General features: G+C 40.3%; 3 protein-coding genes across 7 annotated transcripts; 2 read left to right on the top strand and 1 right to left on the bottom strand.

The window, feature by feature from the left end:
- Nucleotides 1-1633: 1633 nt before the first annotated feature.
- On the bottom strand, nt 1634-33467 carry LOC125727401 (rho GTPase-activating protein SYDE2-like). Of its 5 annotated transcripts, none has more exons than XM_049004074.1 (8): nt 33087-33188; nt 25866-26058; nt 24391-25050; nt 18451-19547; nt 14936-15062; nt 9324-9505; nt 8861-9092; nt 1634-5293 (listed from the first exon to the last, which is right to left on the bottom strand). In XM_049004074.1, exons 2-8 carry the CDS (start codon nt 26044-26046, stop codon nt 4698-4700), a joined length of 3075 nt encoding a protein of 1024 aa, XP_048860031.1. In that variant the 5' UTR covers nt 26047-26058; nt 33087-33188; the 3' UTR covers nt 1634-4697. The 5 variants fall into 5 exon arrangements, with proteins under 5 accessions (XP_048860031.1, XP_048860033.1, XP_048860032.1 ...); XM_049004076.1 differs by having other exon boundaries at nt 25918-26058; XM_049004075.1 differs by lacking the exon at nt 25866-26058 and having other exon boundaries at nt 33087-33467.
- Nucleotides 33468-44460: 10993 nt separating this feature from the next.
- On the top strand, nt 44461-54921 carry LOC125727386 (5-hydroxytryptamine receptor 3A-like). Its single transcript, XM_049004056.1, has 10 exons — nt 44461-44520; nt 51115-51220; nt 51755-51924; nt 52080-52124; nt 52417-52523; nt 52825-52994; nt 53087-53367; nt 53494-53704; nt 53800-54003; nt 54166-54921. The coding sequence occupies exons 2-10, from the start codon at nt 51118-51120 to the stop codon at nt 54444-54446; spliced, it is 1572 nt and encodes a 523-aa protein (XP_048860013.1). The 5' UTR covers nt 44461-44520; nt 51115-51117; the 3' UTR covers nt 54447-54921.
- Nucleotides 54922-58097: 3176 nt separating this feature from the next.
- Nucleotides 58098-60208, top strand: LOC125727394 (neuromedin-U receptor 1-like). Its single transcript, XM_049004067.1, has 2 exons — nt 58098-59001; nt 59817-60208. The coding sequence occupies exons 1-2, from the start codon at nt 58098-58100 to the stop codon at nt 60206-60208; spliced, it is 1296 nt and encodes a 431-aa protein (XP_048860024.1).
- The last annotated feature ends 1765 nt before the right edge of the window (nt 60209-61973 follow it).

Genomic DNA, 61973 nt, shown 5'->3' with positions numbered 1-61973 from the left:
ATAGTTGTATACTATTATTGTACACCTATAATAGTAAAAAGTGCTTAACAAGTATAAATATACAATTTTGTTCCTAAAATTAATTGATTTCATAACTAATAACTCACAAGTAATGAAGTTTCAGTGTCTTGCTTATATATATATATATATATAAAACAACAGTAGTCGACATTAAAAAGTAGGCATTCATGTAAATTCAAATGTTTCTAAAATGTACAAAAATGGAGACTGCAGTAAAAGCTACTATACTCTATAATATAAAGCAAGCAGAGATTTTATCCTTGTAAAGAATTACAGTCCTGAGATATAGTGAAATACCATTGTAGGTTGTAGCTTGCAGGCCACTCAGAAATTACCATGGGTGGCACCATGTGCGCCTAAATATTATATCAGGAAGCACTGTTCTATTTTCATATTCTGTCAACGGGAATGTCTGTCAGCGTTTAGTAACAGATCAGCTTCGCGAGGTTTCAGAAGAGCTGCCAAGTACAGCCCAGGACCCAGCGACGCGAAGGGTGGGGAAAACATCAAAAGCCTTTGGGGTTGTTTCATGCATTATTAGCAGACCTGCTACTGAAGGATATCAGAGGCACTGGAATGTCTTCTGAGAAAGTCTTTCCGTTCCCAGATATTAAACAGAGCCTTTTTTCCATTAACAGTCATAAATTCATTCACTGCACCAACTTAAATTTAGGTGATAATTATGAAAAGATGATGGATGTTTCAGAATATATTCAAGTACATAAACAATATTTTCTTCTAGCTGCAAATGACAGGTAGTGTTTGCAGGTGCCAGGTGGCCATAGTTTTGGTTTATCAGTAGTAATCCAGAGAGCTGCATCCCTTTAGCCTTACGCTGCTAACTGCTGCTTAAAAAAAATCATCTTTCTGAGAAATAGGGAGCTCTGAAGGATATTTTATGGTACTAAACTGCAAGAACAAAAGTTCCTCTGGGTTCAGTGGAACGCAACAGATTGCCAGATATCAAATAAAAGCCATTTATTTTATGAGTCTAACTTCCAACATTAAACATTAACATTGCCTGAGTTGATTCCCACTGCCTGAAAACGTCAAATAATCTCAGTCAAATCATAATTTATTCCAAGTTCATGCATAGAGTTTTGATTATCTGTTACAGTTTTTCCCAATCCAGTCCTCTGGGAGCTGAGAGGGTGCAGAAATGTGGACTGCCTGGTGGTCCTTGAGGACCAGGTTGGGAAACACTGGTCTATCAAACCAGATCTTTAGGCATTGCTTCAGTGTTGTTGCAATGGTGTGTTAGGGCATTTGGTGTATTGTCTAGGGCACTGATCAAAGAAAAAGAAATTGCAATGTCTTTTTTTTTTTTAAGCCTTCCCCCTCCCCCACTCAGGCACCCCCTCGTCAGATTTTGCCGATAGAGGTTGATCTGATTGTCACAATCATACGTATTCCGTCCTCCTCCAGTTTATCGTGGCAAAAGAACTGATGAATTCAGTTGTTACAATCAGGGCTGCATAATATATCATTCTAGCGTTGTCATCATGATGCGCGCATGCACAATAATCGCATTGCCTTTGTCGGCACTGCTTTGCGTCTGTTCACAGAACATGCCGCAACACCACCAACTTATTTGACACACTCTTTTGGTAGATAAGTTCTATTTGGCTATTTATTTTTGGTCATTTAATTTTGTTTTATAAATAACACAATATCACTCGTGGATATTTCACATATCGCAAAGCGACATCGTACATTCCTAGAAGAAAGGAGTATCGAAGATGATAATACCATAGAGAATCAATGTATGTACAAAAAATAACTTTGCAGAACGCATATATGTCCCCATTTTAATTTACGTTTCTCTCCAAAGAAATGTCTCAATTTGTCCTAGTTGACTTCATAAATTTAGGTGTCTTTTGAAATCTTAAAAACATGAAACAATTTTGGAACAGTACATGCATGAATAGACGCATGCTATTTAAAAACATAAAAATGCAAAAGCTGTTAGGTTTTCACAATTAGTTGCTAAGGGTCTTGTGTAAGAAGTGGAACCGGCTCACGTTTTAGACAGTGTAGAGAGGGAAATGCACTCAGACGCTCGCTTCATTCGTTCATGACATTAACAGCTGTTAAACCGTCGTGTCTGAAATATGAATCCATACGCTGATGTAAATTTTTTTCCCACATTTGTGGGAAGCTGCTGAGGTAATTCAAATAACACATCTAAACACACACTGGGCAGCAGAGGATGAAAATGATCCATTTTGGATGAAAGGTTTTTGATCATGAAATATTATTATAATACACAAATTCCCACTTCGTATCAACAGTGATTAAAATATATAAACATATAAAACATGATAAAAATAGTAACATCTGTATGCATCCATATGTAATTATGTTTTGCAACTAGAAATGTTTCTTTAGTATCAATATATAACTTCAAAACATATTACATCTTTATACAAAGCAATATATTATAAGAAAGACTATTACTTATAGTGATACTACAAGGTAATTAATAAGCTTTAAATACACATACATTGAAATTGTCAAAGAAACAGCAACATACTGCAAAGACATACACATACATACACATTTTTATGGAATGTACTTTTAACTTCAATTACCAAAATTTTAGCCATTTGACACAGTTTGTATGCTTATCCAAAATGGGAGTACAGCAATCCATAGTCTATCACGGAGAAGCATAAATTGAAGGCAGGATACATGCCAGATGCACTCATGCACTGTCAAAATTCCATTTAAGAAATACATGTAAATTCTGAAAAGAAAAAAAAAACTCAACGTTACCAAAATTACCCGTCAATAGGATAACGAATTTGAAATGATATAATGTCTTTTTAAAAATCCATACATGAATAAGGTTTAACGTCTAATCTCACTGCTGACTCAATTAGAGTTTTTGAGTCTTGCAAGAGTAACATGATATGTGCGTGGTTGAATGCATGATGACCTTTACTCATACATTTATTCAAATGTCTGGTAATATAGATTTACTGGGAAACTTTCCATCTACACAATGCAGAGTCTGAGCTGGAACCCACAATAGAGTGACGGTGCTTCTCTTACTGAAGTTAAGTTACAGGTCAGTTGCTCTTAATCATGGGCTATGGCTAGGAGTAGCTTCATGACCCATGGCTTTGAATGTCTTGCGGCTTGCTTGCTACAGATGGGCACATTGCAGATGGAAGTGCTCCTTGTAAACTCCTCTGAACCAGAAGAACCAAACAGCACTTATACATCAGGACTATTTCCAGAGGACACAGCACAGGAATGCCAGTAGTCGTAGTATAAATATCCATGACTTTTATGACTTTTTGTCCAGTACAGGGTCAGAGCTTGGTTTCTGATGGGATGCAATCCATAAAAGGGCACACGCAGTACAGGCGATTTAGAGACACCGAGTCACCTAACGGCATGTCTTTGTACTGTGCGATAAAAAGCAGAATACCTGGAGTAAACCTGCAAAAGCCCAGCCGTACCGGTGTGAGCGCACCATACCCCACCGCAAATATGCAGAACGTATATTTAATCAGGGTGTATTGGAAATGTGCTCTTACACGTTCTATAAGATGAGCTGGAAGGTATTGTGAATATATAATAAAAAAAGCTGCCAATTATTTTACATGAATATACGTAATACACATCTATTTCAAAGTTATTCCAGAACACACATGTGACATGATGCGAAACTCTCTGATTTGCCTCAATTTATACAAACACGATGTCCCTTCACGATATATTTTTTTATACACATAAAATAACCCTCATTACTGTTCAGGATAATGTTAGACTGTACAAATTTCTATTTTTGATGTAGTAAAATAAAGGGGCGTATTTTTTATTAAGCAATATATATATAAACATTCCAATGATAGAAATTATATTATGGTAATAACGTTAAATAATGTACATCCCAGATGTATGCATGTCTCTTTATGAACAATACTGATAACTCTTTATCCCTGGATAACTTTCATTCATTAGGTACCAAGCTTACTATTATAATTCTTATAAATGAGGTCTTTATCAAAATAATTTTTTCTACGAAATGTGAACTTATTTTTTAGAAACAGTAATTTGGTCTGATATTTTATGATATATCAAAAATATACAGTTAGAAAATAGTACAAAACTATATTTTGTACAGTAATATAAAGAAAAATTTAGTTGTAGAATATGTATCGTTAGCTTTTAAAACAGAATAGTATGTATGAGCACCTAGTGGACACTTACTAATTTATGAGTACCCTGGTATTTGTCATTTGCCGAGCTCCAAAACCTAGTACTGAAGGTTCATTATCCTGTACAATATTTCAAGATCACTACATCTAAACATGCTCTCCCAAAGACTGCTTTTTAAGTGCATCAGTTTACGTTAAACTGTACATCTTTCGAAAAAAAAAATGTCTCAGCCTGTACAACCTTTAACAATGAAGGCACCTTTAATATCCCTTAGGGTTAATGAATTCTTCTAATAAGAAGAAGATGAAGAGGAGTGATCGCAATGTTAAAAAGAAAGCACTGCAGGGTGCCGGTAACAGAAGACGAAAACCACAAAGGATGAATGTTCTACAAAAGAAGGGAACTTCCAGATACACCCTTGCTCTGAAGTTTAGAACACTGTCATGGCCAGCCCTGAGCCATTAACTTGCAATTTCAATGCATTTGTTTGCTGGTTAGCAACGTTGCTAGCCGACACTTATTCTGTTTTTGTTCAGTTCCCTCTCCAAGTTGCCGATAAGGGTGTCAATGCTCTCCTGCAGGTCCTTGAGGTTGACCCTGTTACTTAGAACTGGGGTAAAGTTCTGGATCTTCACAAACGCCTGGTACCTGTGTTCTTTGACTAGGTGCTGCTGGGTTGTAAAAACGGGACCGGTAGGAACATCTGCTTGGACATCCACTGAGCTGCTATCCTTGCCCTGTTCTTCAGCCTGACGTCTGCCTTTCTCCTCTTCTGCTGGAGGTGCCTGTTCTGGCTTCTCTTGCTGATCCCCTGTGTCCTCCACATCCTCCGACGGCACGTCGTCATAGTCGACCTCCTCGCTGACCGGTTCTTTCAGCGGCTGCAGGTAGCTCTCTCCACAGCGGCTCCAGTCGCCCGCATAGCGGTTGCTGGGACTGTCCAAGCGGCCAGGTTTCGGCCGGAGCACGCCCGCAATCTCTTCTTCGCTCACATTTAGCACCTGTGGACGCTCCCTGCGCCTGCGCAAGTACTGGGGGGCGACAGCCACCTCGACTGAGGGCTCCTTCACCGGAGAGGCCGCTGTGCTTTGGGAGTCCATGACTGAGGAACAGAACAAGGAAGGAACAGAATCAGTGTCTCTTCACACACTTTAGATGTGAGACACAGTTAAGAAAAAACATGTAATGCTATAGAATGTCAGGTATTAAAGCCATTGCCTGTATGGTTGATTTTGGATAATGTTTAATAAACTAACCGATTTGGTGCACAATCACTTTTTTGAGTTAATCCACTTTGGTAATTTATAGCAGTTTCTCAAACCAGTCCTTGGGGACCCTTGGTCCACGTTTTTTACCTCTGGTTGCCTGGCAATTGGAAGAAGACTCGGCTTCGGCATTGGCTTATCTTCCTTGCTCTCCTCTCTCTATTTGACTATCCCTGCCGGCCCCTGGAGGATGGGCTTCCCCTTTGAGTCTGGTCCCTCTCAAGGTTTCTTCCTTCTAGGGAGTTTTTCCTTGCCACTGTCGCCTATGGCTTACTCACTGGGGGCTTTGGGTGAGGATACTGTAAAGCGCTTTGAGACAATGTAATGTTGTGATAATGCGCTATATAAAAATAAATTTGTTGTTGTTGTTGTTGTTTTGCTCTCTACCAGTTCCCTGGGAGTTGGGAGGGAGCAAAAACATGGACTGCCTGGGAGTCTCCGAGGACTGGTTTGAGAAACACTTATTTATAGGATATAATATGCCAATAATAACCTCTTTGTGGTACAAATATCTTCTAAGGACTTATCCAGGCCAAGGTCATGTCGTGGGGGGGGAGAGGGGGTTGTTGGAGCATATCCCAGATGTAATAAAGCATAAGGCTGGGGTACACCCCAGGGCAAGATGCCAGTCCTTTGCGGGGCTCTTTGAACTATGGGAGGGAAATTGAGTACCCAGAGCAAGGCCGTGCGACCCGGGCAGATCATACAAACACACACAGAAATGCGATTTGTGGGTCAGGCCACAGTGTGGCCCCCCCACGCCTCCCAGCTCGTACAGTTCATAAATAAAATGGAAAATTCAGCCTTACATTAACCCAAAAGCAGCAAAATCACACAAAGTAATCAAACAAAAGGTGAAAAACAAAAAATCCATGACTTCCACCTTACTGAGGTCAAAGGAGTAGCATAAAATTTACTTTATAGTAGAGCATAGTATAGTACAGCATAGTACAGTGCAGTATATCATACCATAGCATAGTGTAGTGTACCATAGCATAGCATAACAGTTTCTCAATACAAAAATGTGGACTGTCTGGGGGTCCCCAAGGCCTGGGTTGACATAAACAGTACAAAACAGTGTAGTATAGCACAGTATAGTACAACATAGAACAGCACTGCATAGTATACTATAGTACTGTATACTAGAGAAAACAGCAGGAATATTACCCTGCTAAAAAAACTAGCTTGACCAATTTTTAATAGCTGGCCAGCTTAAGGTATGTTTTTGCATGATCTGATGGTTTAGCTCACAACGCCAGCATGACCAGCTGGTGACCCACCCAGACAAACCACGAAAGAGCAGGAAGAACTGGGACATAACCATCAAAGACCATCTTAGTCCATCTTAGACCTGCTAAAACCAGTTGAAATACTACCAGCATAAGCTGCAGCAAGTATGGATTTATAGCCTAAACCCACCTCTTTTAAAATATTAAATGGTCAAGTAACTGATTTGGAGAGCATGGAGAAGTTTTTCATCCTAGATCCAAAGTCTCAAAATCCAGAAATATATTTCAAGAGGTTGTAAAAAATGGGAAACATTAAACATCCTTTGCAGGCTTCTGCAGCCCGAGATACATGAGCTTGCAGAGGATCTCTTCACTTTAGAAAAGAATGTTGGCAGTTTGCTTTTCTGGCTGGTGTTACTGCAGAATCCCTGACCAGCTAAATATAACAGCCGTTAACTACCACCTCCCTTCCTGGCCCTCTTTCTTCCTACTGCACCACTCTGTGACCTTTCCCTAAACACCTGCCTCTCTGTCTCATAATACACTCAAACAGCACCTCACTCAAGCAGGCCAAAGATCACACTAATTATGACCGGAATATCAGGACTTATAACATAATGACTCCAAGTATGTATGACTTTGACTCTATGCTAGGAGACTAGAGGCTGACATGAGGAATGGGTTTAATTAAGGACGGTGAAAATTAATTTAACTTGAAGAGGGGAGGGATGAAAAAGCTGGGTTAAGCTTTGATCCATATTAAAGTCTCAACATGATGGGTAAGGACCTGTAATCTAAAGGCTGCCTGTTAAAGTGCCTGAACATACTCTGCGTTGTACTCCAAAGAAAGCCTGAACTGCTCCACTAAGTTAAGATTTTAAGTTAAGACTGGTAAAATACTGTGGGTTATTTTAGATAAAAATGTTACATAGGCAACAAAACCACAGAGCAATATATTACTTACATATTAGTATTACCACACTACAGCCATATGAGTAAGTACTAAAACCGTCCAGAATATCATCCTTAACGTCAGTGTTTTAGTACTCAAATCTGGTCTTAGTCTTAACACCACTTTTTCACTTCCTCAGTCTTGTCTTGGAATTGAAAGTATTTCTACTTGTCTTGACTTGGTCTCGACCCCCCCTCCCCAAAGTCCTGGTCTTGACTAGTACTCAGGTTTGCCAGCTGTCACGCATCTGGCCTGACACTCGGGCTTTCAGACTCTCTCGCTCACGCAAGAAATCTTATGGCAAATCTATATTATTCCATTACAAACCTAAAATTAGCTACATCAAAAGCGTTGGGGTAGTTTCCAAACCCTACAGACTATTTACAAGGTAATAAAACTCTTACATCTACATACATTTAAATACATGTGGATGTGTGTGCAGAGTTGTCTCAAATTGAAAATCTCACTCCAGTTAGCTGATGAAAGTTGGCAATGTTATGCAGGTCTTGGTCTTGAATTGGACTCGATATAGGTAGTCTTGTCCCCATCAGTACTTAATAGTCTTCCAAAAATCCACAGAATGGTGATATGAAATGCCAATGAAAACAACCTTTGTTAAAGAACTTGGATGGAATCAAGCATATCTGTGTATTATTTAACAGATTTATCACTTACAGGTCATAGGAGAAGCGTTTTCTTATATGGAAATCTGCATAAACATGAACGCTTGAATTCCACAAATATTCGTTAGCTGGCTCCTTTCCATAAACATGCCTTTTGTTTGGCTTCTTACTCTTGAGGAAGCTTTTCATGGGTCATTTAATATCTGATATAATGTTCAGCAACAAACATATTCTTGCAATACTGGCCAACAATCCTCAGAAATCAAAGCCATGTAAGATTTACTCTGATAAAATAACATCTCTGCACATTGCGAGACAAACAAATGCATTGAAATTGCAAGTTAATGGCTCAGGGCTGGACACGACAGTGTTCTAAACTTCAGAGTATAAGCTTGAGTATAAAGCAAAAGACAATGACTGCCAAATAAACAAAACAGCCATATTTAACAACCTGAACACACTGAACAAGTTATTCTCATAACATCTGTGTAATAAACTAGGGTTACTTAAGCTCTTCTTAATGTAGCTGAGAATAATGTCTCACAAATAAAGGCATAAGAAAACAATGAATGGCAAACACATGTGAGCCATATGGAGTACCTGGCCATAGCTGAAGGAGGTAATGCAGCACCTCGATGTGCTTCTTGAAGTGCAGGGCACTGGCCAGCTCCTCTGAGTCAATGAAAACCCGCTTGCTATGGCTGGATGCCTCTTGCCTCTGGCTGAGAAGCACCGGACCGAAGCACACGGCCAGATTCTGGCAGGTCATTTTGTTCACCTCGTGGTAAGAGGCCACCAGCTTCAAATGGTCAAGCAGCCTCCGTAAGGTAGCCTGCCATTGACAAGAGACACAATCGAATGAAAATGATTCAAAATCATTTGAAAGTGCTCCACTACCAAAGCAATCACATGTTTACATTTGTATTAGAATTCCTCAAACAATATAATCCAGGAAAATGCCCTAGGCAGACATCTCAACATACACATAAATGATAACACAAATTCACGTATAAATTATACCACTCACGCCAACCACTACTGCCTGCTCTGTCATGTCACTTACCTTCTCGACTTCAGGCAGGATTTCCAGGAGACCGACAGTGTGCTCAGAGTCTGTGTGGTCATTCTCGTTCCCATTGGCACCGATTCGCAGGGGCCTCTTAGCCACAGAGTCAAGAACAGCTTCATACAAATTCTTGGATATCAAGGGGTATGGTAACTCCCGCAGGTAATCCTTTAGAACACCTGGAAGATTCAGGATGACAGATCACACTGACTGGTAGGAAATGTAAAAAAAATCACACCTGCTCCAATACAGTCATTACACTTTCTGGCAGGGCTTACTGCACGCTAACATGTCAAAACTATATTTCTCATTCGGAAAACGGGAGGGCGGATATTTAGAAAACACTAAAAATGATGCCTAGTATTGCAAATAGTGCAGTAAAAACGCAACCTAAATTTTACATCTCACAGACTTTTGTATACTAAGATGCCAGTAATAAATACATTCAGACACTGATCGCTATTTCCAGAATACCAATAAAGCTCCTAAGGAGGTACTGGAATGCCGAAATGAAATCCATTATCACAAAAACTGTTTAGCTATTCCAGGAAAAAGATTAGTGAGAATTTACCTCAAATTCAAATTGTTAAAGATAAACCAAAACCAAATCAACTAAGAGGAGGGTATTTAATGCTTAAACATTTCAACGTGGTTAAGTGATCGAATTCCAAGATCTTCTATCATATTTTCATCTGTTAAATTACCACCTGAGTTTTTATTCCAACCCCTTTTTGCCTTGGTACCCAAATATGTCATTTTAAGGTATGTCTTTCAAAGAGTAAGTATAAAATAAAATGCATCAGATTCCATGTTAAAGGCAGATGAGTCATTAAATGATATAGTATCTTAATCTTCTTGGCATCTTCTACATTCACCCAAAGTGGAAAATAACACCCTTCAATTAATGCCTATAAAACACTTCACATGATACATTTACTGCATTGCAGTACAAAATTATTATTCTTGTTACTTTATTCTCAACTGGGGCTTTATTCCAGTTCTGTATTTCCCCAACGTGCTGCAATTTCCTCATTCACGATACATCATATTCTTTTGACACCCCTTTCCATTGTGAAAATCACAACAGGCTTAAGAACTGGTTTTAGTTTGTATTTAAGTGGGAATATTAACTGTTTTTTATATTGAAAATTCACCAACAAAAGATCTCCCAGTCTGCTATTTTGGTTTTGGAAAAACATTTTTTTTCCAGTGAATGTTGGTTGCTTAGTATAAGAATCTTTAATTCAGTAAATAAAAAAAACAATCTTTCAAATACCAAATGCTAAAACACACAAATGTCATCGTTGGTTGCTGATGCATGTGGTATTGAGAATATGAGAGGTACGTTTCATTCCTACCAATTTTGGTGTCTGAACCTCAATTAGTCATGTCTCAAAAACCATAATCTGATGCTGGCGAAGTTAATATCTAAGTTTTGGCATATATCAGCAGATTTTGAGGTAATTACAAAGGTTTCATTTCAAAACAGGCTTAACACACCTAGGCAAACCTGCGTGAAGGAATACAACAGTGAAGACACTAAATGAAGATTTTACAGTGCATTACTCCAAATACAGTATGTTACTGCTTTACTAAATCTAATGGTGCAGGCAATATTCTTATAAGTAAGAATTCAGGCACCATGTGGACACTTTGGCTGAAATCACAGATCTTTAGTCACACCATTATTTGTTTGAATACAGTCTTGATTTGCATATGAGGTTTAAAAAGGAAATCTGTTATTTAAATAAAAAATAAAATAAAAATAAAATAAAAATATTTATTATAAAATCCAATAAATAATATAAGTAACATGATTATAGATTAAAAAATAAATAATTATAAATAATAATGAATGCGATTAATCGTAATTTTAAAAAATCATTTGATGACCCTATTAACAATCTTTGGTCATACTATTTTTATGGAGTCCCTAATAGCTTTTGCTTCTTCATTTTGAAATGGTGATGTTTTCATCATGTTCATGTTTTAACTATATATTCATATGTATAGACACGTCATACTAATCTAATGCCATCCTTGACACCTTTCCCCTCTCCCACATCACTTAGCTGCTTTGTGCCGGCACCATGGACTGCATAATTACTTCTAGGGGTGCCGACTTATCCAGCCAATTTACAACTGCACTGCACTCATTCACTAAAAGTGAAATCAGCTGCCCTTCCGAAGTCACCTAACGGGTTAACCAGCCCGGAATCACCCCTGCTACTTTTTAGAGCACCTTAGCCCTGACTGTCATCACAAAAGGATGGACAACATCAAGCAGTAAAGGAGGTGTCCCGGCTGGAGGGAGAAGGTAAGCTTTTTGTAAGTGCTCTCAAAGTTCTCTTCCATGACAAGGCAACAGAGAAGCACTGACATCCACAATATAGAATGCAAAAAGAAAGCTACTTCACCCTAACATGCGACAAAAGCTTGACAGGAATCTGTCCGATGGTCTAGTGGGTAGAAACGTAGTCATTTTTATGTACGTTAAGACCCAAGCCATGTTTCCTTGGTCAACCTCATACTTAAAAGTAGTTGCTTTCACCCCCAATGGTTTTCGAAAACAAACGTGGGCTTGTTCTGTCCCCCAGAAGTGACCGGGACATGGGCACACACCCCCCCCCCCCACCTGTGCCCTCCGCCACCGCCTCGCGTGCGATTATGACACCCACGCGATTTGTACCTCTTTGTATCCAGGGGCACCTCCTGGCCAGCCTGGAGTTCAGCTAATCCCCAGTGCATGAGACAAATACCATCTGTGTTTGTTCGGAAACAAAGCGGGCACTTGTTAATGACTTTCCATGTCTTAGCAGGGTGGCGTGTAGCGTGTGGTGATTGCTGAGGCTGGGGGCCCATACCAGCCCCCACTCCTAACTCCAGCCAAAACATTCACCCACCACATAAAAAAGACGCTCTGGAGCTATTTCCGATCAGCACTATTTCTGTCCCATGTCAAACGTCATGCCAATTTTATTATTTTTTTCTTCAGTTTTACTCTGGTCTCTTTTCAGCTTGGCTTTCTGACAGACCTTGATGACTCCTTTCATTCTGAGCCTGTAGTTTGCCTATGGCTTCTTTTTGGGAAAGTAACATCTGCTCTTGAAACCAAAAATTCATGCTTAGAAGAACATTTTTCTCTTCAAATAATAACATGCACACAAATGAGAAATTTCTCATTTTAAAAGCTGATGCCACATGATAGCCTTTACAAGGTAATAGGGGGTCTGTGACACTGATCACTGACTGCCAACTCTTCACCTCCATCGATCCTCTCCATCTGTCTCCCAGATGACTTACACTGAAGCAGAATTTGCTGAAGGCAGATAAGCCTGCAACACTACTACTGAAAGTTACCTCAACCGAGGTGATCAACAACCCTCAATTAAAATGTAGCATATAACCTGACACTTTCAAACCATTTGTGTAATTTTCTAACCACGAATCAGCAGTTTTAATTTGGAAATCGTAATAACACTTCACTAGAAGCAGTCATTTATAATGTAATGATACCTTCATAATACATTATAAGTATATGCTCAGTATAAGAATTAATAAAGCATTATAGCATTTTTATGTATTATAGTGCTGATTATAACACTTCATAAGCTCCAATGAAATTCTTATCTATAATGCATTATAGATGCCTTCAAAATGCATTATAATGGTTCGTATAAGAATTAAGGATGCATTGAACTGTATTATGAAGGTATCTATAGTGTATTATATAGATAAGCGCATTAATAATGCATAATAAACATGGTTATAATGTGTTATGCCTTTTTATAAATATTTATAGCCATGTTTATAAAGCTTTATGAATGCTTTATAATGTGTTGTGAATGTGTTCATAGATTAAGACATGGCATTCATAGAAGGTGCTACCAAAATCATTTTAGAAAGAATGCGCTTTAAGAGTAAGTTGTACCCATACATTGTAACTCTATTTATTTAATATTATACCTATTTAGGCATGCTGTTATTTTGAAGGACCAAATCCATTGACAGTCTGACACAATCTAATCTTTTTACTCAAGCAGATGTTCACTGAAGAAATTAGGGTTATAACCTTTAAAAAAACCATCCTGTGTTCCTAAACCATAAATCCTGTTCCTGAATTGCTAGACCACATATTGCTCCATGAGACAACTTAAAACAGATGAACACACATTTAACATGTTTTACAAGCTCTGGGCTAGACTCTCTTTCCAGATAACTGCCTTCACCATTTGCTGTTTTCGATTAGCCGTATTACGCTGCTTTATTTCTAGGGATTATTAGCTCAGGCAACCTCACCCCCCCCCCCCCCCCCGCCACCCCCTTCCTTGTTTCCCATTCATCTCCAACAGCCCCTCACATCACAGGGTACATTTAGAGAGCTCACAAAAATCGGCTATATATCTATGTTGGTGCCGGATCTTTTTTTCCCAGACTGTTCGACTGTTAATTCTGTTCTTTACTCTGACATGCAGTTTTTTATGGACTGAAGCAGAAATGATACAATTTCAGGTGAAGTCATCCTATTCCCGGATACACTCTCCTGTATCTTTAGTAGACTGCCTGAAACGCCTCAACATCTGAGGATTGTAAACAATTCTGAGTTTGTATTTTGTTTTTGTTAAAACTTCACAGATAAATATCGTCATGTCAGAAAAGGAAAAAAATTGCCCAAAAATTTGCACAGACAAGCACAAGTGCTTTTAAAGGTAATGTCTGTATTCTACAAAACATGTGGTTCATTATTGCTTGGGCCAGTTTGGTTTGGTTATCAGATAAAAAAAGAGCTTTGGGCTGTTGAATAGTTTCAGGTGACCTTGGATGGTCAGAAGAAAGATTGCGTGTCTGAACCTGGAGATAAAAAAGATTTGATAAAGGCAGTACAAGCAGGGTTCATATCGGGACACTTGTAACAAGCCCCGGCAAGGCCTAACATGTAACACGCACACTGGAATGTTTTGTACATAGATAAGACATGTGTTAAGACTGGTACACAACTGTAACTGATAAAGACATTCAACACTGCTAGTCATTCTATTCTCAATTTGAAAAACTAATCACTTTGCTAAAACAAACTACAACAACCACAGGAAACAATTAAAACTGACAATTAAAGTTGTAAGGTAGGGTGCAAACGCAAATATTTGTATTTCTCCAACTACTTGGAAAATTTCACATGTTAACTCTAATTTTGAATGAATTCCCAGAGGTGTCTCACACCCAAGAAAGATAGGGAAATTGTGGATCAGTGGGCAAATTAACGGATCTTTCCAGCCTAATTCCTTCTATTATAATCGTAGATTTTATTTTTAAAAAATGTATAAAGGATTTTAAGACTGAAGTGTGTAACAATGTACAATTTGTCGAAACCTGTGTACACTGCTGAAATGTATGATGTAAATCATTTATTAATTTCAGTTCTGTAGATGAAAACACAAATAGCAATACAACATATTGTATTTTTATATATGAGGATAAATAAATAAATAAATAATATACGTTGTCTTTTTTATTTAATTTCTGTAAAAAGAATTAAGAATAATCCAGTACATTTTGCATGCCAAAAAATCAATCTGCCTTCAAAACGACAGGAGGGGAAGCAGTCCTACCTGTGATGACATTGACGTCAGGGTACAGGTTCTCGGAAAGTTCCACAAGCCGGCTGTCCCTCTCAAAGGCCTCACGCAGCTCCTTCTTCACCGCTGCCGAACCACAGAGGCGATAGAGACCCACCACCTGTCAAAACACACAGCCGGGGTTCAGGCCCAGGTGGAGCAGACAATGCCGAACACCACGCGATATCGAGCAAAGCTACTCATTGAGAAACGCAGCGCTGGCTCGCCAGCATAAATAATCGTAGATGTCGCTTTAAGGCACGTTCCTTTGTCTGTGGGCCTGTACAGTATTTCAGTGATGAACTCGCTGCGATGCTCACACATGTCTATGGCAAAGATAAATGGATTCTCTTTATTTCTCTTCTCTTTATTTTCTTAGGACACAATCTGAACAACTTCCACAATTTGACACGTCGTTAACAGAAAACAATATCCCTACTTTTAACCAATTTTTCCCCATTCGTTTCTGGCTAAGATATAATAAAAACAACATTTCCTTCTGTCGTTTACGACTTTCTGATCTACAGGTGATAAATATTTCAGCATTAGGAAACAATTGCTTATCAGCACTTAAATTGAAGAAAAGGAAGTTCTGCAGTGTTGACAGGTACTTCCTGAGGACGGTTTAGCTGCTTCATAGCAGTGTTTCTCAAACCAGTCCTCTGGGACTCCCAGACAGTCCACGTTTTTACTCCCTCCAAATTCCCTGGGAGTCGGGAGGGAGCAAAAACATGGATTGTCTGGGAGTCTCCAAGGACTGGTTTGAGAAACAACGCTTTATAGCATAATTAGAGGAGCTAAGACCCAAGTAGAAGAGGACTGAGCAACAAGACCTCCATACCCCACACCATCTGAGTGTTTAACTACCAAGGTTTTGGAAGTAACACTGAGGTGAAAGTTATTAATTGTCATCGTTGACACACCACAGCACACAACAATGAAAGGTATCCTCTGTATTTGACCCAAATGTGACATAGCAGAGGATAGCTACTATTTAAAGGTCAGGGGTGGTATCTTGCAGGTTGGGGATTCAAACCAGCAACCTTCCACCCCCGACCACATTTCTCTAACCAAACCGCTTATCCTACTGGGTCGCGGGGGGTCCGGAGCCTATCCCGGAAGCAATGGGCACGAGACAGGGAACAACCCAGGATGGGGGGCCAGCCCATCGCAGGGCACACTCACACACCAGTCACTCACAAATGCACACCTACAGGCAATTTAGCAACTCCAATTAGCCTCAGCATGTTTTTGGACTGTGGGGGGAAACCGGAGTACCCGGAGGAAACCCCACGACGACATGGGGAGAACATGTAAACTCCACACACATGAGACCCAGGCGGAGACTTGAACCCGGGTCCCAGAGGTGTGAGGCAACAGTGCTAACCACTGCACCACCATGCCGCCCCTAGGAGTGATTCACAGGACTCAACATATGCCATGAATCAGAGGCATCTTAAAACATCCGCTACGACCCTAAAGGTTTTGATAAGAAGATCAGGTGCTGTGCATTTAGGCTCATTTTTGTGCTGCCCCACAATCCCGCACGACTGGGGCAGCATGAGTTCAGTTTCCTTTTCTTGCCCAGCTTAAGCATCTAAGCTGGTGTTCAGGGCACACACTATGTTTAAACGCATACCACACATAGGTCCCGAGAAGCTCGCAGACAGAGGCCCAGTCTCTTGACTGAGCGAACATCAAAAGCCGTAACAGCTGCAGGCCTTCCCCGTGTTTTCACAGCAGTCAGGCACACTTCAGACTTTTCACCACTGTGGGACGCGCACCTCGTTTTTAAGAGACTGAAATTAACTCCTGACCCTGATTATATTTTACAAGACATCTTGTTATTTTGCTTTTTTTTTCCCTGAGAAGTTTGTCTGTGCCGGTTGCCTTTGTGACAAGCTCTGTAAATTCCTTCTAATCTTCCGCAGATCTCTTTCTAGCACAGACGCAGCAAAAGGCTCCTTCCCCCTCTATACCCTACCAGTAAAAAGTTTCTGCACACCACAGCTTTTAACCACTTTTCCATTTCTTTCATAAACTGCACATTATTTTATTCATGTTAAGCATTGGAAAGTTGAGTGAACAACTATGAATGAAAATATAAGTGAAATAAAAGAAGTTTCCTTTATAACATGGAAAAAGTATGTACCAGGGCATGTCTGACATCTTACTAACTGGTTGTGTGGTGATGGCATAGTCAAATTCTAGGCTGTCCTTTAACTTTAAATGCACTATGTAACTGTTTCATCCTATGAAACAGACCAATATTTAATGTCTCTTGTAGGAAGAATGCCTTGAATTTTCTCTGCTGTTATAACGGCTAGAGGAGGTTACTTTGATGAATCGATCATATCCTGCATGGTTCCTTGCTAAACCCAACGGTCTCGAATGCCAGGATGGGCTGCCCCGCTAATTAAGGCCAAGCATCAGTGTGAGGGACTCCCCACTTTGCCGGTGCTGAAAGCTTAACGCAGACCCGGAAGAATCAGGGAAAGCCCAAAACAGAGCGGAATAGTGAGGAATAGCATGTGAACTGTGGCCAGACACATTTACTGCTGCAGCCTTGACTTTAATTAGTGAGAAACAAAAGCACAGTCTTACTCTGACTGCAGTAACTTCCAAAAAGAGAAGGGAATGTTAACTGGTGTCAGTGTGCCCATTCTTTGCACGCCTGCCCTGAAAACGGGGCCAAAATACTTTACCACTCCGCACAAAGCAGCAGAATCTAAAGCAGAGATTACTTAGTGCACAATGACTGTGACAGGGCAGAAATACCAGAAGACTGCATCACACATCTTACTGAAAGATCAGAAGACAGTATCACACATCTTACTGAAATTCTCATTTTATATGATTTATACGATCGGGGGCAGTATGTGGCTCAGCCTTTTAGGTTGCTGTGTCTGTTATCGGAAAGTTTGTGTCCTACGATCATCAGAGCAGTTTCAGCATTGGGTCCTTGAGCAAGGATTGTCTAACTCTGCTTTCCGAAAAACGTACGTCACTTTGGAAGAAAAAGGTCTGCTAAATTTAGAAAAAAAAAATTGTACATTTCAAAACAATTAATTACACTTCAAAACTGGTCTATTATGAATCTCAGTCGTGAATTTGTCAGTTTGTCACCTAAAATAAAGATGCTCCCGAGGTTACAATGGAGTTCCGAAAAACCTACCGTAAGGTGAAAATATCGTAAGTCGAAAACCTAACCTCATCAACAAACATCGTAGCCTAGCCTAGCCTACCATAAATATGCTTAGAACACTGACATGAGCCTACAGCTGGGCACAATCATTAACACAAAGCCTATTTTACAATAAATTGTTGAATATTTAGTGAATCATCATACCCATCGCAAAGTCAAAATATCATAACGTATAGTATTTAGTCTAAGTTTCACTACATGCATACATACATGCGACACTCAAAAGCAGAACAAGCATCAGTGTGCACAATCCGACACACCACGGCTGCAAAATTCTTAAAGCTAAAAATATGTCTGGATTTACCTGACACCCCCTCTTCTCGATCTCTGTGATGCACTTGTCAATTAGCACGGGTACCATGCGTCCGACATTCTCCCGCTCCACCACCTTCCACACCTCCACCCCGAACACCTGAGACTCGTGGTCACCGTCGTCAGGCCCATCCAGTGAGTTCTGCCACTGCTCCATTAGGTTGAGCTTCACATAGATGATGCCCCGCGGCTCCAGCTTGACGGCTAGCTGGTGGGCCTTGCTGACCCTGAAGAGTGTGGGCAGCACCACGGTGCCGTGGCAACAGGCTCGGTTCCTGCGTGGAGTGGGCTCCCAGCTGAACACCACCAGCTTGAGGTGCTGAGCATTCTCCAGCTCAATGTTGAAGGTGTGGTCCATGTCCAGGAAGGTGGTTCTGCAGGTAAGCAGGGCTGTGCGGGCCTTGTTGACACAATCCACTTGGATGGCACAGAAGACTTCTCGAGAATCCATGCGGGGTGGTTTCAGGTCCTCGGCCCCGTAGAAGTGCAGGTTCATAAGGCCTGAGATGTACTGCGAGCACTTCGGCTGATCCACAAAGCTATAGTGACGGAAAGCGTCAATGTCCAGTTCGGAGCCGTGCGGCTTCGAGGTGCCGCTCGCTGGGGGCTCCTTGCTCTTCCCTCCTTTACCTTCCCAACCGTGTTTCCCCGACTTGGCTACCAGCTCCGGGGAGTCACCATCACTGAGGTACCCTCCTTTACTGGCAGACTTTGAGCCTTGACTGCTCTTCTTTTTGTAGTTGTTCTGCGTGGAAACACTGCTGTCTAAGTGGTAGCGGGAAATGACGTTTCTGCTAGCTGCTGTCTGGCCGCCCCTGGATGGGCGGCATGGGGGACACTGGCTAGGGTCTACGCCATGGCTCAGTTTGGGACCCGGGTGTCGTGACTCTGCCTGGTTTACCGTGGAGGCTCCCTTCACACTCAGCTTCCTGCTCAGTTCTGGAAGCTTCCGCATCCTTATGGAGAGCTTCCTCACTGTGCGTGGAGACCTGATCTTTTCTGGGAAAGACCAGTTGATGGAACCTCCCTTCTTTGTGGGGTTGGGGCTTGACGGAGGTGAAAAACCAGACCCGGACCCTTCAGTGGTATCTAGATGGAACAAAAAGACATGAAATACAAATGTTTGTGTAAACACACGTTAAGGTTACTTGCACAATAGTACATATTAGCCTGCATTTTAAAATGATCGATTTGTATTTAATTATTAAATGCTAGCTAAAAATCCATATGATAAAAATAGAAAAGTATGATATATGATCTGACATGGCTCAGCCAAGGACACCTCAGGTAAGTCATTAGCTATAAATATATACATATAATATATAAAAAGATTTTCTACTCTAAGACTCAGACACTGCCCTCAAAATAACCTCAGTTGAATCCATATTCTGTTAGAACAAGTGAACAAGTAAATTATTCACTTCCCACAAACCTCCAGGCCAGACAGCTTTTGTTCTAAGTACGTCAGGCTGAAACCACCTACACTGACTTGCTTTAACACTCCAACATGGCATGCGACCAGTTTGATGACTGTTGTGTATTTTTTTCAATGAGAATGAGAAATTCCTCCTACTATCTCAGGAGACGGTCTGTTAAAACAAACACAATGCAGACAGTCTTTTACAGCGTTAACGGGATTTCCGCCAGCATTCATTTGTTACTTATCTTACAGACAGAATAAGATAAGTTGATTCAGGCCCAAACCCAGAAAAAATTGTTCTATAGACTCTCCCATTTTGTTACGTACATATGGTCACTGTCTGGTGAAAACAACAACTACTTTAAGACGATTGTGACTTTTTAGAATAGATGGAATATGCCCATTCTTCTCTGGAAAATGTAATCTACTGATAGCATATAACATCTAATTGGCCAATGGAAAGCTGTTTTATTAAGGCATCTATTTAACTAGTATTTATGTTTGTATTACTTAACATTTGTATTCATGATGGTCATTCATATTGATTACTCTATATTGCTACTTTTAACAACTTAGCGTTGACAGCTAAATAGCTACCCAACTAACATCATTGTTAATTGTGAATATAAAGTGAGATTAGTTTGTATCTTGTTGATACTGGCATATTTGCCTTGCTGACAACAATCCACGTAAGTCCACATAAATCATTCCCTGACAGCTGCGCAAAGATTTTTGGTGCTAAGGGTGTGTCACTATATCATTTACGGTTTATTTTGTAAAGTAGTGTCTGAGAAAATGCTTTTTTTCACTCTGCAGAACTGATGGATTTTGTAGAAATGTGTTTTTCATCTGTCAGCGACAAGTGTGGAATATTTTAATTATGACAGGGTCTTGCGTGAAGGTTAGGCCGATTCAAGTGGCCTTCAAACTGTCTGACCATGGTGTATCTTGTCACTAAATGCCAAATAGTTTCCAAACGTTCATTCAAATAGCAACTTGAGTATAATTCCACTTCAGTTTTTGTTTGGAGATGCAGTTTCTCTGTACTTCTAAAACAAAGAGTGATTCTGTTGCTTCTTTGCTGCTCTGTGCAGAGCCACGGACTGGCAGAGGGGCCAGCTCTATTTTCAGAGTGCCTGCTGAGCTATTCTGGCAGGAGGGCCGGCACAGACCAGGGACAAAGGCACCCCTTGTCCTGCAAAGCACAGCCCCGTCCAAGGAAGGGGGTGTCCTGCAGAATTCCCTAATAACCACGGCCGTGTTTAGTCCCCTTCTTTCATGAATATTTCCTTTTCACTATTCCTGCCAGCAATTTGCACAGATTATAAAAGAGGAAGCTGGTGGAGATATGCTCCCCAGATCCCAGCAGTGGGCTATTTAAGCGAGTAACAGTGAGCAAGCACAGCGGAAAATTCCAGATAACATCTGTGGGTAGGGACTTCGGGAACCCATGATTTTAAGGTACTGGCTGTCCAGCGTAGTGGTTCTGGTACTGGTAGACTAAAGTTTAGTCTTTTTCATTTCTCTTCAGGTTGACTATAACTTTAGTTCTAAGATAGTTTAGACAGATTAAAACGGTTCCAGTAACATCATAATTTCTTTAAGTGTGTGCTTAATAGCTTGGCTAATTTGAAAACTTATACAGAGCAGTCCAGGACCAAAGTTAAAGTCCAGCTAACAGGGAACGCTGCCAAAATTTTAGCTATCGTTATGTCAAGGTCTTCTCAAAGTTGGCAGAGAATGTCCTTACTGTTACGTTAATAGAACGTTATTTCCACGGCTTACATTTTAACAAAGGTTCTGCCAAGGTAAGCGTGATAAAATTATTACTTTAACATGCTCTCAATGGAATTTAAAAATATATAATATTACTTAATAAATAGCGTTCTATGTGTAAACTACAAATGCACCATACAGCCACAAACCCATAAACTTTGTAGTATAAAGCAATAACGTTATCCTTCATTTGCATTTATTTTATTAGTCTAAGCAGTAGTAGTGGCACTGGGATAAGGTTCTGGGAACTTCAGGAAAACTGAGCCCAGTTTCTCAAAGCCTTCTTAACGCTTAACACTTTTTGACGTGTTAAGAAGGCTTCGATAAACCAGGCCCTAGGCACTCTGAACATTTCCACATTTCCATACCTTAACTGAAATCTTCGGTAAACGTTCCAAGAACAAAAAGTTGTTAGCGGGGGGTTACTAATAGATTACAGTATGCCCAGTGTACCGATGTTTTGGTTACTGCTGAGTTTTCACAGCCTTCATCTGATTGACTTTCCATATATTTTGAGTTCTGAATCTCTGTTTAGTTTTCCAAACAACAGTTCAGGAAACTATGACTGTACAGCTCATGTACTCAGTAGCGAAAATGGAAACAGGAAATCGGATTGAAACACAACTCCCTCACCCGACGATCCTTTGCAAAAGCTTGAAACACAACCCAAGGTATGTCAGAACTGCTAGGCTGTGTTTTCCTCAATGAAACCCTGACCCCCCCCAATCCCCCCCCCAGGCACCCTGCTTCTGATAACCCACACAAAACATTAGCCATTAAGCCCCTGATAGTATTTACAAGGACCAGAATGAACAAGGTTTGTGAAAGGCCAAGGTTTCTGACAGGCATGCCAGTCAAAGTATGGCCTTGTCCTCCAACTGGAAATGCAGTTTTGGGGTAAATAAAAGGACATGGTGTAGCCTCAAATATAAAACATAATAAGAATAATATAATAGCATTTAAAAATAATCAGAAGCCACATTAATACCAGTTTTTCAGCTCTCTTTCCTGCAAAGGAAAAGATGTTTGGCAAGTATGCTTAGGAATGCTAATTAAAGGTCTTTAAATGTAGTAAAAAATTAAAAAATTGCAATGTCCTGTACATTGCTCAGGTATAAGTCCTACAGGTTTACAAAACCTCATAACATTATAAACAATGTGAACAGCAGTCACTCTGTCTGTGCATTCGTCACCTTCATTTAGCCTGACGGCTCAGATCGCATCCCAAAGGATTATGGATGTTTTAATGGTTTCAGGGAGTCGGTAACATGTCAGTCAAAGCCCATCAACGTGACAGCAAAGCAAATTACATAAAATGCGGATTACTCTAAGAACTTTTACCTGGCCCATACTCCTACATGTACACAGTAAAAGGGCTTTCCTAAAATATTATTACTGATTGCACTATTCAGCCTTTAAGAATCACCACAATGCTGTCACTGCCAAGGATTTACAAAATGAATTTGGAAATCAAAGCAACAAATCAGCATCACAGTAGTTTAAGATTCATAAAGGATATGCATCTAATTACATATTATCCACAATAGAATGTTTAAATAGGAAAGTTTAAAATAAATAAAAATAATAATAAAAAAAAAACACTTATGTTTAGGGTTAATGCTAATTATCTAACAAACTGCTTGGCCTTATTGCCTTAAGCAACAGAGCGATGAAATCTTCTTGTGCTTATATTAAACATATCTGACAAATAATATTAATAATAATAATAATAATAATAATAGATGTTATTTGTAACACACTTTACATTTAAAATAAATCTCAAAGTGCCACAAACTAAATCATCCTAAAAAAAAAAAAGCTAAATATAAATATTTCCCTGAAAACAAATCACCACCAACTGGTATATCAACATGTTTTCTTTAGATCTCTATCAGTACAAGCCAAGGGCACATTTGGTATGTCTGATTACATCAGCAATAACATCTGCATATTTATTTGCAACTCTTATGTGGAGAAAAAAGTGAATTATTCTTCAAATGTAGTTATCAAATATAGTATTTACTTGTAATATTTTTGAGCACAAAATGTGATACACAAAATATCTTAAGCATACCTGAAGGAATCCATAAATAATTAAACATAAAAGATGTAGTAGCCTGAACTAGAATACTGTAATCTCCACATTATGAAAACAGATTTACTGTTTCGAGTCAATGGAAAGCATGCATCGGATCACATGAGGACTGAGTTTTGCTTCTCAATGCTGTAATGTTTGATGAGGAAGCTTGAATTTAGGTCAGTGACAGTCTTGGGGATTGAGTGATTTTTGGAAATTTGCTCTTAAATAAAAAAAGAAAAATGAGTTTCCTTATAACAAACATACAGTCTGTCCTCTTCTCTTAATGCAACAAAATGTGACAAACATTCTGCATATTTCCAAAAACATAGTCAAACTTATAAATATAGTAATTGTTTCGGTTCTTAACATAACTGCATTTATGACAAGCTATCGAGAAGTGACATATTATCTAAATGATTTATGAGACATATTCCAAGCTAATTTAAAATTGTCATACCAATACAAATTTATATTATTTATAATGTATGGTTTATTTGGATAAGCTCCGGACCCCCCGCAACCCAGTAGGATAAGCGGTTTGGAAAATGGATGGATGGATGGTTTATTTGGTGTTTGGTATAAAATGGCATGAATGCCTATTGCAAATTGACTCCTCTTATTATTGGCAATAGTAAGAATGCAGAGTCACACCGTACCTAGAGCTGTGATCCGGGCCGTGGGCCTCTCTTCTGATGCCTTGCACACAAACATCTGCCTGTGCAGCTGTGCAGGCTCACTGGAATGTACGGCATTCATGTGACCCGCCGCACTTCCCAGGCCACCCTGCCACTCCTCTGTGCCTTCCGGACTGGTCGGAGATGGCCCCCGAATCCTGCCCGCATCCCCGCCACTCGGTGTGCCTCGAGGGACCTGCGGTTCTGACCCGGGGAGTGCCTGTGGCCGTACCGCCGGGTCACAGGACAGGTCCAGCTCCTCATCCTCGGGAATGGGGTTATACCAGATCTCTCCTTCATCATCTGCATCGTTCTCCTCAGCTGGGTCTACAGACCTGGGCTGGGGGGTGCTCGCATCCTGGCTCACCGTGGTGTGAGCTGGCTGCAGACAAGGCTGTTTGCAGAGGCCCAGTGATGGTGCTGTGAGGCTTGTCCTGTGGGCCTCGGATAAAGTGCTAGCAGATTTAGCCGCCCGGGCTACATCCTCCTCTCCCAGCATGCTATCCTCAGTGGCAGCACTCTTCACTGAACTCTGCTGCAGCCAGTTACGTTTCTTGGACACAGTGATGGTGTTTAGCGGAGGCTCATTCGGTCTCACCTCCACGGTGGCTGTGATGGAGCTGTGGACATTTTCAATGAGAGCTGAAAGAGAAACCATTCAAGTCTTCAAACAAGAAAAGGACTATTCTCAATGATCAATTTCATGGCCCCCACTTTGAGCATTAATCATAAGGCAAGAAGCATTAAGAAACACCCAGGCAAAAGCATATTACTCAATAAAAAAACAAAGCCGATAAAAATATCATTAAGTATTATTCAATTAAATTTTTGTATAAAGCATTTCCATAACAACATTGTCTGAAAGTGCTTTACAATACACCTGCCCAAAGCCCCCAGAGACTAAAACCAGAGGCAATAGTGGCAGGAAAAACTCCCTCGTAGGAAGAAACCTTGGGAGGAACCAGACTCAAAGAGAGAGCCCATTCTCCCTGGGTCTGTGATGCATCTTATTTAACGTGAGCTTATATTTACAAATTTTTATACTTTTGCCTGGAAATGTACTTTATGCTTTTTACCTCGTGCACTGCATTTGTATCATGAAACACATAATTCATTAATTAATAAAGAGAGCTAACATAATTTACCGATAAAACAAACATAATAGCCTTCAGACCCTCTTGAGCTAACTAACTCGTAACTACAGAATGAATAATTTTGTGAATAAATATTGTTCGTGTATTATATTTGCATGTATAATACGTAGAGATTTTTCCATATTCTCTGAGGTTACACATTTTGAGCATAGCTTCTTTTACAGCTACTAACCGGCTTTTGTTTAAAAGCATTTTTAAACCATAATAAGAAGCTTAATTTTGACAGGCAAATAATTACAGTGAACTGATAGGACAGAACTATATGTTTTGCATGATGGCCTGAAAAAAATATCGTACAGGGACCTGTTTTTGTTTTGTTGCTTTTCATCTTAACCAAACAAAAACTTCCAATTACAGGTTGCAGGGCTGCGGCGCATCTTGCCAGCGCAATTTTGCGGGGATGGCTTCCTGGCTGAGGAAATGTGTGAACTCCAAAACAACCGGGGTCAAGCACAGGAAGCTGTGTCAACTCCGAAGTCCACATTCGTAATAAAAGCTAAAAGGAAGGTAGCAGAAGGACAGGATTAAAGACAACGAATGCAGAAAGGCCAGATTACACTGTTTCGCACATGCTACATGTAGGCCTAATCGTATGCCTAAATATCCCCCTTTACATCGAGCTAATGTCTTTGCAAGACGGGAAAGCAGTCTGCTACAGACGCCAATATGCCTAAATCGTTTTTTAAACTATAGTTGTGAAACCATCTAATCCTTAAAATGGATGATTTGTTTATGGACATGAAACTGAAATGCTAACTGTCAACCTATAACACATTTAAGTCAAAAGATATTTAGTGTAACCAGGTTCCGAAAGTATAAGGTATTAAAATCATCATGCCTACAAACATCATAATTACTAAAGCCATAAGATTCCCTAACTAGACGATGTCACAATATAGGATGTATGATGGGGAAAGAGTAGAGCCTTAATATTTTTCTTCGCACTGGGGTGTCAACGAGGCAAGACGTTCAAAATGTGAAGGAGCTTCAGACAGCATAAATAATGTGTTTTAGAAAAAAAATTATATAAGCAAGAAAAGGCAAGAGCCCGACAGGCTCAGACGGGTAAGAGCAGAGCCTCTCTGGGTATATGCCCGCTTTCAGACCACTTCCTCCTTGAGTTAATGATTAGTTCCTTTTCCTAACGGAAACAAATTTTACAGATCATGCATGACTACAACAGATATTTGCATAAGTGTTACCTGTCTGTGCCATAAAAGCCTAACATTCTGTTCAAAATAAAATATTTTGCCCCCAATACAGTAAAGAAACAAGATGTGACTCCGAGTAAAAGCACTCAGATTCAAAGTTCATTTAATGCACAACTGAGGAAAAAACATATGCTTATCGCATGACCTACTATCAGGGTGTTTTTTTCTTTAGTTTAAAGTGGTTTTAGACATGTGTAAATATTACGACGAGTGTGTGTGTGTACAGATGTAGGACAAGTCTCTTATTGTTTTAAATTTCACCATTTGGAGACAGGTTTCAAAATGTCTGGCTGATATAGTTATTTCACAGGAAAAATATTTACTCCATGAACAGCATAGTGTTCCCTGATTAAACAATACTACAACTACGGAACACAAGTCATTCTCTAGCACAGCCAGGGGCCATGTCACCTGCTCTGTCCAAACACCTCACACCTACCCACAATTAGGGCTCATAGGGTGTCATTTCCAAAATTCAAAACATGACAGATTTTCATCGTCATGTGATTAAAACGGCTCATTTGGCTTCGGCTGCGCTGATCTGCCATCAGAATCACGTAGGAGGAAGTGAAGACCTCTAAACTAAGGTTTTCACAGCATACCAGGAGCGTGTTCTCACCTGCAAAACATTCCAGTAAAGATTTACTACCATCCACTCCTCCTTTTCACATTCAGAAGAAGATAAACAAATGCGCGACTACGCGTAAGTCACCACGTTTAAATATCATGCGGTGCCAAAACTTTTGCTTTATTTCAGTTCACCATTACAGTTAAACATATCCACTAATATAAAGGCAAACTTAAAGAAACTGGCTACTTTGCATGCTGAAAGTAAAAATGGAAATATATTACCGATATATGCCATTAAAACCAATTATGGTGGTTTTTTAAAACACGAGTCTTGGGGCAAAATAAAAAACTAAAGCAGTGAAAGGAGAACTTCCAGAAACTGAATAAAAACATGTCTAAGCAGAAATATTCCTTGACCCACCCATCCATCTTATATCCTCTCATCCTGAGCAGGGTGTCAGGAACACAAAAATTCATTCTTTACAATAAGTCATTAAACTGATAGAAGCTAATTAAAATGGCTTATACAGTCATTGCTTATTCTCAGTGATAATCTGTTAAAATTGCAGTCATGGCTATAAATAGTTTTTCTGTGGTTAGATGCTTGGCAAAGGGAAATATCTTTCTCCAAGGATTGCTTAATCAGAACACGGCTCAAAGTTAACAATGCTTGATATGAATATAAGGTTTTGATTGTTTTGGCTGTTGTCTGAATTCATACACATTAAAACACCATGTATATGATGAAATATTTTCCTAAGGAAAAAAGGGTCTTTCGCTTTCTTGAAACCCTGAAGCTGCCAAGAAGTCATTTTGAAGCTGTTATTTCAGATGAAATGCTTCGGAATTTAGGCTTCTATAGAATCTAGCTCTAATAAACCGGAAAATACAGGACATACAGAAATCAGACAATTTCTCAAGATGGTATAATGGCATGCTATTACATGCTAATATTACTGTTGCTGTGTTTTTTTTAATGACTTGCAATGGTGAAACGTAGGTGTTCAAGCTAAATATTAACATGTGTAACATTTATAAGGATATAGTTGTGTTTTTTGCATAAACAGTTAGACAGTAACCACCCTTAACTTTAAAAATACCAGTCCACCTACTCCGCAAAAAACAAAAAAAAGGATTGGCTTCATTTTGTAGCTTTGCAATGCATAGTTAGACATTGAGTGCAGTCCCTCTCGAGTCTTTACTGTAGATATCCTGTACTTTTCCTGTACTTTCCCGCACTTACCCAGCATAGCATTCTGTGGGTGTTAATAAAGGGCCTACTTATGAAGATGAGACGACTGCCTGTCATCATACTGAACTTTGGAAAAAAAAATGGCTTTTATACCCACGCCTGAGATTATAATGCAACAGATGTCCCAGGTAATGCATAATTCGAAAGAATGTTCAGTCTTACTGATGCAGCATGTCCCTGCAATAACTCAACACATTAACGCTTCCTGAAGCAGAAAGTGAAGAAAAAGGCAACAGATGCCATTACATTTCTGACATCTGTTGCAAACTTGCTTATAATATTTGGATTCTTAAAACAGTTTTATCATAAGTAAGGCTGGTAAAATCTAACTATATCTCGCGTATGTGTCAGACCGTCTGCAAAGGTACGTGTTTGGTATCCTGGGGGTCTCGTGTCGCTCTGCGAGTTACTATGCCGTGCTCATGACCAGAAGGTCGCTGCTAAAAATCTCAGTGGCAGCAGTCCGATTTTACGGCTGAGCGCCTGAGCGCCTGAGCAGGGCCCTCAACCCCCCCCCCCCCCCCCCCCCCCCAAAAAAAAAATATTCCAGGAACCATATGACTGCGTTCTCAAAACAATTGTCACTTTGGATAAAAGTGACTGCTAAATAAATAAATATCCTCCTGGACATTAAAAAAAATCACCCACTCTTAACAAGGAGTAGCATTCAATGTTGTTTTCATTTTAATCAAAAAGAATAGTATCTATGCTGTTTAAGTATTACTGCAGTCGTCTTCTACAATATGGAGAAAAAAATAAATATTTCCATCAAAGCAAGTTCACACATAGACTGATGTTACTTAAAGTTGTGTGAGACCCCTGGAAATGAGGGGTCCTTTCACTCTGCCTTTTGCACTGATGCTGAATGGTTGTATTTTTATTAATACATTTTACGTCCATTTTTTTATGAAACTTCAACAGCTGCTGGAAAACAAAACTCTTGAGTTTAGATTTGCATGTTTCTTGTGCTGCTTTTCTGTTTCCCACATAGAAACCAGGCAATGTCACTCATCATCTTAGTATATTAACTCAGCGTTAGACGCGACTTAATGATTATCTGAGCAGTGGCAGAGCCAGGGGGAGTGCAGGGTGGCACTGGTCCCCACTGAAATCTGATCACCATAGCCCCCCACCCACCCCAAGTGCCCCCTCCCAACCCCCAAAATTTTCATTGGTTCTGAGTGCTGTCAGTCATCAAACAACCTTATTTGACTCAAACGGGGAAACTACGGGTTAAATCACATTTTCACAGAAATAAATCCACCCAGCGCATACTTCTGATTTCATAGTACAGGGACCGAAAAAGGAAGAATTACAAATAATTTCATAAGTATATTTTTCCAATAAAACAGCACACAACCACAGAAATGTACTTATTTCAAATGTAATTATGTCAATTATGTCAAATTTCCACTTTCTTCCTTCCAACAGCATTTTTTGTCCTACCCAAGCTTAATATGTAAATCACAAGAAGTTGATAACCAACAAGACGGTTAAGTCATTTACTAGCAAGTCAGAAAGTCTTGTTGACAAGAATGCCTTCACCTTTTTAGAGTAAAGTTCAACCACAAGAGATTTTAGCTACATTTCTAGATCTTTTGTTTCATCCAGTGGATAATGAATAGAAAATAGCTGGGGTAAAGCACTGAGGTAACAAATCAGCCTAAAATCTACCCAGACAATTTTAACGCTTCAAAGAAGTAGCTTTACGTGACTTGTTGCCAGTATTCAATTCCAATTACAAATGTTTTTATATGCCTCAAAAATCCATTCACAATCCTAAGTCGACATGCTCATCAAATTAAAGTATTTCATTCAAAACTATATGAATCGAATGATAAAGTGAACAAAAAACAAAGCAGGACAAATTAAATATCAAACTAACAATCTGATTCATAAAGAAATTTTATTCAGTCCTAAAGCTGATAACTCAAGCTGGAAACTGATCTTGGCTCAGACACCGTTCATATCAATGGATATTAGACACCGAGCAAGACATAAAGACATACAGCAAAACAGTAATGCAAGACAAACACAAAACAACAACAAAAAACAATACACAGCAAATCTCGTGCATCTTCAGCAGTCAGCTGAAGCTTGAACGGCATAAGCAGACACTCAGAACCTGAAAACGTGGTGCACTGTGAGAAAGCACCTCAGTTTGAACAGCAAAGCAGAACATTACTGATCATATTAACCAATTTTCTGTTGTACACATCATACTGTAATGTAAAATACCAAAAACAAAACTGGCGTAGAATGACGCATTTTTATGTTTTATTTTCCTTTTAAATCAATTCTGGCTCTATCTATGCATATGCTGAGATTATTATGAGATTTTCAATATTCAAGTATTTTCTTAGATTATTCTAACTGTTAGGTTTAGCACGCTCAGTAGCTTTTACATTCTTAAATTATATGTTTCATGATACAAATACAATTGAGTCCAACATCTGGAATCTGCACAAATAAATAATAATGATAAAAACCCATAACACACCAGACTTTTGGCAAATGAGTGTGTTAGTATCTATCTAGCTAGAGGGCAACTGTCACCAGACACCCAAAGAATGTTAAATGGCTCTACATTAGTGAGAAGAAGAAAGGTCCCACCACCGCTTATGGGGACAGCAAAGATCTGAGATCAATCCACCCCTTTGCTTTCAATCCATGAGAGGGACACCAGATGGAACATTAATGAGGGATGCCAAGATTCATGGGTCTAAGAGAAGGTGGATCCTTGACCACGCTGGGCAGCATGCCTACCTGACTGCTGTGGTACTCTTTTTCTGCCTTGCATTCTGGTCGTCTGGGTGCTGGATTTTGTCCTGTTTGAAAACCCCTGGCCAGACTGTGAACTAGAGGCACCATGGACACAGGGGGACGAACCCGTGAGGCGCTGCCTCATCTCTGAGGACAGCATGCGTCCTTTGTGCATCCATTCCTGCATCTTGTTGACTGTCACCCCGTGGGGCTTAGCGGAGACCCCCTGGGCCCTGCTTAAATCACGTCTGCTGCTATGACATATTGACTTTTCCTTATGTCCATCCATTGTAGACGCCATGCCCAATTCCTCACAGTCGCGGATAACACAAATTTGGGAAGCAAGGCTTTTGGTGCACGACAGACTTACGGGGTACTCGATTGCGCTATCACTTACAGACCTCTGAAGAAGTGGCCTCGTTTCTGTAGCTGAGAAGCTCTCATAGCTCTTGCTGATTAGGGAAATCTTGAAACACGGCTCGTGAGTTTTAACTGAATTCAGTATTAAAGAATCTGTGTCTGACAGCTGCTGAGGACTGTTTTTTCCGGAAGACCATGCGTCACTATCTATGACCTTTGCAGAGGACTGTGAACAAACACTGTCCTGAGAGTGACTAGAGGCGCTCGTCTGGCCAGCGAATCCATTGACCACTACTGGACAATCAAAACGAATATCCTGCATTGCATTTATTAGTAAATTGTAGGCTTCTTTCAACTGGATCGTAAGTCTATCAGTTTCTAGTGCACTGCCGCAGTTTCTGACTTCAGACTGACAAGAACTTCTTCCATCGTTAATTTCAATGTTTTGAGAGTCAGATTCATAAAAAGGCAGATTTTCATTATCATAGTAATCGTCGTCTTCGCTGTCTAACGAATGGCGTTGGGCTCCATCTCTAACGCACTGGGGACGATCGTTCCCATCGCATATCTCCAGTTCGGTGGGGAAAAACGCAGTATTTTGAAAACTTATTTTATTCTCCCTGGTGGGTTCAGGTGAACTCCCGTAACTTTCTATATTTCTTATCAAAATGTGTTCCTCTACTTTATCACGATCAAACTGATACACCCCAGGAGCCTGAAACCGACAGGTCTGCGTCTCATTATTAACATCGTCTGTCCGCATACCGGCATTGTTTCTCACCACAAAGGCATCGATAAAGCCCCTTCCCTGGCAGGGGATCAGTAAATCATCTTCACAGCTTTTATTCCTCGAAAAAGCTTCGTCTCTGCCTGTCACTTTAACATCTGCACGCACAGTTTTACTGTTTTCAGTGAATTTTTCACACGTCCCAAATCCTATAGAGTCCCCAAGTGAATACTTTCGGACGGGGACAGCGTGCTGATTCTGTCCCCGACTCCCAAAGCAATCGGGTCGCACTTGTCCGGCGAAATTAAGCTCCTGCCTATTAAACCCCGCCGCATTTTTGACGCTCTCCCTTGCCGAAGTTTGCCTTTGATCTCGGACCCCCAGGAGCTCCTCATTAACTCTTAGGTTTTCACCGGCCCGATCATTCCCCAGTCTGAAGCTAATGTCCATGAAAGCCCCGTACTGGGACACTTCATTGGTAATCATTGTATTCTCACGCACTAAACCCATGTCGCTATTATTAAATCCCCCGTAAAAAACGCTCGCCTCACCCCACATAGTGTCGGGCATATCACTTAACTCAGGTATAATTATTGTTCGCTGCTTCTGCTCCTTTCGTTTTGGCGAAAGTTCGTCTTTACCTTCTCTGCCCCCGTTAGCCGAAAGGCTGAATCCGCCAACTGCGCTCCCCTTCTTGGATTTCTTCCCCCGGAGTTTTGCTAGTATGGTCCTCCGCAGAGGATCGGCCATTCCTCTCTTTTTCTCCTGCCCCCCCTCCCCGTCCGCCTGTCCGCTTTCAGCAGATGCGCTCGAGGGGGCCGAAGCGATTCGTAACTCCTCCGACTGAAAGCCCGCAGCGGTCCGCGAACAGTCCCATTCTGGGCGGCCAGCGCTCCGCTTAGATCGCTTACCAGCGCTCACCCCCGTCTCCTTTCTGCCTCGCACACATGGCTCGCTTTGCTCTGCCCCCGCTCACTTGCCTTTGCTCTGCTCCTGTCTCTCCCCCTCCTTCTCCCCCTCCTTCGCTCTCCTTCCTTCTCTCCCTCTTCGCTTGCTGTTCAAATACTTGGAATATTTTCTGGCGGAGGTGAAAGGCTAAGCGGGTTGCCCAAGCACCATCACGGCGCACCTATTCGGACTTTAATCGCGCTGCTGCCGCACGCATTCGGCTGTTCAAGCTGTCAGTTTTATGGAATTTATTTAATGCATGGAAAATAATGGAGTTAATGGATTTTAAAACATTATTAGCGGGCTTTAGACATCTACTATCTACATCTACTTGTTGTCAACCTAAGATATTTCTGCAAATTCTTTTCCAAATGTCCTATTGCTAACAAGACTATTACAAAATAACGCTACATTGTGCGCATAGCTTTCTAAAGTTCTGATATTGCCGACAGGAAATTTTGTGTTACTATGCAAACGTAACTATGTCGGCGTGCAGAACAGCCATTCATAGAAACGGGCTCAGTTACACGCAGTTACGCTACTATCGGTCAGCGCTTTGCCACTTGAAGATAAATTAAAATTCGCTTTATCGAGTTATAAAGGTGTAGGTGGAAATATAAAACGTTGTTCTATACTGTCAGAAAAGGGTACAGCCCTGTTAAAGTTTAGTACCCCCAATTGTACAAAAATATTCCTCAAAGTCAATTTCTGTACTTTAAAAGGTATATTTATCTACAGGTAGGATACAACTGGCAGACCCTTGAGGGTACAGCCCACAGTGACAAGTAACGGTACCCTCAAAGGTACGAATTGGTACCTTTTTCTATCAGTGTAGCCTATAAAGCCAGAAAGACATTACATATAATGTTATTTCATATATAGGCCTACTTTTATTATTAATGTTTGTTTAAAAAAATCAAAAGAAATAACGTTGGGCCTCATAAACATTATATGCAATTCGGTAACAATTTCAATTTTAGGATATATAGTTGAATATAAGCTTGCTTTACTGGAATTGTAATTGGAAATAATTGTTCATAAATTCTGGATTAATATATTTGGGCTGAGAACTTTCTCTGTTAATTCAGATAATTACAAGCTTTGGTTTGGAGTAATCTCTATAGTCAGTGGACAAAACGGCATGAGTTATTCAGCACACGGCTGCCTGAATGGGCAGGCAGGTCAGAATTGCTGGTATCATGCGGCATATTGTCAGCGTGCGTCTGGCACTGACACTCTATGAATGCGTGAAAAATCTGCGATTTGTAAACAAGAGGTTTCCGCAGCACAAACCCGTGGCACTGCAAGCTGTTTACAGCGTCTACCACTTTGTACGAGGAAATCAAAGCAGTTTTTCCAGCATGTAATTAACTCTGCCTCACTTTGACCGTGCAGGAGTCTATTTAACAAAGTGAGATGTTTATTCAGCTTCAGGTCCTCGTGGGAAATACTGAGTACAGCAGTCAAAACTAGGAATAATGCTGCATATTTAGCCAAAGCTAATTCTGTAATAAGTAAAATGAATAATTAAGTATTTAATTTTAATATTACTATAGAGATAACTTGCTATAAGGGTATTATACATCTTCTGTATCACCAATTACAAAAACCTAGAGAAAACGTGTCTCACAGCTTTTGCTAACATCTGAAAAGAGTGATGCGGTATTTACACCCTGCAGTGAGGACTCCACTAGAATCTTTTACTCTACAGTATGACTGCAAAACATGTACAAGTGAGGAGGGTAAATCATTTCCTGGAGAGCAAACTGTGAATGGAAGATTTCTTTGTCTAAAGATTCTTCTTAGAGTCAGCATAGAGAGTCAGATTTTGGAAGTAGTGTACTAGCAATCCACAGAAGAGTCACGTCTTCCTCGTGGATCGTAAAAACGGGGGTGACATTCACATCCCACAGGCTGAAGGAAGTATGTGAGGAATCTGCACAAAGCCTGTAGTAAATTTACCCATGTGGAGCATCACTGTGAAGAAAGCTGGAAAGGGCAGTACCACATGCCCGCATGCACGAAATGCTGCAGCCATGCATCGTCTTGGGCATTTCTGTGTCAGCTGCTGTCTGAAAATCACACCAGTTTACTGAGATGCCTATAGAGGGCCATATCGAATTCCCATACAACACGCTAACGTCAGCTAGGCACGGAGAGTTGACAGGCCAGACAGTTACAGTGAATGTGCATACACAAATGACCAATATTATCAAAGGGCATAGACTGACATAGCTTCACTGGATGTAAGTACCATTACTGGCTGATAATTTAGGCAGCACAGTTAATATTAACTTAGTGTAACCGATGTTTCTTGTGATATTGCACACATTGTTAAAGGAGGGTTCCCTGCCTCGTGCCCATAGCTTCCGGGATAGGCTCCGGACCCCCCGCGACCCAGTAGGATAAGCGGTTTGGAAAATGGATGGATGTTAAAGGAGGCAAAATGACACTGAAATAGTAGTAGTTTTACATTAAAAATGACTGGAAAAGGATTGAGTTACTGGCGAGATTATCACATTTTGGACAACTCTTCTATGAGCGATAATTAAGTCTAAGGTGTGATTATGCATGTGTTAGAAAGTTAGGAGCCGGTGGAATCCAATAGAGACAAAGAGAGACTGACCAAGTGTGTCTGTCTTTACATTAATATGTGCTTTACATTAATACTGTGATTTTATGTGAATTGACAGCCGAGTCAGAAAGAAGCTCACCGAGAAATATGACAAAAAGAGGACAGATGTGATATTAAACACCTGCACTTCAAATGAGGGATATTCGCTGACAGCTTGGGAACCCACTTTAATTGTTTCCTTGAAGACAGCTGCTAGTGTCCTATCTCACCCTGTTTAAATACATATAGCCAAAAGGCCAGACTTTAACTGGAGGTTGGGAATCTGTGGTTTTTGGCATATTTGTACCAGCAGGAAGAGGACAGAAGCAGAATCTATCGTATCATATTATTTACTAGAATGGCTTTATTACGCATTTAATAGTAAACATTGCCCACTTGGTTCACTGGAAGACTTTGAGTTTGACTTCAGTGATTTAATGGGAATTAAATCATTTACACAAGAGCCCTAGTTGAACACTTGTCATATAATCTAGGTCTAACTGTGGCTTCTATTTTCTGGTGGCACTCAGCAATATTAGGGTCAGAATGGCTCTGCAATTTATAGGATGTCCCATTGTAGAGGCCTTGGGTCATTGCCAGAGGTGAACTAGAGATGGGGAGATATCCAGCCTGCGATTTAAGATCACATGGCCGAGGTCTGCGTGGTGCCACAAGTAGACAGGCAGGGAGTTAAGAGCAGTGCATGCCTGTTAATGAAGCCAATGAGCGAACATTCTGAGATCCCTGAGGGAGAAAAGACTCCCTATTTTCCGGCAGCCAAAACATATTACTAAAAAATAGATTTTTTAATGAGCTTGTAAAACATATATATTTTTTAATCTTAATATTTTGTTTTGACTTGGCCCAAGGTATTTTTAATACAATTGTGTATCCTCAGTGGCCGGGCCCCGGGGGTGGATGAGATTCGCCCGGAGTTCCTCAAGGCTCTGGATGCTGTGGGGCTGTCCTGGCTGACACGCATCTGCGGCATCGCGTGGACATCGGGGGCAGTGCCTCTGGACTGGCAGACCGGGGTGGTGGTCCCCCTCTTTAAGAAAGGGGACCGGAGGGTGTGCTCCAACTACAGGGGGATCACACTCCTCAGCCTCCCTGGCAAGGTCTATTCGGGGGTCCTGGAGAGGAGGGTCCGCCGGATTGTCGAACCTCGGATTCAGGAGGAGCAGTGTGGTTTTCGCCCTGGCCGTGGAACAGTGGACCAGCTCTATACTCTCAGCAGGGTTCTGGAGGGTTCATGGGAGTTTGGCCGACCAGTCTACATGTGTTTTGTGGACTTGGAGAAGGCATTGGACCGTGTCCCTCGGAGAGTCCTGTGGGGAGTGCTCTGGGAGTATGGGGTACCGGGCTTCCTTTTAAGGGCGGTTTGGTCCCTGTATGACCGGTGCAAGAGCCTGGTCCGCATGGGCGGCAATAAGTCGGACTTGTTTCCGGTGAGGGTTGGACTCCGTCAGGGCTGCCCTTTGTCACCGATTCAGTTCATAGTTTTAATGGACAGAATTTCTAGGCGCAGCCAGGGCCTCAGGATTAGGTCTCTGCTTTTTGCAGATGATGTGGTTCTGTTGGCCTCATCGGACCGTGACCTTCAGCTCTCACTGGAGCAGTTCGCAGCCGAGTGTGAAGCGGCTGGGATGAGAATCAGCACCTCCAAATCCGAGACCATGGTTCTCAGCCGGAAAAGGGTAGAGTGCTCTCTCCGGGTTGGGGATGGGGTCCTCCCCCAAGTGGAGGAGTTTAAGAATCCCGGGATCTTGTTCACGAGTGGGGGAACGATGGAACGGGAGGTCGACAGGCGGATCGGTGCGGCGTCAGCAGTCATGCGGGCGCTGCATCGGCCTGTCGATCTACGTTCCTACCCTCACCTATGGTCATGAGCTATGGGTAGTGACCGAAAGAACGAGATCGCGAGTGCAAGCGGCCGAAATGAGTTTCCTCCGCAGGGTGGCTGGGCTCTCCCTTAGAGATAGGGTGAGGAGCTCAGTCATTCGGGAGGGACTCAGAGTAGAGCTGCTGCTCCTCCGCATCGAGAGGAGCCAGATGAGGTGGCTCGGGCATCTGATTCGGATGCCTCCGGGACGCCTCCCTGCGGAGGTGTTCCGGGCATGTCCCACTGGGAGGAGACCCCGGGGAAGACCCAGGACACGCTGGAGAGACTATGTCTCCCGGCTGGCCTGGGAACGCCTCGGGATCCCCCTAGAGGAGCTAGATGAAGTGGCCGGGGAGAGGGAAGTCTGGGCTTCCCTGCTGAGACTGCTGCCCCCGTGACCCGACACCGGATTAATAATAGATACTTTATTGATCCACCGTGGGGAAATTGTCTTCTCGCCTCCCTCAGCTTGCTCCATGTAGAGTAAGCTGTCTGCGAAGGGCTGGCACCCGCAATGGCGCCCAGGGAGCTGGGGGTTACGGGCCTTGCTCAAGGACCCACAGATATGCTGCGGCTGGGTTTGAACCTGTGACCTGCTGATTACAGGCACACAAGTTTAGCCCACTGCACCACACGCTGTTGGTGTTACATTAAACATTAAATATTAAGCTGAAGATGATGGATGGATGGACAATTACCACACAAAGCTGCTATTACACCGTGGGAAAATATTTTTTTTATTTTCTTGCTGCCATCTCGTGGCCAAAAGTCGGTATTGCAATTTCGTTTTTTTCACTCAGTATACTGCCGCCTTGTGGTAAAATGTGAATACTGCAGTTTGAAAACAATTAAAAGGATTTATTCCCGAAATTGCAATACCTACTTTTGGCCACGAGATGGCAGCAAGAAAATGTAAAAATTATTTTCCCACGGTCTACTAGCAGCTTTTTGATGTTAATTCTTCATTAATATAATTTGACTTGGTCCAATGTATTTTTAATACAAACAATTACCACACAAAGCTGCTAGTAGACCGTGGGAAAATAATTTTTCTATTTTCTTGCTGCCATCTCGTGGCCAAAAGTAGGTATTGCAGTTTCGGCAAGAAATCATTTGTTTTCAAACTGCAGTACCTACTTTTGGCCACGAGATGGAGGCAAGAAAATGTAAAAATTATTTTCCCACGGTCTACTAGCAGCTTTTTGATGTTAATTCTTCATTAAAATAATTTGACTTGGTCCAATGTATTTTTAATACAAACAATTAAAACACAAAGCTGCTAGTAGACCGTGGGAAAATAATTTTTCTATTTTCTTGCTGCCATCTCGTGGCCAAAAGTAGGTATTGCAGTTTCGGCAAGAAATCATTTGTTTTCAAACTGCAGTACCTACTTTTGGCCACGAGATGGAGGCAAGAAAATGTAAAAATTATTTTCCCACGGTCTAGTAGCAGCTTTTTGATGTTAATTCTTCATTAATATAATTTGACTTGGTCCAATGTATTTTTAATACAAACAATTACCACACAAAGCTGCTAGTAGACCGTGGGAAAATTATTTTTCTATTTTCTTGCTGCCATCTCGTGGCCAAAAGTAGGTATTGCAATTTCTGCAAGAAATCATTTGTTTTCAAACTGCAGTACCTACTTTTGGCCACGAGATGGAGGCAAGAAAATGTAAAAATTATTTTCCCACGGTCTAGTAGCAGCTTTTTGATGTTAATTCTTCATTAATATAATTTGACTTGGTCCAATGTATTTTTAATACAAACAAATACCACAAAAAGCTGCTAGTAGACCGTGGGAAAATTATTTTTCTATTTTCTTGCTGCCATCTCGTGGCCAAAAGTAGGTATTGCAATTTCTGCAAGAAATCATTTGTTTTCAAACTGCAGTACCTACTTTTGGCCACGAGATGGAGGCAAGAAAATGTAAAAATTATTTTCCCACGGTCTAGTAGCAGCTTTTTGATGTTAATTCTTCATTAATATAATTTGACTTGGTCCAATGTATTTTTAATACAAACAATTACCACACAAAGCTGCTAGTAGACCGTGGGAAAATTATTTTTCTATTTTCTTGCTGCCATCTCGTGGCCAAAAGTAGGTATTGCAGTTTCGGCAAGAAATCATTTGTTTTCAAACTGCAGTACCTACTTTTGGCCACGAGATGGAGGCAAGAAAATGTAAAAATTATTTTCCCACGGTCTACTAGCAGCTTTTTGATGTTAATTCTTCATTAATATAATTTGACTTGGTCCAATGTATTTTTAATACAAACAATTACCACAAAAAGCTGCTAGTAGACCGTGGGAAAATAATTTTTCTATTTTCTTGCTGCCATCTCGTGGCCAAAAGTAGGTATTGCAATTTCTGCAAGAAATCATTTGTTTTCAAACTGCAGTACCTACTTTTGGCCACGAGATGGAGGCAAGAAAATGTAAAAATTATTTTCCCACGGTCTAGTAGCAGCTTTTTGATGTTAATTCTTCATTAATATAATTTGACTTGGTCCAATGTATTTTTAATACAAACAATTACCACACAAAGCTGCTAGTAGACCGTGGGAAAATTATTTTTCTATTTTCTTGCTGCCATCTCGTGGCCAAAAGTAGGTATTGCAATTTCTGCAAGAAATCATTTGTTTTCAAACTGCAGTACCTACTTTTGGCCACGAGATGGAGGCAAGAAAATGTAAAAATTATTTTCCCACGGTCTAGTAGCAGCTTTTTGATGTTAATTCTTCATTAATATAATTTGACTTGGTCCAATGTATTTTTAATACAAACAATTACCACACAAAGCTGCTAGTAGACCGTGGGAAAATTATTTTTCTATTTTCTTGCTGCCATCTCGTGGCCAAAAGTAGGTATTGCAATTTCTGCAAGAAATCATTTGTTTTCAAACTGCAGTACCTACTTTTGGCCACGAGATGGAGGCAAGAAAATGGAAAAATTATTTTCCCACGGTCTAGTAGCAGCTTTTTGATGTTAATTCTTCATTAATATAATTTGACTTGGTCCAATGTATTTTTAATACAAACAATTACCACACAAAGCTGCTAGTAGACCGTGGGAAAATTATTTTTCTATTTTCTTGCTGCCATCTCGTGGCCAAAAGTAGGTATTGCAATTTCTGCAAGAAATCATTTGTTTTCAAACTGCAGTACCTACTTTTGGCCACGAGATGGAGGCAAGAAAATAGAAAAATTATTTTCCCACGGTCTACTAGCAGCTTTTAGATGTTAATTCCTCATTACAATAATTTGACTTGGTCCAATGTATTTTTAATACAAACAATTACCACACAAAGCTGCTAGTAGACCGTGGGAAAATAATATTTCTATTTTCATGCTGCCATCTCGTGGTCAAAAGTAGGTATTGCAATTTCGTTCTTTTCATCCATCCATCCATCCATTTTCCAAACCGCTTATCCTATTGGGTCGCGGGGGGTCCGGAGCCTATCCTGGAATCAATGGGCACGAGGCAGGGAACAACCCAGGATGGGGGGCCAGCCCATCGCAGGGCACACTCACACACCATTCACTCACACATGCACACCTACGGGCAATTCAGCAACTCCAATTAGCCTCAGCATGTTTTTGGACTGTGGGGGGAAACCGGAGTACCCAGAAGAAACCCCACGACGACACGGGGAGAACATGCAAACTCCGCACACATGTGACCCAGGCGGAGACTCGAACCCGGGTCCCAGAGGTGTGAGGCGACAGTGCTAACCACTGCACCACCATGCCACCCCCTCGTTCTTTTCACTCTTTATTAATTAAAATTTGCTTTATGGAGTTATAAAGGTGTAGGGGGAAATATAAAACGTTGTTCTATACAGCCCTGTTAAAGTTTAGTACCCCCAATTGTACAAAAATATTCCATCAAAGTCCATTTCTGTACTTTAAAAGGCATATTTATCTACAGGTAGGATACAACTGGCAGACCCTTGAGGGTACAGCCCCCAGTGACAAGTAACGGTACCCTCAATGGTACGAACTGGTACCTTTTTCTATCAGTGTAGCCTATAAAGCCAGAAAGACATTACATATAATGTTATTTCATATATAGGCCTACTTTTATTATTAATGTTTGTTCAAAAAAATCTAAAGAAATAACGTTGGGCCTCATAAACATTATATGCAATTCGGAAACAATATCAATTTTAGGATGTATAGTTGAATATAAGCTTGCTTTACTGACAAACAAAGTTCATGAAGACTACATGATAATATTAAGTACTGACATAACAAACAACATTTTTACATGCAAAATATATAGGAAATACACACTGCAACAGGCTAGGATAGACAAATAACCAAATACACTTGCAAGCCTGACCACTTTAGAACCCAGATTAGAAAATTGGTGAATGAGCATATATTTTTCCAAGTTTTGTTTACTTTGCTTTCAAGTTCTCACAAATATATATATATATATATATATATATATATATAAAAAAAAGATTTTCCCACTATAGCCAGATCCAGTTTTTGTGGGGGGTGGGGGTGGGGGGGTGACAATTTGTAGTAATAACTATTTCCTGCTGAAAAACACTGGTAAACTATCCACATGTCTCTGAATATCTGTGGGTCCCGAGACCTCCATGACACATAGATATAAGTTGCCAGTGTTGATCGGCAGGAAATCTTCTCCAAAGCCCCACCACCACCTCACACCAATCCACCCAGGGCTGTAGATGAACAAACTTCAAATAAATTTGCTGTTAATACAAACCGGATCAACTTGTGGTTTGTGTCCACGTGTACCAGAGACAAAGGCCCTGGTACAGAGTACATTCTGCATACAACACAGCCAAGACTTGACAACCTTGATATGATGCGCATGGAATCAACCCTATGCATGGAGGCTGCAACTCTTCTCCACCAAACCCTGTAGCCCATTGACTGCAGCCTCCCTCTGACCATCCTGTAGCCTGCATTTGGTAGATCATTCTTGACAGAAGAAACCAAATCGTCCTCATCACTGACGGAATTATATGTGTCCCTAACACAGAGGTCATATTCTTTCATTCTTCTTAAGATTGTTCTTCTTGAAACACCCATCAGTGTGGCTATGCAAGGGACAGGAAGTTGAGTATGGAGCATTTCTTTCAAACGTTGTTCTTCAATCAAAATCTTGGGTCGTCCATTGGTGGCAGTGACTTCCTGTGTGACACATGGGGCTGGACGTTCCAGATGTGCCCTCACAAGGTCAAAGACCTCTTGCAAAGCCAGGGTGATAGCAGGAGGTACTTCAATGTGATTAGACAGGGCCTGCAGAAGATACAGCTCCTGATGACAAAGGAACTCCAGGTAATCCAAATTTAGTGGAGTCGTGCTGAATCCCATTTCTATTTTATGCAGAAGACTTTCGAGAAGGTGGTATCTGAGCTGTTCACAGAACAAATTATAGTTAATGAGATGTCAAGATCTTGTCTCTGATCCACACACTAGGCCTACCATTCAAAAGTTTTAATCATGAAAATGAAATGTTTTTGTTTTGTGAGGTGCTTGTTCATGTATGATGATGTAGTGGCTGCTCTGTTTGACCGTGGTAAACCTTTTCACAAACAATATAAGTGAAGAAGTATGACATTAGATCTAAGGACCAGAGTCAAATAAAGTTAAATAAAATCCATCAAAAACACTTACTCAGTGGAGATTCCAATGTAGCAGGCAGACAACTTTATGGCTTTAATAATGAGTGTATTTAGCAGCTACAAGGACAAAAGATATTAAAAACCTCTCCATTCTAATGCTAATTTAATAAACATTAACAGATAGCACTTAAGGTGGTTTCGCCTATAGTCTGCTAACACTAACCCGAGAACAAATATCTGAGGAGCGCTCTTCCCAGGATTTGAATTTATTAAATTGGCTTTGTGATGTTGTATTAAGAAATGTTATTCACAATGCAATTTACCGTACATTGGCCCATTGTTTTATATACGGTAAGACGAAGCGGGAAATTCCCAAATTATGATAGCAGACTGTGAATAAATAATATTGCACGAGATACCAGCTATACCGTATTGAATTTCAAGCTCTGCTTTAATTAAGGCACACACGATTCCAATCCTTAATGTGGAATATGAAAACAGCAGTGTAAGACTCAGGGGTGCTGTAAAGGGGGGGTAAACGATGACGATTCTCGGGGCCCATGACTGATAGGGGGCCCAGAGAAGCCCCCAATAAATGTGTTGGGGGCCTTGTCTAGATTCTTTTCATGGGGCCCAAAATCCTTAGCAGCGCCCCTGGTAAGACTTACTTGCTCCGACATCAGGACAGTGTGAATCCCACATCCATTGGTCAATTATCTTCATCTTCTACCAAAGCAAAAAGCCAATCGTAGTCAATATAAAAAAAAAAACAATCAAAGAAGCGGAGCCATTAGCCACTGTTCCCGCCTCCAAAGTGTCAAAATTCTTCCTGTCGAGCGAGTGAATGCTGTGCAATCACGAGCGCGTAGAGAGCATGGATTTTCTGCTCGCAAGCGCATGCACGCGTGGTTTTTATGCGTACGACTTTTGGCACTAATTTAACGCCATATGAAATTTCCTGCTAAAATCTCAGCGAGACCAAGGAATCTAGTCATCTGGAATCTGCAGGTGCCTGTCGTTTTGGCTGAGTATGTCATTATTTATATATATATATATATATAAATCTCACCAGTTTGCCACTAATATCTCTGATACCTTACCTGACTCTTCCATCTTGGCTGATGAGGTAGTTTGAAAGGGTAATGTGCATATTTTGCACAGAAAGGTTATATATTTATATATATTCATTACCGTGTGTACAAACTCCATAAAATAGGTTGTTGACCAGTGCAGGCTTTGTAATGCAAATATATGCAACTACATGCGATAAAACATGAAAAACTTGCCAATAAACTTTAGCCAGTCATTATTTGTTGTTTCATCAAATATAAACACACCTTTAATTTGTAAATTCCAGAAGGATCAAGTAGCTATCCTAGGACTTACGGGTTAGAAGTTAAGTAGTAAAATGCCTTTGGAAAAAAAAGTTAAAAAGTGATACATTTTTAGAACAGCAGTTCTACGAAACGAAAATTCCACCTGGGGGCGGACTAACACTGTAATACCTAGTGACAAAGTTGAAGTTTAGCACAATGCAGGAATCGTGTGTCGTATCTTCATGACTGAACGTTTTTTTACATATTTTATACAATCCTCAGCATCGTATCTTGCGCTTGCTTTACTCTCAGTTGTTCCTCTTTGCTACAGTTTCCCCCTGAACTTTATTTCTAGGGTATGGACTGTCAGTCAATTTTGGTAAAGAGACATTTTTTCTTCTGGAAAAAGTTTACTTCAATTCAAGGTTGTATTTCAGTCATTTTTTTTGTGTGTGTGAGATGAAGCTAATTGACCATAAACGGATAATTTTTGCAGCCTTCTTTACTAATTTCTCTAAGTATGAATTCTGCTAAATGTAAATCCATCCATCCATCCATCCATCCATTTTGCAAACCGCTTATCCTACTGGGTCGCGGGGGGTCCGGAGCCTATCCCAGAGGCAATGGGCACGAGGCAGGGAACAACCAAGGATGGGGGGCCAGCCCATCGCAGGGCACACTCACACACCATTCACTCACACATGCACACCTACGGGCAATTTAGTAGCTCCAATTAGCCTCAGCATGTTTTTGGACTGTGGGGGGAAACCGGAGTACCCGGAGGAAACCCCACGACGACATGGGGAGAACATGCAAACTCCACACACATGTGACCCAGGCGGAGACTCGAACCCGGGTCCCAGAGGTGTGAGGCAACAGTGCTAACCACTGCACCACCATGCCGGCCCTAAATGTAAATCATTTTCACCTAAGAAAATTATGCTAAGAAAATGTCAGTTTGATGTTACTGTGCTTTTTAATTACAGCCTCTGTCCACTGTTACTGATCTTTGACTTCTCTGTTTTTCTATTCCATTTACATGTAATTATTTAGAGGTAACTTTGTCCCTCATGACATAAATATTAGAGTAGGGTCACACAGTGTTGCTGGAGTGATTAGGCTTAAGGGTCTCGATCAAGTGCCCAGCAGTGAAGTTTCTCTCCTAGACATGGGACTTGAACTGACAACCTTCCAGTCAGAGGCTTTGAGGCAAAACCTGCAGAGCCACATGCTGCCCCGATTTTGCTGAGCCTCTGCCCCTGAATATGGCATGAATAATATGCACAAGCTGACTACTGCACTATATTAATCAAGCTACTTCCACAGAAAACCAATACCAGTGTTTGCGGTGTTTTCATGTTCTTCCCATGTTGTGCCTGATTGCTCCCACTACTCCTGTTTCCACAGGCAGATGTGTGTGTGTGTGTGTGTGTGTGTGTGTGTGGTCCAGGTATACCCACAATGTGATGAATATCCATTTTTTTTACCTTATGGGGACCAGTTTCCTGGAAACTCTATTTTATAAAAATCCATGACTGCAATGAAAAACTCTTGTATTTTGTTTGGTTACTTATGGTTATAGTTAGGGCTGGGTGGGGGTTAAGATTGTCGCAGTTAGCATTAGCATTTTTCCCATAGAAATGAATGGGAGTGGTCCCCAAAAAGATGTGATTACACGACTGTGTGCATGTGTGTGTGTGTGTGTGTGTGTGTGTGTGTGTGTGTGTGTGTGTGTGTGCATCCTGAAATGGACCGCCATCCCACCCAGGGGGTACACCAACCTCATATTGCCTGGAATAGGGTCTAAGCCCACCCCGGACAAAATGTTAGAAGATGGCAGAATAATAATCCTTCATTAATCTCCTGGGTAAATTCTCTTTTCAGCTACCCCATCATGTGCTTCATGAGACACATACGCAGATAAAAGCAAGCTTTGGGGCGGGGGGGTCACAGCACCAGGTCAGCCAGCATGCAGCACCCCTGAAGCTGGGGGTTAAGGGCCTTGTTCAGGAGACCCACGGACATGTGACTATTTTGGGGGACTGAACAGCCCTAGACGCGTCCACATTTAGGCTCCGTATCTGCTGGGGGAGGGAGCTCTTCCTCAGCCTTTCAGTGCTGCTCTTCCAGCCGCGAGAGCATTTCCGCAATCTCCGCAGAGAAAACAGGGGGTGGCTGGGGTCCTTGATGATTTTGTTGCCCCTGGATCTGCACCGTTTGGAAGTGCCTGTCCGATTACACATTCTGCTGACCACACGACCCTCTGCGGAGATCTGCGGTCTTGCTGTGCCCATGAACACATATACTGTACAGTCAGATAATCAGGGCTAAAGCTGTTCATATAAGAATGCCAGTTTTACTCTGTGCTCCTGTAAAAACTGAAGAATTCAATAAGATTGGGAATTCTTGAAAAATCGTGTAGTAGTGAATAAAAGGGACTAATTTAATTTATATTTTATTTAAAGTTTATTAATAAAATATTAACATAACTATATAATAAAAATGTAAAGCTTTATAAAAAATACACAGTTCATTTTCACAGCATTTGAAAAGCCAGTTCTAGTACATATACTGAAAACTAGAACAACTAGCCCCGTGATTTGCATTCCTAAAGCTGTCACAACAGATCGATCAATCTGTTCAAATAAGTAAAGCCACAGTCCAGGTTTTGCTGCGAAAATGCAAAAATAAAGGCTCACAGGCAGTCGCCGTGAATATTTTTTGCAAATGATCCAGGTGCCTGTCTACTTTCCTTGGATTATAACTCATGGCAATTCAAAGCAGCAACAGGCTTAAAATGCAAAGTAACTTGTATTATTGTAACTGTAGTTAGTTGATAGTACATGGAAATCAGTGTTAATTTTGACAGCAAAATTTTATATAGTTTTAGTCATAGTATTTTGACTAAAATGTAATTTAGTTTCCTGTCATAATTTAGTCATCTAAATCATTTTAGATGAAACGGCTTGTCATTCCGTTTGCGTTGTTACTCGACAAATATAAAGCTAATATGAGAAAAACATGTGACATGGTCACATTTTATATGTTTTGGAATATATATACAGTCAGGTCCATAAATATTGGGACATCGACACAATTCTAATCTTTTTGGCTCTATACACCACCACAATGAATTTGAAATGGAATGAACAAGATGTGCTTTAACTGCAGACTTTCAGCTTTAATTTGAGGGTATTTACATACAAATCAGGTGAACGGTGTAGGAATTACAGCAGTTTGTATATCTGCCACCCACTTTTTAAGGGACCAAAAGTAATGGGACAAATTAACAATCATAAATCAAACTTTCACTTTTTAATACTTGGTTGCAAATCCTTTGCAGTCAATTACAGCCTGAAGTCCGGAATGCACAGGCATCATCAAACGCTGGGTTACATCCCTAGTGATGCTCTGCCAGGCCTCTACTGCAACTGTCTTCTGTTCCTGCTTGTTCTTGGGGCTTTTCCCCTTCAGTTTTGTCTTTAGCAAGTGAAATACACACTCAATCGGATTCAGGTCAGGTGATTGACTTGGCCATTGCATAATATTCCACTTCTTTGCCTTAAAAAACTCTTTGGTTGCTTTCGCAGTATGCTTCAGGTCATTGTCCATCTGCACTATGAAGCACCGTCCAATGAGTTCTGAAGCATTTGGCTGAATATGAGCAGATAATATTGCCCGAAACACTTCAGAATTCATCCTGCTGCTTTTGTCAGCAGGCACATCATCAATAAATACAAGGGAACCAGTTCCAGTGGCAGCCATACATGCCCACGCCATGACACTACCACCACCATACTTCACTGATGATGTGGTATGTTTTGGATCGTGAGCAGTTCCTTTCCTTCTCCATACTCTTCTCTTCCCATCACTCTGGTACAAGTTGATCTTTGTCTCATCTGTCCATAGGATGTTGTTCCAGAACTGTAAAGGCTTTTTTAGATGTTGTTTGGCAAACTCTAATCTGGTCTTCCTGTTTTTGAGGCTCACCAATGGTTTACATGTTTAGTTGAACCCTCTGTATTCACTCTGGTGAAGTCTTCTCTTGATTGTTGACCTTGACACACATACACCTACTTCCTGGAGAGTGTTCTTGATCTGGCCAACTGTTCTGAAGGGGTTTTTCTTCACCAGGGAAAGATTTCTTCGGTCATCCACCACAGTTGTTTTCCGTGGTCTTGCAACTCTTTTGGTGTTGCTGAGCTCACCGGTGCGATCTTTCTTTTTAAGAATGTTCCAAACAGTTGATTTGGCTACACCTAATGTATTTGCTATCTCTCTGATGGGTTTGTTTTTATTTTTCAGCCTAATGACGGCTTGCTTCACTGATAGTGATAGGTCTTTGCATCTCATATTGAGAGTTGACAGCAACGGATTCCAAATGCAAATAGCACACTTGAAATGAACTCTAGACCTTTTATCTGCTCCTTGTAAATTAGATAATGAGGGAATGACACACACTTGGCCATGGAACAGCTGAGCAGCCAATTGTCCCATTACTTTTGGTCCCTTAAAAAGTGGGTGGCAGATATACAAACTGCTGTAATTCCTACACCGTTCACCTGATTTGTATGTAAGTACCCTCAAATTAAAGCTGAAAGTCTGCAGTTAAAGCACATCTTGTTCGTTTCATTTCAAATGCATTGTGGTGGTGTATAGAGCCAAAAAGATTAGAATTGTGTCGATGTCCCAATATTTATGGACCTGACTGTATATATATATATATATATATATATATATATATATATATATACATACCCCTATAACCGAACTACATTAGTTCTGATTGTATCTCGTCTCTGACAAACATTTTCTTCTCATTTTTATTTGTTGACGAAATTGTCAATACACTTCGTCATAGTCTTAGGCCTCGCGAAATCATTTTTATTTAGTTATCGTCTCGTTTTAGTCTGAAAATAACGGTCGTTGATGAAATTAACACTGATGGAAACATATCATATTGGAGGATAATTTCGGTAGTATTTCTGCATCTGTTTGCTACAGAATTTCAAGACTTCTGCTCAGACGGCTACCAGGAAGATTTTGTCAGCTACATCATTTCATATAGATACACAATAGAGTTACTAACAGGCCAGAATATTCTTGCCTATCCTGACCAAAACCCAATGACATTTTTCTTGAATTACATCCTTATGCACCTGTCCACCAATGGCACATCTACACAATCACACATACTAATTTGAATAGGCATGTTTTCTTACATCTGAGATACTCTATCTAGGACGAGCTTCTTATTCAAAACATCTGGTTCTACAGCAACTGATCACAGCAGACATGCTACAAAGATTTCACGTTCTCCATGAGCAAACACAGTCGTTCATCGAGCCTATATATACCAAAGACTGACTTTACAAAAATAAGGCTAGCTCTTTAATTTAATTTACCTGCCCATCGCCTGGAAAAGCTCCATGAATGCTAGGACGTGATCACATGATGTAGGTTATAGTTACTAACTGAGATAATAGTCACAGGTGGCTTCAGATGGATAAAGGCCAGTGCAAAGCACAGGTACAGTACATTTTATGTTATATAATTCCATTGAGCTGGAATTTGTTGTATATGTTGGACAGAAATGGAAGTTAAAGTAAAAGTTACAGACAAACTAGTATCTTTTTAAAATGTAAACCTATGTAAAGTTTTGCTGTAGAGCCGTATAGTCTAGTGATGTAACAATGATGAGGTGTGGCTTAGCTATTATAATGGGTATGAATATAGAGCAACTGAATAACTTTTATGCAGTTTTGATGTATATAGCTATAATGTGTATGAAGTAAACTTCAATCCATAAAACATGCAATGCAGAAGGTGTCTCATTAAACTCTTAAAAGTGTAAATAATTCATACAAATCATGCAATTTTTAATGAATCATATAATTGTTTGCCTTGTTTGTTTGTATTCAAACTCTTTTTGTTTAAGCAAGTTAAACATTGCTGTCCTAAGCCATAACCACAGACCTGAATGGCCTTTAAAAACATCATTGTTCGTCTGTGGTATAGATGCCACCTCTTCTTGTGAGACCTGCTTTGTCAGTATGTTGTGTTCTTTCCATCAACAGAACAGGCACCTTCAGTGATGATGTATTCACACAGTAACCTCAGCACCTTCAAAGTTACTGCAACCAAATCCTGCTATTAAAGTGTATAAAACTGCTATTCCAAAAAAAAATTACGAAGATGTATAATATAAAGCTATTTTGTCTCTCATATTAGATTTCTAGTTGGATCGTTTAGGGGCGTAGTAGTAATAAATGTTTAAGAAGATTCTTCTTCTTGCCATGACAACAGCAAATGTCACAGGTTCAGACAGCAGCTGGGCAGCAGAAGGGTCTGAACTGGCTGAATAGCAGGGAAAAGCTTGTAGCTCTTCTCGTTGCCAGTCTCCTTCTTCAAGGTGAGAGTCCTGATTCATCACACTTTTTTGCTGAAATGACTTCTTGTCATGATTTTTGTCATAAAACAGAGAAGAATTTATGGGTAAAATGTAGGGCTGTGCAATATGCCTTAAAAATGGTATCACAATATTTTTTATAGATTTTCACAATATTGATATTCATCACGATATTATAAAATTCATATGTAGAAAACAGTAAAATATGACAAGTGGTCTTGAGCTTTTCTGATTGTGTTGGCCGAATTGTTTTACTAATAATTATGGAGTATGTGACAAGAATAATGATAAATTACGTCAAAAATAGACTAATTGCTTGATGGAATTCGTGTAAAAAAAGTTTTGCAAGAAAGCAAATGTTCAGGCTATGTCGTCATTTTCATGATATTCAAGTTAACGATGGTCATAATCATGATGCAAACTTTTGTCGATATATTGCCTAGCCGTAGTAGAGCATATGGTATAACTAGTGAATGAACAAAGGAGCGATGTGTTTCATCCGTGTCTTGAATGTAAACAGCTGGTCTGTCTCTTTAGCTCCTGCCGTGACGTGTGCTGTAACAGTGAACTGCTCCTACCCAGATGCCAAGTCCCTCTATAAGGAAATAGAAAAGACCTTTTATTTAAACCCCATCCGTCCCGTGTACAGCCTGCAGACACCCACCAATATCACAATCTATTTTACACTGTATGGCATCCTCGGGGTGGTGAGTGACATTTACAAGCACTTCTTTGTTCTATTATTATTTACTGGTCATTATTCTTCTATATACATATAAAACAATCTGTGTACTCCTATGTGTAAGCATATTTAAGAAGAGTCTTCTTTTGTTTTCCTTATTGTTTGTTTTTTGTCTTTTAGGATGAAAAGACCCAGATATTAACAACGTATATTTGGCTCACGCTGGTGAGTATTAGCGTCCTCCATAAAAATTTATTTACAATAAAATTTGAAAATTAACACAAAATGCTATAGATATGCCATGAATTGAATGCACTGAAGTGATAAAAAAAATGCATAAACAGCATTATAAAAACAATTAGTATCAATAATTCAAGTAAAAAATGTATTTCAGTATATGAACCGGCATATTAGTAGAATTTAAATGCACTTGCAATCTATAAAAGATCTCAAGTATGATTTTTTAAAATGTATTTTCAGTTAACTAATTGATGATAAATGTATTAATTTTGTTAAGAGTTGGGAGATTGAGTATCTGAGCTGGGACCCTGTACAGTGTGGGATTGCAAAGATCACACTTCCCAGGCAAAAGCTATGGATGCCCGATGTTGTTATTAATGAGTGGTGAGTGTCTGTATGCCTACAGCTGCCAGTGTGATATAACTATTCGTCTATCTGATTATCCAGCCTACTCTCCATCTTGCAATGCGCATATTTAGTACACAAAGGTGGCTAGAATACTTAGATCCTGATAAGGATAAGGGATTGCTCCTAAGATCTGTTCACAGATTAGTGTCGCCTCACCATCCCTACATCTAAAGACCTCTTACGCAATATACAATTGTGGGAAAGAGGCTGGTTACATCTGCTGTCAAGACGCTGCCGACGTTGTCTTTTAGTGACGTTCACATTCTCTCTCTTTTAGTATGGACAGGGACACATCTCCTCAGATACCTTACGTGCATTTGGATTCCTCTGGTTATGTGACAGACGGTCGGCCAGTGAGGTCTGTCAGCTCCTGCAACCTGGACATCTACACCTTCCCGTTTGACGTACAGAATTGTTCCTTGACATTCAATTCCTACATCCACACCGGTGAGAGAACCACTGCACATATATGCGACAGTGCACCGCTTTAGGAAACAGAATATGCTTTGGTATGAAAAGATTCTCTTCTGACCCAACAGCTTCTGACATTACAATAAATATGGGAGAATCAGGAGAAGAGTCACTGATGCTGTCCAATATGGTGATGGACAGAATTGAAGAATGGGAACTAGTGGACATCACTGCTTCTAAAACACGATGCGCTTATTATAATGATAATTTCTTTGACACAGTTGTCTACAATGTAAGTATTATAGCACCGGAATTCAGTACAGATGATCCTCGCTTTACGATGCTTCAGCTCACGATGCACGTTCAGTTAGCGATAAGCCATATGATACTATCAGCCAATGCCGGAGCAGCATCCACCCAGCCATCCTTCCAGTCTTTGTAGCAACTGCAAGCATAAACAGTGTTTAATGACATATCATACAGCATTTTTTCATTAATGTGCATTACTGTATCTTTCCTTTATCTCTCCATTCAGATCGTCATGAGACGCAGGCCCACCACGTATGTCGTGAACCTCCTGATCCCCAGCTGCTTCCTCATGATCGTGGACCTCATAAGCTTTCTTCTGCCACCAGAGGCTGTAGACCGTGCCACCTTCAAGATGACTATCATCTTGGGCTACACCGTATTCCTGCTCATCATGAATAATTTGCTACCTATTACCGGAAATAGACTTCCACTACTTAGTAAATTTTTAAGTTTATTTGAATAACAAGCATTGTTTTTTAACATCCATAACACATATTTAGCTACTAGACCTTTTCTCTTCTTCTGTCTTTAGATGTCGTCTTCTCCGTCTCCCTGGCTTTGATGGTAGCAAGCCTTCTGGAGACTATCATCATTACCAAAATCCTGTGCAGATCCAACCACTCCGCAGTGCCTCACTGGGTCAAGATCCTTGTTTTGAAATGCCTGGCCTGGCTTGTTCGTTTTCCTCAGAAACTGGGTGACCAGGACACAGATACTTACACCCCTAGCACTCAAGGTATGGAAATGTCAAGTAGGCCCCAGCCAAGTCATGGACGTGTCAGTGATTATAGCCTCCACAAGAATTAATATGAATAATTTATGAATGTTTGTTTAGATGGCTAAATGTTTTGAACTTTAACCTTAAAGGTATCGTTTCACTCATTCCCTCATGTGTCAGCGGTGAAGAATCCAGTTTCCATGAGTGTTTCAGACCCAACCTCCAATAAATCAAGGCTCCAGATTGACGATCCAGTTGTAGAGGTGCTGAAGAAGCTAGGTCAGGATCTTCTAGCCATTCGCATTGAAGTGGAGAAGCACCTCACATGCAGGCATGCTGCTGATGAGTGGCACCGGGTTGGAGACATTATTGATCGTTGTTTTTTCATCCTCTATGTCCTCTTCATTTTCTTTAGTCTTATTGCTTTTGTTATCATTTGGGTACAATGGCTTGGTAAATAGTCCGACTGTCATACATGTGAGCTGTCACTGACTGAGCATTTACATGAAGACATTGGCAACGACATGGAAGTGCAATTCATCATTTATAAAATTAGTGCTTCTCAGAAATTGTAGCACTCTGAAATTATACCAATGTCTTTTCATTTGCACTACTAGACTGTGTTTTGGCAGATATCCACTATCGTCTACCCAGTGAATATGGATTTATCTCCATTTGATTTCTGTAAGCTGTAAGCTTTTCACAGATGTGACAATGACATGAAGATAAAAAATAACAATTAAAATATAAAATACATACATGAACGCATATGCACACACACACATATACGTATATATATTTATATATATACACACACACACATACACATAGTGCTCACAGAAAGTTTTGGGATACTTTTGCACAAAAGTGCATTGACAAGCAATGTTTAACGTATCTTCCACATAGATATTTTCTTTTCATTAAGGATAATTTTTTTTTGACTGACTCATTCATTTCTGTTGTTGCTATTTTGCTGTTAATCGCAAGTGTAGTCATTGGGTCCCAAAGGGATAATGAACACAAATGTTTTGTGTTATTTCAAAGATGTTACTAACAAACTTTTTATCTCAGAATGGCTCTGTAGGAACTATAATTTGGGTATCAGTTATTAGTAATTTATATTTTACTTTAAAACTTCCAGTTGTTTCTAATGTGATATAAACTTTTTGTAAATGAATGAAGATTTTTATTATAAACTAATAAATTTGCAATATTTTCCTGAATCAAGCAAGCTTCCCAAGACTTTCTATGAACACTTTATATGACATATATCTCTGTGTGTGTGTGTGTGTGTGTGTGTGTAAGGTGATTTATATATTTCTGTTACACTGTTCTGATATTCTACATTGGTGAAATATCCTGTACTGTTTGAGACCAATGAACTTACACATACAAGTAGCAAAGTTAACAACCACCTGTCACATTATCAATATTTATAAAATCCACAAGGGGTTAACATTAGATGTGACACAGTCCACACTTCTGAATTTTAACTGGCAATTGACACCATTGGGACATATGGCACTGCATGTTAACTCCTCAAACTTACATATGACTGTAACCTACAAATAAAATCGTCATTTATTTCTAACCATTTTGTTAATATATTTCTAATATATTCATCTATATTTCTTCTTCTTTATTTGTTGCCGCCTTACCTGTTCATTATTACTGAAAACCAATTTTAAAAAAGATACACTATAAAACAAAACACAGTTAATTTTCACAGTGTAATTCTTGTAGTTTCAGTTGAGAATCTAATTATGGAGCCAAGTCCAAAAATTTTGCCACCTAATTAGGGGATTTATTGCTTATTATGCTTTTGAATAAAAATGTCAGAATTAATTATTTGGATTCAGAGACCAGGGAATTCCAAAAAGTGGATTATATAAAGTAATGATATTACTGGATTGAAAAATTATATTAATCTTTTCCATTATGTTCCATAATTTAATAGACCTTTCAAAAGCAGGAAAGACACTTTCAGAGAACTCCATTGTGGCTGCGATCTTGATTACTGACTCAGATTTTGAATGCATGGATCTTGCGTGTTCTCATGTTGCTAAGGGTTTCATTTCACGTTCTTTGGATTGTTTTGTTGTGATTTTGGTTAGACTGGTGTTTGATATATATGTCTGAATTTAGCAAGTAATTAACCAATGAATGCTTCAGGTTTTTTCTTAAAATTAGATTCATGTTTAATAAAATTAATACTATTAAAAGGATGCTGATATCACACAAGAAAACATGAAAGTTGAAGACTCCACATATTTTAAAGTAATACTGTACAAATGACAGGAAATTTCTAGACGATGTCAATAAAAGTAATGTTTCTTTCATGAGAAATAGCAATATATTGGACATTCAATAGACATTGTCTAAACAGTAAAATCTGAGAATCAAACATTTTCAAACATGGAGATAAAGAGGTTGGTGAATTAGAAAGGGAGGCTGAACGATTGGATAGGACGAAACGAGGGAAGAGCTTCTAGGCTTAAGGAAAAGTGCAGTGGTGGTGTCAGGGAGTGAACAGGGAGAGCCCTTAATCAGCGGGTCATTTAAACAGTCAAGTGCACCTCACACAAGAAAAGCAGTCAAAAGTCACTTTGAAAAGTCAAACAGGAGCAGAAACATAAAGACCGTTTGGACTGTATAACTGGGAAGGAAGATTTATTTCAAACAATTTGTATTTTGTGTTTTTGATTCTCTTTGCCATTGGTAAAATAATAATAATAAAAATATTAAACTAAATAAATAAAAAGACCACAAAGGGACAGTCTGTGGGGTAAGTTTCAAAATTAAAATTTATTTTAAGAAATGTAAAAAGCAGAAATAAAAAAAAAGAACTTAAATATTGGTTAGATATTACATATGATAATGACATGTATGTATGGTGGGCATTTGTTAAAATCTGTGATATTTCCCTTACGTGTGTTAAAACATTTTCTATTAAACAAACAAACAAAATAATAGTTGCAATCAGCATAACGATTGTGAGGGATTCTATGTGGCCTGTTTTAATTTGTGTTTTAATTTAATTAGCATGCACAGAAAAAGACAGTATTTCAAAACTTTAAGATATTAACTGACATTAACAGTATTAATTGCATATTTATTTCATTGTATCCTTATGGAAGTAAATGACAGGAACACAGAACACAGAATCATTTTCGATGAGCATTTGAGTTTCTGTGTTTTTGGGAGCATGGATGGAGTGCGATTTCTGTAAATAAGTAATTTTTCAAAATATTTCTGTAAATCAAAAACACATGCATTTTTTATTTAAATGTATGTTTACAAATGTAAACACAATATATAATGTGTATCTTATTCTGTTAGTCTGAACATGCACTGATGCGAACATGAATTTAGCTCATTCAAATGCCTGAAAAGACAGATTTTTGCAGGTTTGCATTTGTGAGTGTATTGTTGCAACTAAAACATCAAGCACTTGTGTAAAAACACATATTTGAGAGCATCAAGACTCCTTATTGAAATGACCTTTCTGATTCTAATTCTAACCTGTCCTAACTAAATATGTGAGAGGTGGCCTGGTTTGTGTCCTTTTAATAGTTTAAAGTTACTATGGTGACTGTTTTTCTGCTCAGTTTCAGACTCAGATGACTATGACTATTAAACACTGTACATGACTCCTATCTAAACTGTCATTGCTGTATTTAGGAAATGCAACAGATGTACTGAATTGCATGCCCTCAAATAAGAGGCACTGCATCACAACAATATTCTATAAACTGGAATGGTCCTTGCAGATGCTTATAGTTGTTACGATGATAATGCCATGCTTACCTCTCTCACCTTCATTTTGATTTTGAATTAATGGCTCAAATTGTGTTGTATTTTATTATTTCTAAAACAATATTTACCATCAAAAACTAATGATAAAAATAGCAGTACTGGGAGTTGGGAGGAAGCAGAAATGTGGACTGTCTGGCAGGGAGCTGGGAGGGAGCAAAAATGTGGACTGTCTGGGGGTCACCAAGGACTGGCTTGAGAAACACTGGTTTAGTAGAAATGTATAAAAAAGCTTTCAGACCTAAACCTGCTCATTGTCTCTCTTTTTCTCCCCAAGCATTCAACTCAATTCCACTGTAATGGAGAGCAAAAACTGCTCATTACCGGAAATGCAAACCTCACAGACTGAGGCATCTAAATGTACCTACAACGTGAGATGCAACAGCAGTTCCCACCTGATGACAAACTTCTCTGCAGCGAATGAGGACTTTTGCCTCACTCAGGAAGAATACCTGGAAAAGTACCTCGGCCCACGTCGCTCCTCTGTCTTTATGCCCATGTGCGTTGTTTACCTGCTTATATTTCTCATAGGGGCCGTGGGCAATGTCTTGACCTGCACGGTGATAGCCCGCAACAAGGTCATGCGGACGCCCACTAATTACTACCTGTTCAGCCTTGCGGTGTCTGACCTGCTGGTGCTGGTGCTGGGAATGCCGCTTGAGTTGTATGAGATGTGGAGTAACTACCCCTTTGTGTTTGGTAAGGGTGGCTGCTACTTCAGGACCTTCCTCTTCGAAACAGTGTGCTTCGCCTCTATTCTTATCGTGACGTCCCTCAGTGTAGAACGCTACATAGCCGTGATCTACCCTCTCAAGGCCAAGTTTGTGGTGACCAGAACCCATGCCAAGAGGGTTATCCTGGCTGTGTGGATCATCTCAGTGCTGTGCGCTATACCCAACACCAGCCTGCATGGCATAGTCTCTCTGCCATCTGCCACGGGTCAGGAAATCCCAGAGTCTGCTATCTGCATGCTGGTAAAGCCACGCTGGATGTACAACGTCATCATCCAGGTCACCACGCTGCTCTTCTTTCTGCTGCCTATGTTCACCATCAGCTGGCTCTACCTGCTCATTGGGCTACAGCTGAAGCGGGAGAAGATCCAGCAGGTGCTGAAAGGCCAGTCCGCCCACGACCAAGATGGCTGCTGCAACTCGCATGGCCAGCAGCAGAAAGTGCGCCATCGACAGGTCACTAAAATGCTTTGTGAGTGTCTAACTCTCCTTTCTATTCGCGTTGCAGCTTGCCAACACTATATACTGTAGTAACATACCCCATTACTTTCATCTTATTGGTGCAGTGTTTAGCACTGTTGCCTCACACATCTGGGACCAGTGTTTGAGTCTCCTCCATGGTTCCATGTGTGTGGAGTTTGCATGTTCTCCCCATGTCGTCGTGGGGTTTCCTCCGGGTTCTCCGGTTTTCCCCCCACAGTCCAAAAACATGCTGAGGCTAATTGGAGATGCTAAATTGTCTGCAGGTTGTATGTGTGAGTGACTGGTGTGAGTGTGTGTGCCCTGCGATGGGCTGGTGCCCCATCCTTGGTTGTTCCCTGCCTTGCATCTGTAGCTTCTGGAATAGACTCCAGAATACCTGCAACCGTGAATAGGACAAATAGTTACAGAAAATGGATGGGTCCTTGTCTCTGGGTTCTTTTACCACATTTTTCCTTTTGGAAAATATAATTAGGAATGCAGTGAGCATCATAAATAATTACATTGGAAAAGAGCCTATAGACTGAGTATATAATTCTATTCAGCCTCTAAGGAAGGACAGAAAGGCAAGTGACAGGATTTCATTACTTTACTATACACACACTTCAAATTCCGTAATGCCTACAAATCTAACCAAATAACTGTTTAAACTGAAATGTGGACAACAGTCCTCAGGGTCAACTGCATTTATTTAACGGTCCCTTGCAATCGCTCCTCTTTCTGATTTCTAATAAATCCTGCATACAGACTAAGAGCGAAATATGACGCTTTTAAACGAGCTGCCTTCTTTGTGCATGTTTGTTGCAGTTGTGTTAGTCATAGTGTTTGGAATCTGCTGGGCGCCCTTCCACACCGACCGTCTGATGTGGAGTTTTATCAGCCACTGGACCAGCGAACACCTGGTGATGTTCCAGTACGTCCACATCATCTCCGGCGTCTTTTTCTACCTCAGTTCTGCCGCCAACCCCATCCTGTACAACCTCATGTCCACCCGCTTCCGGGATATGTTCAGGGAGGTGATGTGCCATCGCACTCGGCACCTGGTGGCCAGAAAGCACTCCTTAAGTGTGACCAGAGTGACCCTGCGCAGCACCATATGTGAACTCCCATCCACCAATGGCGTACTTGTTACAGAGGGAGAGGAGTGCAACATTTTCTCAGATGGAATCCTGAATAATGAGGCCACTGCTTTAACATAGAGCTACCATGCAGTCCACAAAGACCACAAAACAACCACAATGACTACCTAATGCTTAATGGTTTATGGCAGACTTGCTCTACCTTTTACAGTCTCTGATAGTGATCACTTTGTTACCTGGATTTCTCTTTTCAGCTGATTCAGTTGCAATAAATTAGAAACGACTTCCAGAACAAACAAGTACACATTTTAATAATATATTACAGCAGAAAGGTTTAAGCACTTGAAGATGCAGTAATTGTCATTAAAACTTCACTCATAGTAAGAGCTATATCAGAATACCGATACTGAGACTTATGGCTTAAATTTTACTTCTGAAGAATCCACAAGGAATTTTGATTGTTGTTTTAAATTAGCTGGCTACGAACCATGACCATATTCTTTTGCTCTAAATCCCCATTCATTCCCTGTTAAAAATCCAAACAATCATTCAGCCATCCTATCTCTAGCCATTCTGTTCCCAGGAGAACGTTTTTGACACTAGAATACAGCTGTGAGTGGTGTAACTAGCATAGAATAAAATCTATTCAGGGATGATGATTTATTGATCTCACCTTAATTACAGACAAACAACAAATTTCAAGTGGGCTGATTCTTCTCTTGATATTGAAGGTAAAGATTTCAGTAACACTTCCAAGTTTCAGTAATACTGTCTGTTAATGACATCAGTGTCTCTCTTCTAGATATTTTATGCTGGTTAACATAATGTACTTTTTTATACTACATACATACTGTACAGTGGACAGTGATGCGGTTTCTGTTTGTGTTCTTTCTTTGCTATTTTAGTTGGCCAGATGGTGACATACAGAAGTCAGATGTGCCCAGTTCTTTTTCCATGTACTTATTCCTAAATATGTGCATTTGTGATTTTTTTTTAACTCTTGGGAGTCTATGCTACTTTCTTTGTCAATGAGAATATTCACGTGTTACGATCCCCAGTCTAGGTTTGAGGACCGACAGAAAGGTAAAGGGAAAAGGAGAGGGGAAGACGAGACAACCAAGGAATGGGAAAAGGGAACACGGGAAACAAAGGGATCTTTTTTGTATTTTTATGTTTATTCACAGACACTTTCACAAACACGAGGTGCAACAAACTTCGGGAGTGACCCAGGCCAAAACAACAAGCAAAACGGCTAACGAACACGTCCCAAACTCTATAGGTAATGAAAACAAGAGGAAAGGAAATGACAAAAATCTAACTCCCTAACCAAAACCACAGTAAACACCACATACGTATAAACAAAAAGGCAGTCACTCCTTACACATCTAACAGACATATACAGAAAACACACAGGCCGAAACACAGTATCCGAAGGGGCGAGGCAAAGAGAGCAGTCAGGAGCTAAGCGAGAGGTCAAAACCAGAAGACAAACAAACCAAAGGCAAAAGTACAAAAAGGGGCGAAGCAGAAAACCAGAAACCAAACGATCAGAACCGTCATACACAAGAAGTCAATCAGAAACAGCAAACCATCACAGTAATAGCAAAAGACAAATGTTGAGCAAGAGCTCGAGCTGGATGCGATCAGCAGGCTTTATCCTCAACCAGAACACAAGGTCAGAGGTCAGAGGGCGGAAGGGGCGTGGCCAGAAACTGGGAGGCGGGCAACAAGTGGTGAGTGGAGCTTGGGGCAGAAGACTGGCGTTAAAACTTACCAGCTGTAGACATATCCAAAACTCTTATGGCACGTAACACACATAAAATAAAAGTTATTACTGTCTACATATATGGTGAATTGCTCTGTGGAATGACAAGTGAATTATCTG

Source organism: Brienomyrus brachyistius, unplaced genomic scaffold, assembly GCF_023856365.1.
Source record: "Brienomyrus brachyistius isolate T26 unplaced genomic scaffold, BBRACH_0.4 scaffold96, whole genome shotgun sequence".
NCBI classification, from domain to species: domain Eukaryota; kingdom Metazoa; phylum Chordata; class Actinopteri; order Osteoglossiformes; family Mormyridae; genus Brienomyrus; species Brienomyrus brachyistius.
This window is presented reverse-complemented; position numbering and strand designations above follow the sequence as displayed.

What these genes read in the sequence shown, in the direction of transcription:
- LOC125727401 (XM_049004073.1), bottom strand. Translation starts at nt 33,195, where the DNA reads ATGGCCGATCCTCTGCGGAGGACCATACTAGCAAAACTCCGGGGGAAG. An exon ending in AAGAGTACCACAGCAGTCAG is followed by an intron (nt 25,051 to 31,361) that starts GTAGGCATGCTG and finishes TTTCTCTTTCAG; the next exon opens with CTCTCATTGAAAATGTCCAC. An exon ending in GGCCCGGATCACAGCTCTAG is followed by an intron (nt 19,548 to 24,390) that starts GTACGGTGTGAC and finishes TGTTCCATCTAG; the next exon opens with ATACCACTGAAGGGTCCGGG.
- LOC125727386 (XM_049004056.1), top strand. Translation starts at nt 51,118, where the DNA reads ATGTCACAGGTTCAGACAGCAGCTGGGCAGCAGAAGGGTCTGAACTGG. An exon ending in TGTATGGCATCCTCGGGGTG is followed by an intron (nt 51,925 to 52,079) that starts GTGAGTGACATT and finishes TTTGTCTTTTAG; the next exon opens with GATGAAAAGACCCAGATATT. An exon ending in GATGTTGTTATTAATGAGTG is followed by an intron (nt 52,524 to 52,824) that starts GTGAGTGTCTGT and finishes TCTCTCTTTTAG; the next exon opens with TATGGACAGGGACACATCTC.
- LOC125727394 (XM_049004067.1), top strand. Translation starts at nt 58,098, where the DNA reads ATGGAGAGCAAAAACTGCTCATTACCGGAAATGCAAACCTCACAGACT. An exon ending in ACAGGTCACTAAAATGCTTT is followed by an intron (nt 59,002 to 59,816) that starts GTGAGTGTCTAA and finishes TGTTTGTTGCAG; the next exon opens with TTGTGTTAGTCATAGTGTTT.